This window comes from Streptopelia decaocto (assembly GCF_964273445.1).
Source record: "Streptopelia decaocto genome assembly, chromosome: 7".
NCBI classification, from domain to species: Eukaryota; Metazoa; Chordata; class Aves; order Columbiformes; family Columbidae; genus Streptopelia; species Streptopelia decaocto.
The window spans coordinates 16,362,070-16,427,485 of record NC_138661.1 but is presented as its reverse complement, the minus strand read 5'-3'; the positions used below and the strand labels follow the sequence as shown (position 1 = coordinate 16,427,485).

General features: G+C 40.7%; 2 protein-coding genes across 2 annotated transcripts; both read right to left on the bottom strand.

The window, feature by feature from the left end:
• Nucleotides 1-7,122: 7,122 nt before the first annotated feature.
• LOC309442488 (uncharacterized protein) lies at nt 7,123-35,345 on the bottom strand (the record flags this gene model as incomplete). The annotated part of the gene is given in 12 exon segments (XM_082058356.1): nt 7,123-7,236; nt 7,564-7,654; nt 8,424-8,437; nt 8,439-8,618; nt 9,631-9,778; nt 10,424-10,694; nt 12,192-12,858; nt 32,004-32,201; nt 32,937-33,084; nt 33,836-34,106; nt 34,605-35,313; nt 35,316-35,345. Coding segments are annotated over 12 exon segments (2,841 nt in total).
• A 13,667-nt stretch (nt 35,346-49,012) lies between these two features.
• On the bottom strand, nt 49,013-56,071 carry LOC309442645 (alpha-1-antiproteinase 2-like; the record flags this gene model as incomplete). The annotated part of the gene is made up of 5 exons (XM_082058709.1): nt 55,953-56,071; nt 52,600-53,262; nt 50,818-51,088; nt 50,028-50,175; nt 49,013-49,207 (listed from the first exon to the last, which is right to left on the bottom strand). The coding sequence occupies exons 2-5, from the start codon at nt 53,243-53,245 to the stop codon at nt 49,013-49,015; spliced, it is 1,260 nt and encodes a 419-aa protein (XP_081914835.1). The 5' UTR covers nt 53,246-53,262; nt 55,953-56,071.
• Nucleotides 56,072-65,416: the final 9,345 nt, after the last annotated feature.

Below are 65,416 nucleotides of genomic sequence, written 5' to 3'. Positions count from 1 at the left end.
TACCCCACCTCCTCTCCTTCCTCGCCTGTCACTTCTGAAGGGCTTATAGCCATCCAATGCAGAACTCCAGTTGTGGGAGTCATCCCACCATGTTCCCATGATGCCAACTACCATGTAGTTTTTCTGCTGCACAGTGGCTTCCAGCTCCTCTTGTTCGTTGCCCATGCTTTGTGCATTTGTATAGATGCACTTCAGATGGGCTATTGATCCCACCACCTTTTTCTGGTGAGAAGCCCTAATTCCTTTGAGGCCATTCCCAGGTGCTTCTGGAGTTTCTAAAAAATCTATAACCCTTGTATCTCTTCTACCACACGTCTCCAGCCCCTGCCTTCCCTGAGACAGCAGACTGAAGGGCTTCGCTAGCTCCCCATGCCTCAAATGCTGGCATGTCACCCTTGGGTTTCTCTGCTGCACCTGTTTTTCTTCCCTTTCCCCTTCAAATCTAGTTTAAAGCTTTTTCAATGAGCCCTGCTAACTGCTGCCCAAGGATCCTTTTCGCCTGTTGAGACAGGTGCATCCCATTTGTTGCTGGCAGGCCAGGTCTTTAGTTTCTGGGACAAACACTACACCCCTCCCCACCTTTGCCTGTTAGACAGAAGACAGTGTCATTATTTTTCCTGACAAACTTACTTTTTAAACCTTCACATGAGGCTTTCCTGTGATTCCAGATAGATCAGCCCGATTGGAAAACATATCAGTAACACCCAGATTCATGAGCGTTTTCTCTTAAGTCAAAGGTGCCTGAAATTGATATTTTTGGAATATACAGTTCTGTCCTCCTGTTTATTCAGGCCATGATCAAAAAAAACAAAAATTCTACTGGTGACACCAGTCCCGCAGCCAGGTATTGATCTGCTGGGTCTTCCTATATCTTTCATCATCATACCCTGCAACTGGGGGGACAGAGGAAAACAGTTCTTGTGCTCCTGATGACTTAACCAGTCATTCCAAGGCCCTGAAGTCCCTCTTGATTGCCTTTGGATTTTCCTTTTCAGTCGCATCACTGCCTACTTGAAAAATTAGTAGAGGATAATAATCAGAGGGCCTAACCAGGGCAGGAAGTTTTCTCTTCACATCTTTAACCCTGGCCCCAGGGAGGCAGCAGACTTCCCTAAGAAATGGGTCTGGCCTCCATATAGACCCTTCTGTTTCCTTTAGAAGGGAGTCTCCTATGACCATGACCTGCCTTTTTTTTCTTTACAGCAGATGTTTTGATAGAGGGTGTAGGCTGACTTATCCTCTGCAGCAGCTCCAACATAGCTGAACCATTTTTCTCAATATTCTTGTTTGATTCTACTTTCAGAGCCTCATACCTGTTTTGCAAGGGAATCTGCGAAGGTGGGGTAGTCACAGCAGGGACCCTCCTCCTTCTGCACCAGGCAGGAACATGATGCAATTGCCCCCTGTCCCTTGAGTCACTAGATTCCACATCCAGAGCCTCATACGTGTTGTACAGAGGCTCCTGGGAAGGCAGAGTGGGCAAGGGGGAGTTTCACCTGCCACCCTGGGTGTGGACTTGTTTCCATTCACTCCCTTTCCTTGACCGTCTTCAGTCAGGCTGGGGGAAGATACAGGACTCCCCTGATCTTGGTTTTGTACTGGTGGCCTTTCCTGTCTCAGGGAGGCCAGACCTTGATCCCACCAATCTCTTTCCTCTCCGACTGCCTGGTGCCTCTCAACCTTTGTACCTTCTCTCTCAGCTTTACCACCAGGCTGAGCAGGTCATCCAGCTGCTCACACCTCATGCAGCTGTTATCTCTACTGTTATCCCATACCAGTGAAAGGCTCTGGCACTCCCTGCAGCCTGAGGTCTGTATGGCTGCATGTTTCCATGGCAGCTCTGTCTGGGTTGCTGCCTCTTTCCTGGAAAGTGCAGAGGACCTACCTTTGCCCTGGGTGGATACCATAGTCAGGCTCCTTCTGCAAAGTTGACAACCACCAACAGAGCTAATCTCTTGAGCTGGCTGAGCTTCCCCACTCTTCCTTCTCGCCTTGTGTCATGGAGGCACCCCGAGGTTAGTTTAAGGGACAACCGGGTCCAAACAACTTTTATTAAACCAGTGAGAAACAGGGTTTTAGCACTCCAAAAGTGACTTAAATACAGGTTCAGATATCAGTTGAGGAAAATTATTAAGGGGCAGCAACTAATACAACAGGTGGTCCACAGAATACATGCACATGGCCTCACCCAAAACAATGCCCGAGCCATCTCTGAGTCTGGGAGGAGTACACACTTGCCTGAACACAGTGCGGGATTATTTTAAAAGAGATACATGTACTCGTAGTGAGTACGGAAAGTTAGTACACTCGCGATTGTGCGAGGGTAGATTTATAATACACTCGCAATCCTGCGAGGGTTAATTCACTTACACGTGCAAATGTGCACGGAATATTACACGTGCTTATGTGGAAGCATGGGAAGAAAATACACTCGCGATTGTGCGAGGAAATAATTTATACACGTGCTCGTATTGAGCACGGAAAGTTATGTGTGCAAATGTGCACGGAAAGTACACGTGCTTGTATTAAGCACGGAAAGTACGCATGCAAATGTGCACGGAAAGTTACACGTGCTTATGTGGAAGCACGGGAGGAAAATACACCCGCGATTATGCGAGGATTAATTTTACACGTACTCATATTGAGCACGGAAAGTTACACGTGCATATGTGCACGGAAAGTATAAATATACTCGCAATCCTGCGAGAAGTTTTACTCACACACGTGGCAGCACGGCAAGCGGAGTCTCCATCCCGGGGAGGGGGGCTCTCAGCGGCAGCATCTTGCTCGTACTCCGAGAGACCCGCCACAATGGGCGGAGTCTCAACGAGAATCCCGTTTTTTATAGGTTGATCAGATCTGACTGTAGGCATTCCAGAAGCTTCTCTGCACCCCCACCTGTGGGGTGCCCCTGAAGCCTCCAAACATCCCCCACACTGGCTCCAGGCACCCAGTGGCTCACTGGTGCCTCGGCACTCCCTTCTCCTAATGGCCCTGGCCAGGGTGCTCTGGGGCCAAACAGAAGAAGCTGTTAGCCTCAAGTAGCAGAGAGAGAGGGAGGGGGAGAGAGGTGGGTTTGCATCCTGCCACACCTTGCCTTGCATAAACTGCCATGCTAACTGCCAGGTCTGATTGCTTGCCCTGTTCACTGTGCTCCTGGTCACCTGCACTCCTTAGAACCACATCGAAATCGCCCATGGTTGCTCCTGGCAATGAGCCCTCCATGTCAGCCCCTCTCATGAGATCTGCCAGTTCCGGATGCATTTCTCTGCATGCCCGCAGGGTTTTCTTGGCTCTGGGTTCCCCCCTTGCCTCCTCAATCCGTGCTCAGTTGCGGGACCTTACCATGACCGTCTCTGCTCGTCGCTAGTCACTGACTGAGTGTTGCTTTCAGTTTTGCTGTGTGTAAACTTCAGAGCAATCAACCCCTCAGCAATTCCAGATAGATCAGCATGGTTAATGAATGCCTCAGCCACACCTAGTCCTTTGAAAACTCTCCCTTAGGTCATAGGTACCAGAAACAGAGACTCTTAAAAGACAAGAGTCTCTCCTGTTGAATGCAATGGGAAGTGAGGGTGAATCATCACACATGGGTATCACCAACATGCCTGCCCCATGGCAGCGTCTGTGAGAACCCAGGGAAGGGAAAGCAGTTTGTTACTTCTCTGCACATCCTGTTGGTGCAAATGGCTGTGTCCCCAGAGCAGACGCCACTGTGAAATGTGAGGCTAAACTGGAATGTTTGTGCAGACTTTTGCAGGAAGCAGATCTGTACAGGGGAATTTCACAGCAGAGGATATGGAGCTTCTGGATGCTTCTAGATAAGCCATGACTGGGACAGACCCACTCCTGCTCCAGGAGCCAGGAGAGTCATACAAAGGACTGACAGACATGCTTTGCCCATTGGCTTGGTAATGGTCTATATGGAAAGAATTAAGGAATAATTTCATTATCTCTTTCCATACTGTCTACCAGTGACTCTGCTCCGTTATGTAATATGTCTTGGTTCCTCCTTACAGGAGAAGTTTCATCCCATATAATTAACTTACTTCTGTTGATCTTTGGTCTTGAGGTTATGATATACCAGCTTTGCAGCTTTTGCAGCCTTTTCTTTTTTCTTTATAAAGATGTATCACTCAAGTCTGTCTGCAAAAGTTCATACAAATAAATTTCTTGACATAAATAACTCAATTAAAATCACAAGATTGGCATAATTGCAAAATTGTGTAACTAGAATAAAAATCAAGCCCTCTCTGTATTTTTATATATTTCTCTAAAAGGTATCCCAACTATGCTCTCCACGTCTTACAAATATTCATCTTTTTCTCCTTGGATAAGGAAAGTTCTTTTGGCTCCATTTAAAAAAACATGACTGACAGAAAGAAGAAAGCTGAAGGCTAAGCAAAAAGTCTGTGACAGAACTGGGAATAGAAATTAGACCCTTTCTGCTTTGTTTTCAGCATCTTTCACCAAAGCAATAGGAATCTCTGAACTAAAATTCCATATGGACTTACAGTTTGCTAGATGAAATCTGTATAAATAGACTCAAAAAAATCTTATTATTATCCTCTGTGTTATATCTCAGAAGAAGATAGTTATTTTGCTACCAGGGAGTGATTCCATTTCTCAGACGTTTCACTTCACATGATCACTTTCATCAGTCTGCAGAAAACAATATTTTACATTTTCTGCATTGCCTGTACCTAATCTCACACTGAAAGAAAATGTGTTTCCAAGAGCATACAAGCATTTAAGGCCGGGTGTGAATTCCATTGGAGTTGATCGGCCAGCATTTTAATGTTCAAGATGGGTAATCTCTCACTGAGAATTCATCTTGGGTTTTACTGCTGTATTTTCCATAAAGTTCCCAGATGAAGATGTTGGAATTGTAGACCTGCTTGACACTGACAAGGCTTTTCAAAACTGGTTATTAAAAGATTTTTTTTTAATTACTAGAATAAGAAAAGGAAAAAATAAGTAAAAGCTGATAGACTGCAAGACCAAAATTTTGCTTTCGTATTGAATTGTAGCTTGAATTAATTTTTTTCCAAAAGGTACATCAAACTCAAGTAGTTAAGACTACAGACCAAAAACCTTAAGTAAGTTTAATCATACAAGAACTTAGAGATGGCATGTATAACTACCAGAAATGAAATAAATGAAAATAAAGGAAAGTGGCAGGTCCTTCTGGGTGTCAGTGAGGTTAAAGGCCAGACCTCCTGGCACCTGAGCCTGGCTGGTAGCTCTTCAGCCCGGGGCCAGCAGGAAAAAGGCAGCAGAGATGTTGACCAAGGGGAAGAAAACGCTCTTTACAGCTTCTTGGGTAGTCTCTAGCCTGTAAATTTGGAAGGAAGAGCCCATGTTGCTGGGGACTATCCATTGGCAGCACCCAAAAGGATCTCCCTCATGGGGATGCTGCTCCTGCTTATTCTGCTTGTGGTTGCTGGACTGTTGACAGCCAGAGACAACGGCCTTAAGTGCAGAAAAGGAGCATTGCATGCAGTCGTGTAAAGGAAAAGTAAAACCAATTCAGCATTTCTTCATCTAATTGTAAATAGATTTAATATCTGGGTACCATGCCAGAAACAACTCCTAAATTCATCCATCTGGACCTTTGAGAACTTCTATAGTTATTACTTTATCAGGTTATAGCAACATTTGTCTTTCTGATGTGTCAGTAAAACCATTTCAAAAAATTTTTAGCAATCAAAAAATACAAGTTTCTCTTTGGCCTAGCACTGTCTATGAGAATGAATTGATCACAGAGGATCTGGTTACCTCTGCTTCAGCACTAGTTTGGCAGCAGTATTACTGCAGTCATGGTCTGCGTTATTTAACATCGCTGTGAGATTTGAGGAGTGGGGAGCTGTGCACTTCATCACCTCCACCTCTGGCTGCCTCTGCACAGTCATTGGAAGGAAAGCTGCATGACAGTGGCCTTGGGTGTTGAACCTTTCTCAAGGAAGGGGTCCAGCTGCCAAAAGAGACACTCCAATAGCCTTTTTCTGGCAGCTAATTCCAGTTTGCAGTCAAGACAGCACCTAGCAAACAGCTTGCACAGCTGTCAAAAAACTGTCAGGTCCTGGAACCACTGACAGATTTTCTAGGTCATAACAAAAATCTTGGTTTCAATGTTTTTAAGGTGTGGAGGGACATAGACAATGGACAGTGGCTATGCTGCCACAGGATGTTGTATCATGTTTTAAACTGCATTTAAGTCCATTTGTATTACAATGTTAATATAATTAAACTTGCATGTTTTACACTTCATGATAGTTTCTATGTGTTCAGCTGTGAAGTGTTTCAGGTATCTGCATCATCAAAACATTGCTCTGTCACCTGAGGACCAGCATTAATCCTTAATTAGGAGCAGCCTTTTGAAAATAAGCATGCACAGTTACTGTGACAGCAAATGCACAGACCTGGTCAGCAGAAACCACCAGAACACATCCATGGGAAGTACGTGGGAGTCTCACAGTTTGTAATTTGCACTAGTTATGAAGCATGTTTCCTGAACTGCCTAATCTTATTCCACAGAAGGACAAAGCATGTCCAGTTCCCTCATTTTTGGGAAGTAGCTGGCAAAGGTCTATCAGCATGACGTGTCATTTGTCATTCAAAAAAAGCAGATCGCCAGCAGAGGGGGAGCTAATAGGGCTGAATGACAGAGGGACAGTTTCCCACCCCTAGTTGGTCATTCTGGCTCCACTTGTACTGGTACATTGAGCAGTGCTGCGGCACAAGCCAGGCCATCAGCCTGTAGCCACTCATAGTCTTCCATTTTTAGTACAATTTCAAACACACGTATCACTCATGCCATCTACAATTCTTCCAAACAAGTGCTAAACATTTTTTTGGAGTTAGCACAGACCAGGGAATATTTCCAATAAACAGCATGGATATCTTGCAAGGTCAGAGTTAAGCAACATGGACATGAGCTGTGATGAGCCAGCTGACCTCATGGCTAGAGAACAGAGGAGTTTATTTACTAGCTTAGATGTTAACTTTGGGAATATAATTAAACTCAATTTTGTTGTTTTGTTTTTTTTTGGTTTTTTTTTCCTCTTCCAGTTATTCATACCCTATCCCTTCTGAACTTCTATTTGTTGATGAAACACAAGATTACATCCACAAAGCAATGGCAGCATCACCTTTGGGTGTCTCATCAACTAAAATATTCCCCAGCTCTGACTTAGCCGCTGCTTCCACAAAGGATATTTGTGGAGAGTTTGCTATCTTAAAGGGGGACTCAAAGAAACCAACACAATGTAGGCGGATTCCATCAGCTGCAAATGTCGTAAGTGAAAGCATGGCAAAAGACTTGAGCTTCAAAGGAAGAGCCTAGGCCTTGTCTGAAAGTGACTGACTCCCCCAAAGTGTGACTTGAAGCTATGCTTTCCTTTTCCTAGGAGCCTTACTAATGTCACAAGACATCATTGCTTCAGGCACCACCCACACAACAGTGTAGTTTGCAGAAAACTGATTAGGATTTATCCGCCAAATCTAGTCCCCATCCAGGGAAAAACAGAGCTGGAATTCCACCTTCCAGGCAAATACCCTTACCAGTACTCCAAGTCCAACGCTATCTCTCCTTTTGCAGGGGTCAGCCTGACAAGCCTGGAATTCAGAATGTTGGAAGTATGTGATTGTCTGCCTTCAGGAAAGGGAGGCATTTGAACATGAATATTCCTGAATATCCTGTACCCAAGGCATGTATACACACAGACTTGTGTGGGCAGGTAACAGTTGCCTTGGAGACGCTGGACCCTATGGAGTATCTCCTTCTCAGGTACTAATTACTCTGTTATCAAATTGACCTTATGACCCTATAGACTTAAACTTCTGATTTGAAAAATTGGTACAGAAATCTTCAGAGAAACAAGCAATCATTTTCCCATGGAAATAAAACATGACCTTTCTCCATCACTGACAGATGTGTGGAAGAGAAGAACTAAGATATCCCTGGGTGGACTGCATTTGTATTTTCTATTTCTGTGTCAGCCCTCCAGCACCAGGACTTGGTGAGAGCTCGCAGAAGCTGGAGCAAACCTCAGCATTTTCTTTCCTTCCTACCTACAAGCCAGAAGTGGTCTCTTTGTTCAATCTTTATTCACCTAAAATGTTTTAAACTGATTCTCTCAGCTTGATACTTACCTTGTTTTACAAATACGACATACACTTGCCAATAAAGGCAGGTTTATAAAATTATTCATAATTCAAGAATAGATGTATCTCAGTGGTCACTTTCTACTAGAGGAGGAAACGAGAACAGTGTTTTTAAGAATGACCACAATGTTGCATCATTTATTTGAAAAAATAACCATTTTAGTAACAATTTTAATTATTAATAATGATAATTTTAATCACATTGAACTATAATTGCATGAAGAATGCAATTCAAATCAGTAAGACGAGCCACTAACCAGTCATTTTTCAGCTGGGTTAACAATTTTTGCCATGAAGAGGATGCTCTTAGTATATTGATCAACAATCAGCAGCAAAAATGGACGGTTGAATTTAAGAACAGGAGGAACAGAATGAGGAAGAAGATCTGTGCTACTGACTGCTGCAGCCTCTGTGCCATTCTCATGAATCTTCAGCAGCGCCTTGTGAACAGCCTACAGTGAAATACAGCAAGAATGAATGTAGGTGGAGGATGGGGCATGAAATGATTAAAATTAGTGCTAAGTTAATTCTGCTACAGTCTTTCACAAAAATTGATGGTAGGCCAGGAACCAGGAAGAAGACCACTATAGTCCATGTTGGGGGTTTTTAACAGTGTTGTCTCAGTAAGCAAGTATTGTCATATTCAGTGTTCCTCGCCACAAGTGTATCCAACACAGACCCTAGGGACTGCACACCTTGTGGAATTAGTTAAAAGTAGAATACTGAAGTAAACTAGCAAGGAATGACAACTTCAGAGGGAAGGGAAGTTGGCTCCAGAGCTGGTCTGTATATATCCTTAATAGCTCATGCATTACAATTTAGTCAGTACAAATTCAGCCTTGTACCATTTTTATTTTTTTTTTCTAAATTATTGTTGGGCATACTTAATCTTCTTGTTTTACCAGCCCTCAAATGTTAGAACATTGTAAATGCTGTTTTCAGAATGGCTGTAAGAATGTTAGCCTTTCTCTTCGCTTTATCTGTTTCTCTTCACATTATTTTCAGGAAATGGGATATTTTCCTCAAGCCTAGCCCATTGTACATGATTAGCACTCCTCAATTGGCCTTCAATGGCAGCAGAAGTTTTAAAATCCTTTAAAATTACAGAATGCACATGTTAAGAAAATGCCACTTTTTCTGCTACATATGGTTACGCAAAACATCTCCACCACAGATACCCATAGGCGCTCCTTTCACATACAGAAACTGGGCTGTGTTTAGTTTCTGGGACGAATGCTACACCCCTCCCCACCTTTGCCTGTCAGACAGAAGACAGTGCCCTTATGTCCAGATCTTGGAGAAGTCTGAGAGTGTTTAAAGTTACTTTATCAGCTAGATGTTAGAACAGCTAGATGTTCAGAGCATCAACCACCTACCAATGAGTAAAATTTCACAACTTATCTTAGGTCAGAACAATTGGATATTGAGGAATCCACAGACCATTGTTTTTCCTGACAAACTTACTTTTGAAACCTTCACATGAGGCTTTCCTGTGATTCCAGACAGATCAGCCTGACCAGAAAACACATCAGTAACACCCAGATTCATGAACATCTTCTTTAAGTCATAGGTGCCTGAAATTGATAGTTTGGGAATATACACCTCCATCCTCCTGTTAATTCAAAAGAAAATGATGGTAGTTATTGTAATCAAAGCATGCTTTGAAGACTTCCAACTTGCTGGTGGTTCTTCTGTGCTAAAATGTTAATCTTTTCATCTGAAAAGGTGGCACAAAAAAGTTGGGAAGACGGTGGTCTGGAGGACAAGATAGGAGAATGACATCGGTTGGGCTTTCTTATGTGATTCGGAAACATATTTACTTGATGACAGAGCAAGCAGTGATGGTGCCAGCATTTCTGGGACTATGTTTGCATTTTCTTTCTAACTTTCAAGGTTTTTCTTTTGGTGTTTACTGCCCATTCTCTCTGACGGATCTGATTGCTATGTTGCAGTGTTACCACTCTTAGCATGTTGAGCTTGAGACAAGGGAAATGGAGACACTTAATATCAAGTAGAAAATGTGTGAGGAAAATATTAAATTTCCCAGCTTACAGATTCCTTCCTTCATCACAAGGGAATGTTGATTCTAATTTTTGCTGAAAGTATCAAATCATCAGATCACTTCGTTTGTCCCTTTATAATTATTCCATTGCTTAAATCTCTGATCAACAGCAAAGGCAACTGTATAACCTGATCATAATATTCAGACTATGGATTCTGACTACTTTGAATTATCAAATCAAAATTCTATACTTACCGTCGTTCAAGTGATTCTTCCCATTTGGACACCGTGCCTTTTGTCAGACCATCTTCCAGTTTTTTCATTTCTCCTTCCTTTGGCAGGATAAACAATGCTGCAGCATCTCCCTTGTAAGGAATTTGTACCACCTCACAAGACAGCTTTGTGTCAGAGTATGTTTTATAAAATCCATCTCGAGTCATCATCTTCACTTCGACTGAGTTCTTTGCATTCACATGGAAATAATCCTTGCGAGTTCCCTTAATATTGAAAGGATTTTCCCAGTAGGCTTAAAACCAAAAGAAAAAGAATGCAATAAAATGTTTATTTCAAGGTTATATTATTATAGTCCAGACTAATGTACACCAGATAAATCCATATCTGAATATTTATACTCATACTTGAAGGTCAGAGGTATTCCAAGTTTATTAAAGATCTTGTTCCTTGTCATCTTTGCTATACTCTGTTCAATAACAACTAAATATCCCAGGTTAAATGTCATATGGACTTGTACAACACCTTTCTAAGTCAGATAAATTACATTAAGTAACTTCATATTACCTTATGTTTTATTTGAAGAAAATGAAAGCTGACTAGGATCCAACAAGTTCCCTCTGGTTTCCGAATATTGCTTGTAAAGCAAGTTCCATAGCAGATGTCTACCTTTTAAGAGGTAGCATTTTAAATTCCTTCAATGTTTTTTCATATGTTCTCCATCTTGTAGCAGAAAGGAAAATTTATATGCAAGAAAAACCCAAACTTTTGGGCCCGATCATAACTGCATTATGGTAATTGGAATAGGGATTCAAAGGTTTTAATCTTCAAAATGGTTTTGTCTTGATGTTTATTCAACTGAATTTTCTATGATATTTTATTTTGTATTAAATCAGGTCATTCACTGAACAAATACACAAGGATCACAGCTTGCCATTCTGTAAGTATGGTTTCTTTTTTTTAGTATTGAAGAAAAATAAAATTAAATTGGAAAATAAATAATGGAATGTAAACTTCATAGTACTCTGATTACTTTATAAGTTTGAGCTTTCTTCCCAGCCCCCCCAGTAAAAAAAAAAAAAGTACTCTGGTATTATGAAGAAATGCCTCAGAGTGGGGCACCTGAAACCAGGGTACCCAAATTTAATAAAATGCTTGAAGTAAAATCTGTTTCGCTGAAAGTTCATCTATTTCCAAACATGCATTTCTGGGTGGTAAATTCCATGTATGTCCTCTGTGCTGCTACAAATGGATGTAACATCTAAGAGGAAGATAATCATTGCCAAAGTAGTGCATTCACAAGTACCTCTTGGGATATGTATAATGTGATGACAACTGTAAAACATTTAGACTCCAGTTCCAAGGGTATCTACACATTTAATAGGCATGGACTGTAAGTAAATCAAAGTGTTTGGCAAATTTGTTAGTCTGCATCTTTGGAATGTATTTCTGTTTTACAAAGTGGGTGAAAACATTGTAATTTTAAAAATAATAAGTAGATGAACACTGACAGAAAAATTTACAAATGTATACATCTGTTGTCCTCTTGCAATCCCCTAAAACTTGAAGACTGTAAATAAACAAATTTTTATGCTTAGGAGCCTAAACTTATACTAGAAAAAATCAGATGTGGAAGAGTTTTCAAAGCATGAGAACTTTGTATGTTTCTTATAATAATAGCCTAAACTTAACATTGGCCTTTCTTTTAAAAATAAATCAGAAATAATCTGGGGCATTTGTCTTAGTGCAGGTGAAACTGAGGTGCTGCAGTCATAGCACCTATGTAACTTACCTTTGAAATAAATGTAGTTAACTATTACCATTAGAGTGTTTGGATCGAGGTCTTCAAGTATTTGTTTTATATTTCCGTGGGTTTTGTTCTTTATATGATCGTTGATCTCTTTTTTAGCTTCAGTGGAATTCTGGAAGTTACTAGAAACAATTTCTCCTTTGTACAGTTTTTTGATGTCCTTCAGAAATGTTTTCAGTGGCTTCAGGTGTTTGTCCATGAACACGGCAGTCCCCATGCTCAGCTTCATCTGACTGCCAGGGCGGCTCAGCAAGAGGAGAAGATGATGAAAGCCATTGTGTATCTCCTCCTCCCGTGTGTTGGTGAGGTTAAAGGCCAGTCCTTCCAGCACCTGAGTGTGACTGGTGGCTCTGGAGCCCAGGGACAGCAGGGCAAATGCAGTGGAGATGCTGACTGGGGAAAAGAAAACATTCTTGCCAGGTTCTTGGGTGGTTGCTTGCCTGTAAAACCGGAAAGCAAAGTCTGTGTTGCTGGAGACTACCCGCTGGTAGGACTCAAGAGGATTTCCCTCATGGAAACGCCACTCCTGGGGCTCAGTTTCCTTGATCTTGCCATTGTGGTGGTCACTCTGGGTCAGGCTATGGACAGTGAGGTGAAGCATAGCCACCACCAAGCACAGAGGCAGCATGGCCTTCATCGTCCTTTGCAGCTATGGTGTGGACAGAGAATGAAATGGTCTTGAATACTAGAGGTCAGCTGTGTCAGCTCCTCATCTTTTATTTCTACCTGCTATTACCATCAACAGCTATCTGGTAATCACTGTTATCTTTTGACATGCTCCTTTACTATGGAAGCGTTATTTAAATCCTTGTGCTTTTGAGTTTATCTGTAATTCCTGTCCATTGCTGCCTACTTCAGTTCTGCTTTACTCTGGCTGTGGAAGTCCCTTCCAAGTAGAGAAAGAAACATGTGGAGAAAGAAACGTGAGTATTACAGGAAAATAAGACAGAGAGAACAAGTGAAAAGACTCACAGTATCACAGTATCACAGTATGTTTGGGATTGGAAGGGACCTCAAAAGATCATCTAGTCCAATCCCCCTGCTGGAGCAGGAACACCTAGGTGAGGTCGCACAGGAACATGTCCAGGCGGGTTTTGAATGTCTCCAGAGAAGGAGACTCCACCACTTCCCTGGGCAGCCTGTTCCAGTGCTCTGTCACCCTTACTGAGAAGAAGTTTCTTCTCAAATTTAAGTGGAACCTCTTGTGTTCCAGCTTGATCCCATTACCCCTTGTCCTATCATTGTTTGCCACCGAGAAGAGCCTGGCTCCATCCCCATGGCACTCACCCTTTATATATTTATAAACATTAATAAGGTCCCCCCTTAGTCTCCTCTTCTCCAAACTAAAGAGACCCAGCTCCCTCAGCCTTTCTTCATAAGGGAGGTGCTCCACTCCCTTAATCATCTTCGTTGCCCTATGCTGGACCCTCTCCAGCAGTTCCCTGTCCTTCTTGAACTGAGGGGCCCAGAACTGGACACAATATTCCAGATGTGGTCTCACCAGGGCGGAGTAGAGGGGAAGGAGGACCTCTCTCGATCTACTAACCACCCCCCTTCTAATACACCCCAGGATGCCATTGGCCTTCCTGGCCACAAGGGCACAGTGCTGGCTCATGGTCATCCTGTTGTCCACCAGGACCCCCAGGTCCCTTTCCCCTACACTGCTCTCTAATATGTAATCTCCCAACCTATACTGGAACCTGGGGTTGTTCCTGCCCAGGTGCAGGACTCTACACTTGCCCTTGTTAAATTTCATTAGGTTATTCCCCGCCCAACTCTCCAGCCTGTCCAGGTCCCGCTGGATGGCAGCACAGCCCTCCGGCGTGTCAGCCACTCCTCCCAGCTTGGTGTCATCAGCAAACTTGCTGATAGTACACTCAATTCCCTCGTCCAAATCGTTAATGAATATATTGAATAATATTGGCCCCAGCACTGACCCCTGAGGCACTCCACTAGATACTGGCCTCCAACTAGACTCCGCACCATTGACTACCACTCTCTGGCTTCTCTCCCTAAGCCAGTTTGCAACCCACCTCACTACTCTATTGTCTAGACCACACCTCCTCAATTTAGCTGTGAGGATGCTGTGGGAGACTGTGTCAAAGGCTTTACTGAAGTCAAGGTAGACCACATCCACCGCTCTGCCATCATCCATCCACCTTGTTACATTCTCATAAAAGGCTATGAGGTTGGTCAAGCATGACCTACCCTTGGTAAAGCCATGCTGACTGCCCCTAATAACCCTCTTAACCTTGATATGCCTTGAGATGGCACCAAGGACAAGCTGTTCCATTACTTTCCCAGGGACAGAGGTGAGGCTGACTGGTCTATAATTACCCGGGTCCTCCTTCTTGCCCTTTTTGAAGACTGGAGTGACATTTGCTTTCCTCCAATCCTCGGGCACCTCTCCCGTTTCCCAAGACTTGGCAAAGATGATGGAGAGCGGTCACTCTTTTCTTTTTTTTTTTATTTTTTTATTTTTTTCCTATATCTGTGTAAATCTGTTTTATGGTGAGGCAGCACATCAGGAGCAACTCCATTTATGTTTATCTCTAAGAACTCTCGGGATTATTATGCTATTAGTGACTGAATAAGGCTTACGTCGAATGACAGTACTATGTCAAACGAAAACAATAAGAGATTGCAGCACTCAAAAGTGGTATTCTTTCTCTCATTTGTGACTCACTTTAACATATAAAGTGACTAATCACAAGAGAGCTGTTAAATTTTTTCTAATTCGATGCCTGATTAGGTCAGAATACGTTGCTTTATTTTAAACAACCACTCATGTGACATGTTTTCCAGATGAATTCCTCTCTGTGTGTACCCCAACATCCTGGTCACGAGATGGTGAGGTCACTAGTGTGGGCTTGGCCCCTCCTATCTTCCCAAACCTTGTATCAGCAGGACAGCCTCCTTTTCTTAAGGCAAATAGGTCCATGGCCAGAATGGCGCTCAGGAATGAGCCTGGATCATGGCATCTTGGCTATTTCTGATAACTGTGACCCTTTTTTTTTGTTTGCTTAATGCTTTCTCTTTTGCTGGTTAGACCAAGAACACGTTGGGATGATTTGTAGTGTCTAGGATGTTTAACCTGCCAGAAAACAGGTAAGAGCTATTCCAGTTAAAAATTGTATTAATAACTCCAAATAGCCTTCACCTTGTCCTACTTAAAGTGGAAGAGCTTTAGAGAAGATCACATAAGTTACCTGCTCACCTGCTCACCCAGTCAATAGCAAAGGCATTCAGAGACATGGGTTCAGCAGGGTAGATAAGATGTTTATTGAGTGAAAAGGAGCCATGTTGTCCATCCACATCTTTGCTCTGTGAGATCTAAGTAAATCAGGACTTACAGGGGAGGTTGACATAGCAAAATCAATTTATGAGTCCTGTCTGGACCATGTTGGTGTACATAAGACAGCTCATTCACCTCAGTTTTCATTACCTGGTTTTAATCTTTAGGGAACATTAGTAATGATAAAAAATAAGATTTACAGTTGGGAAGCCAGAATACTTCCCCCTTGTTAATTAAAAAAAAATTATTTTAAATATGAAGGATGTGGTGTCTACTACAGACTGCCCTGTCAGGGGGAGACTATTAATGAAGCCTTCTTTCTCCAGCTACAGGAGGCATCATGCTTGCAGGCTCTTGTCCTGCTGGGGGACTTCAGTCACCCCGACTTCTGCTGGAAGAGTAACGTGATGAGCTGTAATCAATCCAAGAGACTCCTGAAGTGCTTTGAGGATAACTTCTGAAGCCAGGGAATAAGCCCTACCAAGGGGGATGCATTACTGGACCTGATGGTCACCAATGCAAGTGAGCTAATTGGTGATGTCAAGATTGGAGTCAGCCTGGGCTGCGGTGATCATGTGCTTGTGGAGTTTGCAGTCCTGAAGGATATGGGAAAGACAAAGAGTGAAGCCAGGACCCTGAATTTTAGGAAAGCCAGCTTCCAGATCTTCAAAGGGTTAGTCAACAGGATCCCCTGGGAAACTGCCTTCAGAGACAAGGGAGCAGAACAGAGGTGGCAGATCTTGAAGGACATTTTCCATTAGGCACAAGAGCTCGTGATCCCCAGGTGTAAGAAATTTGGTAAGGAGGGCAAGAGGCTGGCATGGCTGAGCTGAAATGTGCTGGTCAAACTAAAGGGCAAGAAGGATATGCACAGGCAGTGGAAGCAGGGACAGGTACCTTGGGAAGATACCCCCCTACCTTGGGACACTGTCCAATTGTGTAAAGATGGGGTCAGGAAGGCCAAGGCACAGCTGGAGCTGAACTTGGCAAGGGACACGAAGAATAACAAGAAGGGCTTCTATAGGTATGTAAATCAAAATAAGGTCAAAGAAAGTGTGCTCCCCCAGCAAGACTGGTAAACTGGTAACAACAGACAAGGAGAAGGCTGAGGTACTGAACAACTTCTTTGCCTCAGTCTTCATTAGCAAGCTCTCTTCCCACACTTCTCATGTGGATGAACTGCAAGGCAGGGACTGGGGAAGCAAAGTCGCTCCCACTGGGAGTGAGAATGAGGTTTGTGATCACTTAAGGAACCTGAACATACATCAATCTATGGGACTGGCGAGATGGATCCCAGAGTCCTGAGGGAATTGGCTGATGTAGGTGCCAAGCCACTCTCCGTGATATTTAAGAAATCATGGTAGTCAGATGAAGTCTCGAGTGACTGGAAAAAGGGAAACATTGCACTCATTTTTAAAAAGGGTAGGAAGGAGGACTGTAGGAATAACTGACCTGTCAGCCTCACCTCTGTGCCTGGGAAGATCATGGAACAGATCCTCCTAGCAGCTAGGCTAAGGCACATGAAGGACAGGGAGGTGATTCGAGATGGCCAGCATGTCTTCACCAAGGGCAAGTCCTGCCTGACCAACCTAGTGGCCTTCTATGATGGAGTAACTACATCAGCAGACAAAGTAAAGGCTATATCTGGACTTCTGTAAAGCCTTTGACATGGTCAGTTGACAGTCCTGAGGGACAGGATGCCATCCAGAGGGACCTAGACAAGCTTCAGAAGTGGACCCATGAGAACCTCATGAGGTTCAACGAGGCAAATGCCAGGTCCTGCACTTGGATCAGGGCCACCCCCAGTATCAATACAGGCTGGGTCATGAAGGGATTGAGAGCAGCCTTGCCGAGAAGGACTTAGGGTTACTGGTGGATGAAAGATTGGATGTGAGCTGGCAATATGCATTTGCAGCCCAGAAAGCAAATTTTATCTTGGGCTGCATCAAAAGGAGTGTGGCCAGCAGGTCAAGGGAGGTGATTCTGCCTCTCGGCTCTGGTGAGACCCCACCTGGAGCCCTCAGCACAAGAAAGATGGGAACCTGTCGGAGAGGGACCAGAGGAGGCCACAAAAATGATCAGGGGGCTGGAACAGCTCTGCTGTGAGGACAGGCTGAGAGAGTTGGGGTTGTTCAGCCTGGAGAAGAGAAGGCTCCAGGAAAACCTTATTGTGGACTTTCAGTACTTAAATGGGGCTTTTAAGAAAGATGGGGACAGACTTTTTAGGAGGGCCTGTTACGAAAAGACAAGGGATAATGTTTTTAAACTAAAGGAGGGAAGATTCAGGCTAGACATGAGGAAGAAATTTTTTACAATGAGGGTGGTGAAGCACTGGAACAGGTTGCCCAGATAGTGGTAGATGCCCCATCCCTGGAAACATATAAGGCTGGACGGGACTCTGAGCAACCTGATCTAGTTGAAGATGTCCCTGCTTATTGCAGGGGCGTTGGACAACATGTTCTTTGCAGGTCCCTTACAACCCAAACTGTTCTGTGATTCTGTGAAAGAGCTATTTGGGATAAATATTCAGAGCAGTTACACTCTGTGGAGCTGATATAATGTGTGTCCACGATTTGCTATTCAATATTTCTTGAAATGAAGTTGTGCTGTCATTTCAGTGCTTAGAAACCAGATTTCACCCTTGAAAGCAAATGTACTTCATGACTCACTAGCTAAATGCCATGCAACTGCATCAAAATTGTTAAGGTAAAGATAACTGGGTACTTACTTTACATTCAGAAGGGTCTTGCTCTCGTATGGGTTGTGCTGTTTCTTGCTGCTTTATTCACACAACTGTTTTCCTCTGTTAAACATTACATGGCTTTGAATACATATTACCTAGAAGGACAAAGCTGAATGCTGATGAAGCTAATTTTCTTGGACATCATTTGCATGTGTCCACATTTCTCCACTCCAAACAGAGAGCAAAGACCGTGGGGCCCAGATGGACAGTACAGTGGAGTGTTACAACCCAAAGGGTATGTAACTCCTAAGCAAATATTTATTGGAAATTAGATTTTTGGGCCAAGGGCAGCTACTTGGCCCTATACACTACCTGAGATGGAGATAACTGCTCCTCTGGAGACACGCAATGTTGCCCATCACTAAACTCTGACGGACAGGTTCATGATGAGGGAGCTTCAGGGAACACCACTTGTACTCAGCCATGTTACCCAGCCTACTGGACTCCACTTAAGTGTCAACATGTCATCTTTATTTCTACACAGTAGACACCTCACTGGTCACTATTCAGAAACCAAAGAATCTTCTTGGTCTCATTAATAAAGATGGTACATCATTCATCCATGTAAGAATGGTGAACTTTAGCTGTATATTGAGTGGTAATCTTGTGATCTTTCAGATACAGTGTCTCCTCACAACTTAATAATGGTCTTTATATGTCTGCTTAGGGCCACCACATATATTAAGATTTGAAAAGCACTTAATGTAGGCTTTAGCACTTGAAAAGGCTCTGTAAAATTTGTGTGCCATCACTGCAAGTGCCCAAACATAATATTGAAAAAATGCAACTGTTGTAAAATATATAAAGAGTAAACCAAGGCACAGTCTCATATCTCTCAAAGAACAGCAAATAAGAGAAGAGAGCAACATGGTAATGTTAATCTGTAACAAACCAAAGCAGTCTCAAACAATAAGTTTCAGGCTTCTTGTGAAGATGTAATTCAATTTCCTGGGATTATTCCAAAGGAATGTGAGTGCTGTGAAGCTGGCTGAGCAACATTCCCAACCGGATGGATTGTTTAGATGTGTGGTTTGATCAGCCAGCTGGGGAATGCCTGCTCAGTACCTCTATGCCTCTGCTGCACCTTGCAAGACTTGTTACTGTCTGCTCAGGAAGGGGCAGCACAATTTTCTGGATCTCCAAAGAGCCAAGGAACTGTGTAAGTAAAAGAGTGCAAACAAAACAGTGTAAGCATGGCCACTCCCAGTCCCCAGCTGTGCTGCTTTCAGAGGGACTTCTTTGTCTACAGGATCCATGGTTTGGTCATGCAGCTAGCTTCCCTGCACAGGATTGCACCCTCAGATCTTTATTTTTTTTTTACAGAATGCAGCTGAACTCTGCATGCTCACTTTAGATACAACTAAGATTTGCTGTTAGGTACTTTGCTTTTGAATGTGTATTTTTTCTTACTAGAGTACCACTTCCTGCTGTCCCCTTGAGCACCTCTGTATGTCAGGTGAGGCTTGATGGAGCAGACTGTTCTCTTTTGCCAGACACAAACCCACTGCATATTAATTAAATGAATGTATAAATATAAGCTCGAATGCTTGATTGCAATAATGTAGTCTTTCAGGAAAAAAGAGACAGATGTTCACACTGCTCCAAGATGGGCTGTTAGCGCTTCTCTGCTGCTCCTTTAGTCATACAACTGCATGGTGTTAAGCATTGACACTTCAGTTAAACTTCATATGGATCAAAACAAAATTATCTGAGGATGCAGATAAATGCTGATGAAATTATTCTCCATCCACATGTAGCCATGGAGAGTAGGTAGAAATCAGTAATTGCAGGACCAGCTGTATTTAATGTTTGCTGTTCCCAAACATGCAAAATTGCCATAGGCAAACATGCTGTAGAGAGAAGAGGTCCATGGCTATGAGGAGCTGTTCTACCAGACCTACCTTACTAGCTTGTTGCCAGCTAATGACACAAGTGCTAAAACATCTCCTGAGGTGTGTTATAGCCTGCCATGGGGCTTTAGTTTCCAGACCATGCTGCTCAGACACCTGCCACAACATGCTAAACCAAGCCAACTTTCTGTTAGATGAAAAGCAGAGCAGAAGGAGTAATTAATATGCAAGTCATTTTTCCCCAAAAAATGAACTTAACATCCATTCAGAAACAGTCCCATACTCAGAAACTTTCTCTGAGCCTTGGTTTAGTCACATCAGAAGAGGAGGCCTGGGCAGTGGTGTCCACTGTGCAGCTGCATGGCCAGCTGAAGAGGAAGGTAACAGGAAAGAGAGACTCAGTGTTGTAAAGAAGAGTTGCATGCCAGCGTTGGAGGTAATTCTGGATTCCATGCATGACTTCAAGGTGAACCAAAACATGCTTCACTACAGTGAGAAAACTGTGGCAGAGGCATAAATGCAAATCTTTTTGCTGTTTAGACATTCATCTGTATTATTATCTTGTCGAGAGTCAACATGGATTGATTTTGAAACTTTCAAAATCCGCCTCTCTTTGCTTCAATTATCAGTGTTCTCATGAGGAGGTGGCTTGAAGAAGAGGTCCACTGTCCTACCAGAGAGCTCACCAGAGGTTCTGCAAGCCAACAGCTGATCCACCACAAGACCTGTTTCTGGAGAGAGTAACCTTCAAACTGTGCCTACACTGCCACTTTGATTTACACCTTAGTTCATTCCTGACCATATTTTACTCCAGGTGTCTCAGGTATGATCTGCCTGGCTCCTTTCATCAGCAAATGCTCAGCAAGCCTTGCAGTCTCAGGCAGCCCCAGCCACGCCCTGCTGAATGCAAACCACACCCTTAGCATCACTCTGTATTAACATTTTCTTGCACTGTTACATGTGTAACTCATGCCATTTTGGGCACTCTGAAAGAAAAGAAAAGCAAAACAAAAAATTGAATTGTCTCAAGGCAGCAGAAAGTCAGCTTGGGCTGAGGGAGAACCCAGACTGAGTGCTTGGAGAGCAGACACAGCCACTCCACTCCAGAAGATCTATAATATCCACATGATATATCACATATTTAGTATAGACATAAGCACATATTTAGTATAGACATAAACTCTGTATCAGCTGGCCCAAGACTGTCCTAAAGTCCTGTCCACAAGGACAGTATACGCATTGCCAAAATTCACCATTGCTTACCCCAGCAGCAAACTCTAGAAGAAAGGATGCTGTCAGTGTCAGGGAGACAGAGGGGGGCTCTGGAGCAGTAGTCAGGATTAAGTTGAAGAACCTACCTAGAGCATCTCTTGAAGACATACATGGTTGCAGACAGATTTTCCCATGAAGCTCTACTCTTACAACAAGATTAAAAGTTCTGCCTGCCTCTGGCCTTCAGGTCAGCAGGGAAGGAAGATGTGTGGAAGACAAGCCACAGCCAGCCTGGTGGTGGTTCATGTAAGAATCTTCCCTGCAATTCTTTTTCCAAAAATATTTGTCTTACCTCTGTTATCCCATTTGACAGATCCTGCATGGTCATTTTTACTGTAGAGGGAGATTAATGAGACCTCTAAGTCAGGAGCTTGTTACCGTAACGAGTCTTAAATACAAGAATTCGCATAATTTGAGAGATAAACATATCCATTTGAAACAATGACTATAGAAATTACAGATGGAAATTATCCAGAAGGAATGTAGATCTATGATTCTCACTGAATCTAGATAGAACTGGGATTCACATGTCTGTCAAGTGTAATACAGTAGGAGTTCAGTTCCTGACTGTCATTAAAATCAGGACTTTAGGATAACATATAATATTTCATAGTTTAAAGTGCATTCAAAATTTTTTTTGGTTTTCTTTTAATAGTTACCTATGTAAAAAGCACTACTAAGTGGAGAATTGCAGTGAGAAACACAACTCAGTTATAAAGAGATGTGCATAACAGTTTTGTTACCATTTTCATATTGCAATACCTTGAAGATAATATTTCAGCTCTAAAACCTCAGTAAAGAAAGGATATGAACCCATTTTATGTCATTCATTAAACCCTCAGAAGCATTCTGCTCATGTATAGTGTTTACTGGTTCAGAAAAAAACTACAATTTATGTATTTTATAGAGTTTTTTTATGTCATGTGGAAAGCAAACTTCTTATACCAGAGTGGTTGAAAACAGATTTTCTAAATCCTTGTTTATGAACCAAACCAAAAATATCTTAATAATCATCTGTACTTCATGCTTACATTTGGCAGATACTTGAAAGAAATGTTAAGGTGCTTAACATTTGCTGGCCAAGTCATGTTTTTATCCAGGAGCCCTGGTGTGACTTAGGGAGTGTAATTTTAAGACTCCAACTTTGAAAACTCTAGTTAGGCTAGTGGAAAGTCTGTCCATGGAAAAATGTTACTGGGTGTAAGTAGCTGTTATTCAACCTTCTTTTCTGAATAGTAATGATTATCTTAAAAGAGACTTTAAAAACAGCAGCCTAGAATCTTACATTAAACATGCAAACAGAGGCTCCAGATGCACTAAAATGTCTCTCACTGGCTTAGCTTGTTTCTGTTTTTAGTGCATTTTCTAAAGAAACACAATTTTGCTTTTAGCTCTAATATAAACACAGTTCGTGTGCAAGGTTGTGATCTGACGTACTGTGTTTATACTTTTATGGGAGACGCCTGTCTTGATTTCTGTAATTGATATTGAATAAAACTCTAAACTCATTTTTTTGCTTGGTTAGGGCTGTAAGAATTGGTGAATTGCTGTGAACAGTTACACAGTCACTGTTCAATGAGCCATACCTAACAAAGTAATAAGGTTTAATTAGCCCAATCTAATCTGACAGCTTTCTGTTGGCATGCTATCTGTTAGTACAGCTGGCTATTGTTACATGTATGCATATTAAATAGAGATCACTCCTTGCAAATTTTCTTTACTTTTTGAGTATTTTGTGTTTCAATTCTTGCAATTCCAAGTTTTCTTCTCATAAAAACTTTGCTTCCTCCTATCCAATTTAAAAACAGGTCAATAAGATTAACATGTTCTTCATTTTGAGTTTTGATAGAAGCTGTTTTCACTCTAAGCATTGACAATGCCTATACAAAATTAATATTTGAGTTGTTTGGGTATGTCAAAAGTTTGGATCACCCAAAAACCACAATCTGTGTGGCCAAGCCCCTAAACCTGTAATATCTCCGACGTATACCATTGTGTCAGGGTGCAAAAGCCCTGAGTGTAGCACAGACCTAGGCTTCTCAACACAGCATTAGGCCTGCACAGTGATAGTCACAGATTTAAGTTTACAGCATTTTCATTTATACTTCAAAAATAAGACCTTTTCTTTTGTTCACATGTTGATGTTAATAGTACAAATGGAAGATTGGGAAATTGCCTTACATGGATTTCCAAACTCAAAATTCTAAGCCAAGGTTACCTCATTTTTTGCTGCAGACAGTTTAACCTACAGTCACAATAAATTATGACTGCTGAATAGTCAGAGGACAAGAAATAAACCTCTATTCAGTAGCCCTGGCGAGTGCATGCTCCCTGTGCTTCCCACCAAAATTCAGCAGGGCTTTGTGAACAACTTGCAAAGGAAGTGGGCAAATTTCATGGGAACAAGGACTGGCCAGCAGAAGTGTGAAGGGAGGTCCCTGAGGCAGTGACTCCCTGGAGCTGTTGCATCTGAGGAAACCCAGACCAGGAGCTGGAAAGAGACCTAGTGGAGAGAAAAGAACTGGAAATTCCAGAAAGGGACCGAAGTAGAAAAGAAAGAGAGAGGTGTGCAGTGCTCCTCTAACAAAACACACACATCCACTCAGTAATAAAATCTTGTTCAAATTCCATCCCACTGTGTTGTCCAATTGTTTCTCGCAACAACCTTATAAACAATCAACATGTCAGAGAAATATTAAAACTTGGGGATCATAATCAGACATTAAAACATATTTCTGAAACTGTCTCTCTCTCCAATATATTTTACTTTTATAAAAAATTTAGTCAACAAGTGTACCAGTGTGTTTTCCCCACATATTTTTGCCCCTTTGCAACAGAATCTTAGATTAAAAATCTAGGTTGAAAGGAACCTCCACTGGTCATCTTGTCCAACCCTTTGCTCAAAACATTCCTACTTAGATCAGATTCCTCATGGACATGCCTCCAAGGACAAGGATTTCACAACCCCTCTGGGCAACTTCTTCCAGTATTCAACCACCACATGGTAAAAATACGTTCCTAAGTATAATTTTCTAAATTCAAACTGTTCATTGATCTTCTCTTCAGTTTCTGCCCGTGTTAGCATCGTTAATCTTGTTCTCATCATCCAGAAACTTCTGGGCTGTCATTTACAGACAGGGCATTGCATTTGCTCCTCTGGACCTTGCTTAGTAGTAATTGAAAGAAAATTTCTACAGATCTCCCACTCCCCTGTGTCTGTCAAGTGAGGTCTTTGTCAAAGGAGAGAATAAAATTTTCCTGTCATCTTTCTCTGTCATGATCTGCTTGTAAAGCCTAAATGTGAAGTCCGCACTGCTGGTGGCTGGTTTGAGATGAGCCAGGTTTTTACTACATTGCTGCTTTTCCAGGACGTGTCTCAAGCTGTAGTATTTACTGGGGTGGCCACTTAGTATGTGGGAGTGAAACCCAATCCCACAGTGGACTACTTGTTTGCTGGCTGTCATTTACAAGATAGTAAGGAATGGAATTGACATCTGAGTAAGAAAACATAATGACAATTACCCATGTCTCTGTAGAATGCCATCAATATTTGTTCCAGAGGTTAATTTTATGCTAGTTCAGATCTATGACTGAACTCAAAGACCAGCATGCAAGCAATGAGAAAAAGGATTTTAATTAAAGTCTTTGAAGTAGTTTCTACAGAAAGACTGGAACACCCATTAAATCCACAGAGTGCCAAAAATAATTCCTCATTTTTGCCCACAGAAATGAGATACAAGGCTTAGGTCTCAGTGGTTAGTTCAGTGTTGCCAAAGTCCATGAATATGCAAGTGTTTAGAGAAGTTGTTTTCTCCTTGAACTTCTCTTGACCTTTCATCATCTTCCACCCCCAAATTCCACCTCCATCCAAAGCACACATGTCAAATTCAACTGGAGCGCGTTGGAAAGAGAACAGCTGGTTTTCTTGTGTGATCATGGGAAGAACATTTGGGGGGGTCAATGTCAGTAAAAAAGCAATTAGGTAAATGTAGTCTTTACTGTTAAAAAATTGAAAGATGTGACATATTAGACCCCTCTTACTGTCTCTGAACTTATTTTTGCTTTTAATTTTGTTGTACCGAATTAAATGAAGATGTATATCTGTGATGCTTTTGCTTATGCAACAACACAACTAGAGAAAGGTTTATTTATTTTTTTTTTTTTAAGAATCAAGAATTAAAACTATGTGTGTGTTTACCCCAACTGTGTTTTCCTCTCTTTCTTCATTTCCTTTTAGTGCAGAAACTGAATTCTTTCTTTAAGGAGCCTCCACATCTTATACTATCCAAAAACTGGCCAAAAAGTGAGTCACCTTGGACTGAAATAGCTCTGAGTTTTGTTTATGATTCATAGGACTTTATTAAATTAGTTGGATGTAAATGGGTCTAAACTAAATACTGGGTCTAACTCCACTGTACCGCATCTACAAAATCAAAAAGATATAGAAGTAACCATCACCTCATTGAGCATTGTATGGATCAGTCTTCAAACAGACACTGAGGTGGCAATTGCTGGCAGTTAGAACAGATATAAACATGTCTCAGAAGAGAAACTCAATTTTCTGCTGCGCTCTAAAATTGTTACACATGCAGGGAGAGCTTCATTTACTTCCTAAAGAAGGAAGAAGGAGCAGGAAGTGATTGTGTCATATCATCTGCCATCTCCTATGCATGAGCTTACCTTGGAGAAAGAAGTTCTGGAATCCTGTCCCAAAGACTCAAGGGTAAGCAAAAACTAGAATCAAGAGCTTAAAACCAAAAACTGATGTGTGACATACAGTACATAAATAAAAGACAACGCAAACGAAACTGTCACATAAAATGACAAACAAGGGGAAAGTTAACAGAAGGGCAGAATCTTTATTCTGAGTGTTTCCAAGTTTTAAAGCTTTAAGGTTCTTATGTGGACAAAATGTGAGGGACAAACCCCAGCTAAGCTTTGGACTCCAAGCGATGGAGAAGCAACAGTTCAATTGTACTTGCACGGATCTGAACCTGTGCCCTGTGAGTAAACAACATTCAGCTGATGGAGGTGAAAAGTTCAGTGTTAAATCTTCTGCCCTACAATAATTTCATTTTATTCTCTTTCCATTGGCTTTTGTTTTCTGGCTTATTTATGCCAAAAGCTTTAACATCTGCTAATTAAGTTCTGGTCAAGCCTTAGAAAGGCTCAAAGCCTACATTGCATGGAGGCCTGCCCAGACAGATGAGCTAATTACCTTCAGCATACTGCCAGGCTGCTATCACTTCCCTGCTTCCCTGTCCTTATGGCAGCTGCAAGAGAGACCTCAGCTTGTGCCTCTGCCTCCCACAGCACAACATGGACATCTTGGCCTCGTTGGTAATTCCCCTGTCCCTCCCACCTGCTCCCCATGGACTTCTGCCTTTTTTCTAGGAAGAACAATGCTCTTCAAGATGTAACATATTTCTTCACAGAACCTCCAAGGACATTCCTATTTTCTTACCATTTCACAAGAGCACATATTTTCCCCAGTCCTTGCTTTGCAGAGAGGTAATTCACTGTATCACCACTGTTGAACGCACCCTTTTATATAGGCGAAATAAGAAACCGTACCATAAATATCACAGGTAACATGGACTCTAATACAAGTTCTATCTCATATTCACACTACTTGCAAGATGCCCCCTTAGCCAAGACATCCTCTTCTGCTCTTTGTTCTATTGCTTGCACTCCACACAGCATAAGGCAACAGGATAAGAAGCTAAAGACAATCCTGGAGGCTGCAAATCAGCTTCTGAGGAGGGTCTGTTCCTTTTTTCTCTTATTTTTTTTCCCCCCTTTTTTTTTTCCCCCACAGTGCAGGCGTCTAGTGGTTTAAGTGCTTTTAAAGGCATTGTGATAGAAGTCTGAGATGTATTTTTCAATTAACTCATATCAAACACTTGCAGGTCCATTTAAACTGGAGAAATCTCATAAGAAATGTCTAAGTCACCTACCTGGAGGGTATGAGAGATATAACGAATGGGATGGAAAGCCAACAGCCTCAGCTAGAGCATGCTTTTCTTATGGAGGCATCAATTTCTGATGAACACTGTAAACCTACCTTCCCAGCCTTTTTCCCCAGCCTGAAATGGTTTACAACTGAAATGATTTCTGAGTTATGAAGTTGTTCCTGGTCTATGGCACTCTTAGATTTCTGGAGGCTGAAGCAGGTAGCTATTCCTGGAAAGGTGGAGTAGGAAGAGCTAGTGAGATGTTCTGACAGCTCGGTAACTTCAGCCTCTGAGGCCATAATCTGGAAGCAGTCCTCAGAAAACAAACCGGTCCTTAGAAAAAACACCTTGTTAATCTTTGTCTGGAAGAAAGCTGCAGCCAAAGCTTGGAACCAGGTAAACCACAGCATGCACCGGAGGGAGGTTTCAAACAAGAAAGTAAAGGAGTGAAAGGCAGCACTGCTTCCATTGATTGACTTGTCTGTGTGCACCAACATCTAATTATCACAATACTGTAGTAATAAGAGAGAAATATCATGTTATATGTAAGACAAAAATGACTGAACCATGTTGTGTTTGAAGAAAAGAAATATAACTCTTTGACAAGCCTTTGCAGGAATCACATGACCACAGATCTTCCATTCTTCCCCACAGATATATTTCTCCTGGCCAAGTGACAGAGCACATGCCAGGAATAGAATATAATATATTTCAGAATAACTAACTTAATATTATGGCTCTCCATTAAAAATGCTTGGAAAATTTTGTGTGAAATACATCAATTTGTTACGGTCTGGCTTTCACAATCTCTTAGCATCCAGTGGTACAATTAAATCCGCTCCATTAGAGAAAAATTTTTCTAGATCCATTACAATAATGGAACTGTTGATGCCTTCAGGCTCCCATTCTGAGTCCCAATCATACCTCACATAGGTGATTATGTGGCTGGTAACTCCATCTGACACATGCCAGGGGTATGCATATGGCATTTGGGGTTACCAAGGGTCTGTGAAGTCTGCAGGAGAGCATTGCCTCAAGCAATACTTCTCTCACAAAGACTTCCTGAGCCTAAGCATTAGTGTGATTAACAGGTGATGGATTTTTCCTGTGTGGATTTCAGCCACAGCATCTTCATGGCTGCCAAGTCCCTGGTGGCAACAGAAGCCAGGTTTTTAGCCCTGAGTAATCACCAGGTTCTGACTTACTGGCTGTAATGGTTGGAATTCCTTTGTGCTGCTCTTCAATTGCTCTCCTGCTGACCTGTGGCTGTTCTTCAGGCCTTGGGCATCTATTGCAGTGCTGGCATCAGACTGGTAGGAGTGGCATGGATTGAGACTCCCCTCCCCTGGCAAGTTTATCTTAAAGCCCTCTTCACAAGCTTGGCAAACCTATGACTAAAGATGCTCTTCCCTTTCTCTGACAGAGCATTTAACAGAGCATTAGTAGGTCTTTACAGCAGAATAAGCAATTTGCTTTTCAGCCCATGAACTTTAAAGCTGTTGCTTATGTTATACACCTTTAATTTCTTCCTAGCAGACACTGCACAGCACTGGGAACAAGGACAGACCTGCCCACTGGCACTAACCACTGGTTGTTTGAAATACATTATTTTCCTTTATTTACTTCAAACATACTATTTCCCTCTCTACCCCCACACGTCCCACATATACACTTTCCTTCTTTCTGATTGTTCCTTCTTTTATGATCTTTAGCACTACTCAAAAGTGCTGCTAGTTTTCTTCCAATGTCTTTTGAACTTCATGTAGTTTGCTGGTAAGAGTTAAATCTATCTCCACCATGGATTAATCCTGGTTACTGAGTTCCTCATTTATGCTTTTAGACTTTGTTTCACTTCTGTAGATAACTCCTTCCTAGGTATAACAACGAATACACCATTTACTGCCATTCCCACAATGCTTGTTTTCACCTTATTTCTGGGACCTGCTCAGTGTGTGCTGTTCCAAAGCTTAGGCTGTGCTGGCAATTCTTCTATGGCTATTACAGAAGACCTCTTTCAGCCATACCATCACACCTTTCTCTTGGGGTCCACAGAGGCAGTGCTGAGGCTGCAGCTCCTGCGTGCCCATGGTTACATGCACTCCCACAACAGATCTATGTGTAGTCTTCAGGGCAGGCTGGGTTAGAAGATGTCCTTTGCACCTTGTCCCTCAGGTGATTCATCAGGGCAGCTCCATCCTCCAGAGACATCACTGCATTGAGGTGGCACACCATGGAATTTGTAGGCAGCAGCAGCTCTTGAGTAGAAAGGAGGAAGATTCTTCCCCTGTTACACTGAGGCTTCTTGGTCATGAAATTTACAGTCAGCAAACAAATCAAGAAACAAAAATCCAGGACAGAAGCAGCAAAAAACACTGTCCTGAATAAACCATGACTGCACTGGATTTGTGACGACATTTATGCTGACAGTTTTGGGTGGTTGTGCAATCCTTCCGTACTCGATGTTTACCAAACAAATTTGCTGTCTGCTGCACATTTCCCGTGAAGGACATTTCCTGATTATTGTCAAATTAGAAAGAAAACCAAGGCAAGACTCATGTATGTGGTCCCTACTCCCATTTGAAGATGATTCCATACCAACAATAGTTTCTTGATACGCTTTGCTTATCCAGTTCTTAATTCAGCTTGATTTTTCTCCACCCACTTTCAAATAAGTTAAGCAACAAGCTTACCTCTCAAAGTGAGATCTGATTGGCAAAATCTTGTTTAGATATTTTTTGCCTCCTAGCAAACAGAGACTATTGATCTGAGGTCCATGAGGAACAACAAACATAAAGTCTCTTGGTATTTGCCTACAGTCATTTGTCGCTGCAAAGCTGGACTTTGGCATTTTGTCCTGAATTAGCCCTGAGATTTGCCAAACACTTTTAAATGATCTTCTGTAGAATCAGTTTATTTGTATTACACCAAATCCTTATATGTTTAGAGGTGTGAAGACAACTGTTTGTTACTAAATAATGAACAGACTAAATACAGTTAAGAGTAAGAAGCATTTGTCATTGGTTTGCATGATTTTATGAGGGCTTTGAGAGAGAATGTCAAGTGTTACATGTGTGACAGATAGACATGGAAATATTCTTATATTCCTTATTGATATACTTACAGCTACAGTTTACTAATCTTGATAAAATTAATGTCAAAGAAAATAAAGTTCCCCAAAACAATCAAGATAATGATATTTTATAAATATTCACCATAATTTTTAAGTTACATTTTTCACAGACATTTTAGGAGACTGAAGTTTAAAAAGTTACCTTTTATATTTTACATTTTTTGCTATTGGTGTTAGATATTCTATAGCAAAAGATTTAATCAATCTGTGATTTAAGTACTTTCATTTACTTTCTATACCTTAATAAAACACGATGTTGATCTAAAAAAAAATTAAAGAAAAAATAACAAAATAATTTAAATATTTACTGGTTTGTTTTTCTTTTCTTTCATAACTGTAAAACTATCTAGTGTAGGTGGTCTGTTAAAATCCTATCAACTGACTGAGTCACTACAAAACAACACAAAACCAATAAGTTAGAGTCAAGAAACCTTAAGTGAAAAAGATACAAATGTCAAGTCACAGTATGTTTTTACTCTGTAACAGTAATCCACTGTTAACGTTTAGAAAGGTGACTTCTCGAATATTATCTGCATTTTGTATATGTGTCTATGATATTTTAAAGCAGGTTAACAGTACCTAGGAAAGCTCTGCTCTTGTTACTGAGGATATACAAGCTCTCTCGTGTTAAAATTCTCACTCCTCCTCTTTTCTACCACAGTCTGACAAGTCTAGCTAGAAAGTGTGATAGTGAAGGCAATGTCAGTGGGAGAAAAAAGACTGAGACAACAAATCTATACAAAGGAAGCTGATGCTATGTCATGGACTGCTCCACCATACTCTTATCACAGAGCATTGGCAATAACAGCTATATTTGTAAGAGAAAACAGAAGGTCCTTTTGCTGTCATGGCTTCCTTACTTACTAGGATAACTATTATCTGTAAAGCAAAGAAATCCTTCTTGTGTTCATGAGAAGAGCTTTCACTGAGGAGGAGACAGATGGAGACAAGCTAGATGAGCTGCACTTGTCAGTCCTTTACACTGTTGTGTCCTTCAGTGTCCCAGTTACTGGTTTTGCAGCTTCATGCCATACTTGGTTAAAAACCAAATAAATTAACTGAAATTCTCTCCAACCTTAAGGGAATCCACATTTAAGACTAGTTGTCAAAGTCTAGTGGATTAAAACGACGGGAGTTATACCTCCTACCTCCTTTTCCCCATTTCCCTTCTCCTGCTCTCCTGTACACACACCATGAGGGTACAGCAATAGCTACATGATCCAAGGACTTTGAACAATCTCAAACACTCTAGAGGACCATGTCAGGAATGGCTTCTTACAAAACAGGTGAAAAGTGACTTGTATTTTGTTAACACTGCAAGCTATATCCAGCTGTAGACTGAGGTGGAGAGGAGAGGGAAATACCGGAGACTTTTGGATAAGAAAAAAGAGTTTTTGTGTTTTAAGGGATTAATAATGTATAGAAGGATAATGGTTGAAAGATGAGCACTAATATAATACTTTGTGGTATGTACACAGAAAAGTTTGCTGGATTACAGGAATTTAGGCAGCAATGGGCACAAGTGCACGTCCTCTGGTCAGTCAGTCATTTTTCAGAGGGTTTACAATTTTCCCTATGAAGAGGACAGTGCGGGTGTATTTATCCAGAATCACCAGGAGAAAGGGCCTGTTGAATCTGACTCGAGGTGGATGAGGAACATCTCCAGATCTCCAGGTAACCTCCTTCACCGTTGCCCCCACCGCTTCAGTGCCGTTCTCATGAACATTCAGCACAGCTCTGTGGATCACCTGCAAGGACACAAAGCAAAATGACCTCCAGGTGACAACCTGGCAAGAGGAGAGCAGTCTGCCACCCTTCTTGCTTTTGCCCAGGGGAGCCCTGCCTGGGGCGAGGCCCAGGAGCACCAGCCTCAGGAAGGTCATCACCAGCCATCCCCCTTCCCACTGCAGCTCCACCATCCATCAACCCCTCTTGCCAGTTCCTTTACTGCATGTGCAGGGAGCAACCCTCAAACAGCAGGCAGCCAAAGTGCACTCAAGATGACTAATGGCAAGAAACCCTGGAAGCAAAAAAACCTGGTAATTTAGCCTAGACTTAGTTTTGCCTTTGGCAGCTTCATGTATTATTGTGAATTTACCCTATCATCTAGCTGAAAAAGAATAACTTTCTGAGAGCACTAGAAGGGCAGGAATAATAGCCTGTTGACCTTTGTAGGGGGAATTAGAGGATATTTTGCCAAAGCTAGTGTGTTACCTTTAGATAATTTTGTTTAGTAGCCAAAAGAACATTTAATTATATGTATGTCTTCTTCTTCACCCTCAAACTATGTATGTGTAACCCCTTGTAAGTATATTTGGCTTCAGTTTTACAGAAGATATGGCTTGCTTTGCCTCCATACAGGCAGCCATTGATGACTGAGTTATGCTTCAGAGACAGTGGGATAATCCTTTCATGGGTTATTAATGCCAGATTATTGGGAACAGGTAAATCCTGTGGTCTTTGTGTTTCGTGTGCTGACTTACTTTTGAAAGCATCAGTCCAGGCACCTCAGTAATTCCTGACAGATCAGCTTGTTCAGTAAATAGGTCAATCATGCCCACTTGTTTGATTATCTTTTTCACATCGTAAGTGCCAGAAATAGAAAATTTTGGAATATGCAGATGTATTTTTCTGTAACAAATAACATGAACATGGACAAATTTTCATCTAGGTAACACTCCTCAATGGTTTCATTATAGTTACACTTCACATTTATTTTTCTTAATGCTAAAAGTCTGCTCTCAGGTTTCAAATAGCACTTCTGACCAGGTTAACTATCTAATATGGAGGGCTGGAGCAGAATGAGCCCGTTATCCTCTGCTGCCACAGGAGGGTTCAAGGAATTCGGTGGAAGACACAGCTGTTCCAACTCTGTAGCAAACAGAGCTACTATTTCTAGATAGTTTTTTTCGAAAGATCATAACTGTCTGTCCTAAGGCTGTTCAAATATACAATAGGGCTTGGACCACCACAGAAAAAGCTGCAGTAATAGTAAATAAATAAATTTTTCTCTTTTACATACTATGCTGCAGATCATACCTGACCCTCTACACTCAAACACCCAATACTTCAGAAATAACACTCCATTTTATTTTCACAATGTCCATATATGAAACAAGGGTCTGTTAACTTCATCATGATGCTAAGCAACTTGTGGTTGAGCCAGAAACTTAACCCAAGATGGATTCCATGTTCAGTGCCCTATTTGTTCATTACTTGCAGCACTTCTTCATTTTCCAACTAAGAAAAGGGAAGTCCTGCACAGGAGAGGGACCATTAAGTGAACAGAGTTCAGTAAAATAGCCTTTAATGTTTTGTCTTGGTGAGATAAACACTACTGATCAATAACAGGCTCACTTTTCACCTTAGCAAAAGCACTTACCTGTCTTGGAGGGACTTTTCCCATTTAGACACAGTCCTTTTCAAGAAAGCATCTTCCACCTGCTTCATCTTCCCTTCATCAGGCAAAACAAATAACGCTGCAGCATTTCCATTGTAAGGTATCTGAACGAGCCAACAAGACAGCTCTTCATCAAAGTAATTTCTGTAATAACCCTTTCGATACATCATGTCAACTTTTACAGATGTTTTCTGATCCACAAAAAAATCCTCCTGCCTTGTATATGAAGTACTGAAGGGTTTCTTCCAGTGGGCTTATGACAAAAAGAAAAATAATTCAGCAAAATACAAAGAGGAATGGTCACAGTGAATAAAACAGGATCTGGTCCCACAATCTTCCTTTGATTAGTGCAAATATTTTTCAAGATACCGCACCCTCAGATGTTACAGCATTGCAGCATTTTTCTTTTGTTTTGTTTTTAATTTCAAGTGCTTAAAGATAACTACAGGCAGATAATACTGAAAACATCATCTTTCACTAGAGTATGAGTCTATGATCACATTAAAGAATTTACCAAACTCAACAAAGATATTTGTTAAAAAATACAGGTATTTCACTCAATCAGGTGAGGACACAAACATTTATACTGACAACAAATAAACATGGTTTTATTGCAACATTTTCCAGATACTGAACATGGCTTCCTCAACTTAAATTACTTATACTACAGTTTATTTCTCTTAAGTTTTCGTTCCTTGTCATAAGCAGTAAACATATAAGTCACAACTTTGCACCCTTTGATTTTTCTTACCTTTAAAGAAGACATAGTTAACAAGAACCATTGCCGTGAGAGGATCAAGGTTTTTCACTAGTTTGACAATTTTCCCATTTGTCTTTTCCTCAATATAAGCATTGATCTGATTCTCAGCGCCAGAGGAGTTGTTAAAGTCAGTAGAAAATACCTCAGATTCATAAAAGCTTTCAACATCATCCAAGAACTTCTGTAGTGGTTTTAGTGTCTCTTCTATAAAAAGGGCATTGCCCAGGCTCAGCTGGAGCTCACTATCTGAACGGTTCAGCATGTGGAGGAGTTGGCAAAAACCTTCATGTATTTCCTGATCCTGAGTCTTTTTCAGGTTAAAGGCAAGCCCTTCCAGAATCTGCGTCAGCGTCGCTGACTTGGCCCCGAGTGCCAGCATTGCAAAGGAAGCAGAGATGCTTATAGGTGAAAAGAAAATATTTTGATCAGTTGCTTCGGATGCAACCAGCTTGTAAAATGAAAATGCGAAGTCAGCATTGCTGGGAACTAGTTTAACAAAGGTTTTGTTCTTAAGTGGATAAACTTCGTCCCTGTGAGAACTGTGTCCTGGGTAGTATGCCCCTTTAGGGTCATCCTGTTTATTATGTTTATGAGGATTCTGATGACACTGGGCAACAGTACACAAACCAGTCAGCACTAAACACAAGGAATACGTGGGCTTCATTTTCCTTTTAACTGTTTCTAGAAAAGAGATAGATACACAAAACATGGCACAAAAATTAATTTCTTCATGCTGTGTGTTCCAGGCAAGTAAAATGAGGCTCTCAAACAGACCTGTTCTCCAAAATCCCACACCTGGATATTTCACATTCCTGATGCATGCCAGTGATCCCCAGAAAGAATATGCCTCTTGATACACTATTTGTACGATCAAGTACTCTCTCAGAACAGGAAATTTTTGATCATATTAACTTTTAAAAAGCAGGGTAGGACTGGTGACTTTTTTTTTTTTTTTTTTTTTTTAAACTGGAAGCATATGACTTTTTCCCCAGAGTAACTGGTGAGAGTTGCTTTTGTACTCGGTACTGCAGGATGGCTACTGCAGCCCTGTTAGTCTTCCTCAATTCATCAAATAATTAGAGACTTGAATCTGTGTTAAACAAAAATGTGATATCAACAGAGATCATACTGTCTAGGACCCAAATTGCAAAATACTTTTACAGCTTCTTCAAAGATAAAATATTTGATCTGTGACAGCAAAGTCTCTATAGGTATTACTATTATTTACAAGATATTTTTAAAATTTAATTATGTGATGTTTCTTCTTCACTAGCAGCCAGGTCTTTCTGGTTCTTGGCATGTTTTGATGTTTTGCATAACAGTTTTAGCCCTTTGTTTACATGTAAAAAGATGCCCTTCTCAGACAACAACATAATCTGTCCAAATGAAATATCCAAATTATCCAAGGTAAAATTAAAAGAGTACTTACAGTGCTACAAAAAGGATCCTACTGCGTCCATCTGGCCTTGTCTGCTCCTTCTTCTTTTCAGTACCATTGAACAAGATTAAGGAGAGTACTCCCGTTAATCATTAATTAGTTCAAATAAAAATTGCCAGCAAGGATGCAAAGCAAGCAGTAATGACGCTAGATATTCTGGACAGTTTGTCCAACCCAGACACAAGCTAGCAGTGCTGGGTGGTGGGGCTGTGGACAAGAGGGAGCAGAGCAGGGACTGTATCTCCTGCTGCTTCCATGCTTGCTGAGTGACATGAGAAGCTGCTGGTGTATGTGCTGGGCAGGAGACTCATACCCTTCATGGCTGGAACTGAATGCTGTGACTTCACGTGAAGGCCACCCATTGCCTGGGTCTGGTTTTGGGTCTTTTCCTAAGGGGAGCAGACTGTATGTGGCTGGTGAACAGTCCCCAGATTTCTTTAGAGAATAACATATGACATTATCACTCTGCTGAGACATTTCCAGTGTACACAGTTGTTCAGTTGTTGTTGGCCATTGCTTGTGACTGGGTACTTGGGGACTTCATGAAGAGTTTTCCCCTGATTTTTAGAAAATACATCACAACAAACACATCACCACTAAGAAACAATTACATTAGACAGTTCCAGAGACTGACTGCAAAGATGGACATGTGGCTAGTGGATATCTTGTTTCCTCAGGTTAGCCTTTGTATCATATGCAACTGAAATGAACCTCAGCAGAACACAAATCAGGCTGACAACTCACCTTTCAGCCACTGCTAAAGAAGACATGCTGCCATCACTGGATGATATTCAGGGTTAAATATTGTATGTGGATGGACCACTCAAGGACAACCTTAAATGGGAAATGAATGTTTTTTGCAGTTCTTGTTGCCACTGTGGGACTCCTCTCCATTATGTAGGATAGTTTTGTAACTCCGCTTATCAGTTATAGTGTCATTTCCATAATGTAAATGTGAAATATGCCGGCTGCATCCCATTGACTCCACATTGCCAGAACACTCAAGAGGTTGATAGCAACCATCAGATTTTGAAGTGAGGGTAATATCCATAATCCATAAATCACTGAACCATTGCCCGGTAACTACAAGTGACAAAAAATAGCCAGCAATGTGTGTGGTCACTGGCTTATTACATCTTATAAAACAGTGAACAAGATTTACAAGAAGGAAAACAGGAACTTGAGTATTTCCAGTCCAGCAAGCCCTGCAAACTCATACCAATAACCCTAAATCTTCATTAATAGATATAAGTTTGTGTATTAGCAGTGATCCAGAAAAAAGATTGTGGGACAGCCTGAAGAATTACTCCTTTTTGACTCAGGATGCATGCAAGGACACAGATACCAATACAGATGGTCTTAGTTCATACTGGCACTGCAATAATGTAGAGATTTTCAACCTGTGGCCCAAATTCAGGACCTGTAAGGGAACTCTGAAATGCAATCAAGAAACACAAGCCAGCATGTGTCCCCTTGGATTCATTTCTCTTACCATTGCACTAATCCTTGGAGCACCAAAACAAAGCTGTTTCCTATAAGGCTGCATGTTACTGAATGTCACTGGTATCCATTTCAAGGAGGATCTATAAACTCCACTATGCAGTTGATGGTGCTTATCCATACCTGAAATTCCATCATGGGGAAAGACTTTGGGAACGCACCACAGCTGACAGGGGATGCAATGCCTGCTGAAAAATGCTCCCCTGTCATAACTGAGGCTGCAGGGAATAAATGGTTGCTGTTCTGAGAATTAAGCAACCATCTGACAAAGTGGAGGAAGGGAAGGTGGGGATGAGACCTGGTGGGTAAATGCCTGGAGAAAGCAATGAGGGAGGGGCAGGCGTTAGGAGAGGACAGAAACAAATGAGCCATTAGAATATATCCAGTCCCAGAAATGTCTCTGCAGCTGTGTCACTAAATCATGGGCAAAACACGTCGTGCCTATTGCCATTATTACAGCCATTTTTATTACATCAAGGCTGCACAATATTAATTCTGTTACTTTCTAAAAATGAAACATTTGGCCTTACAACTACAGTGCTCTGCTAATGTCCTTCTTTGGGATACGACAGACAATTTTGTACCCTCAGTCTGTTACCAGAGCCTCATACTTGCAATGAAATGATGTAGTACATCATACCTTTAAAGAAAAATATAGTTATACATAACCTCTGCATAGAATCAAAGTTCTTTTTACTTTGCTCATGAATCCCTGTTATTTTCTTCACTTTCTAATGAAAGGTATATTTATTAGCCTCAGAGATTCTGGCAACTGTGTCTGTTTCAAGCTACCTTCTGATGCAATCTAAAACCACATAAAGTAGGAAACATTTATATTGCTTGCAATAGCAAAACCACATTTGTTGTGGTCTATGGCTTGGAGAGCATCATGGGACTGTGATTTACACCTTGACTACATCAGGTGATAGCAATTCAGTGATGCCATGTTGCCCAGCAAGTAGCTAATCCATCCAGAGGACTACTTTTTCCAGGCTCCACTGTTCCAAAAGTAGATATATACAAGATAATGCACATAATTCCTTCTTTACCCTCCAAGACAGCCAACACTTATTACTGCCTGTTTTCTGGGGTTTCTTGCTTTTATAGCTTTACATTTTATTTCCTTTTGTTATATAGTTTTCTACCTTGCCAAGATGTTATAGAGAGAGAATAATTAAAACAAAAAAAACAAACAAAGTCACTAATTAAAAATTTCAATGTGCTGGAAAAAACAGAACATACTTTCTCACCAATGTTACTGACCAATACTGAGAACCCATATATAATTTCCTAGAACGGCACTAACTGGTCATGTTGACAATAAGTTCTCTTAAAAGACTGTCATGGTTTAACCTCAGTGGGCAACTAAGTCCCACACAGCTGCTTGCATATTAACCTCCACCCCCCGCAGTGGGATGGAGGAGAGAATTGGAAGGGCAAAAGTGAGAAAACTCATGGGTTAAGATAAAGAGAGTTTAATAGGTGAAGCAAAAGCCATGCACACAAGGAAAGCAAAACAAGGGATTCATTCACTGCTTCCCACGGGCAGGCAGGTGTTCAGCCATCTCCAGGAGAGCAGGGCTCCGTCACACGTAGCAGTTACTTGGGAAGACAAACAGAATCACTCTGAACACCCCCCCTTCCTTCTTCCCCTAGATTTTTATATTGCTGAGCGTGTGTGATATCAACAGAGGAATAATCCTCTGGTCAGTTGAGGTCAGCTATCTCAGCCATGTCACCTCCCAGCTTCTCGTGCACCCCCAGCCTGCTCACTGGTGGGGCAGTGTGAGAGGCAGAAAAGGTCTTGACTCTGTAAGCACTGCTCAGCAAGAACAAACAACCCTCTACTATCAACACTGTTATCAGCACAAATCCAAAACATAGCCTCAGACTGGATACTATGAAGAAAATAAACTCTATCTCAGCTAAAACCAGCACAGAGACCAACCTAGAAGATGCTTATCATTTTCCATTAATTCCAGCCTCCATTCTAATTTGCATTTCTCCACCAGGGAACCTAGATCTGCTCATTCCTTCACACAGGTTTTGCTTCATCTGTTTTCAAGAAATCAATTCTTAATGTGCAAATCATGACAGCTGAATTTAAATATAGAAGTTGAGGAAAAGTGAATACAAGATGGATTCTAATCCAAAAGGATTTTGTTGTGTGGATGTGGCCCGATCATGTGTTTACTTTGTTGCTTACTGCTGAATCATAGGCAGGAGGATGTAATCTGGTCGATGTTGTTATCAAAAGCAAACTTCAAAAGGAATACATTGTAACTGATAAAGATACCTTTTTTTTTTTTTTTTTTTTTTTAATGTATGGGTGAAGAATTTCACTATCTTCTCAGAAAAGAGCATTAGTATAGATGAGAGCCTGTGCCAGAATGGAGAACTATGGTAATACACAGCAAAGAGCAGTGGCCAGGTCAACACACATGTCCCGCTCTGCAAGCTCCCAAACTTCTGTCTCCTTAGCAGGAGTCCCAAGATATGTCAGGTGTCAGAATGCCCCACATGAGGTTTTCAACACCTGTGAAAAGCACACTTTTGGTGAGCAGTATTTAGGAGTCTGGAGGCAATACTTGAAAGGGAACTGTGCCTTCTTTCTCTCATTTTCAAGCCAAGGCTCTTGTCCTGTGTTTGTCTCATATGGCTGCAGAATCAAGCAATAAAGCTGGGCAGGGCACACCATTTTCTTTTTGAGCTCAGCAGTACTAATCTTTTGCTTACTAACTGGAGCACTTGATTGCTTGATGTGGATGCAAGACCCTCAAGTCTGACAAACAGTTCAACCTGAGATAACTGAACTCAAATCGTTCACTTGGCAGAAGAATAGCTCATTTTCAGGTGACAAGAGGCTGATGAGAAAGTGAAAGTTCCCAGCCTTCTTTCTGACCATCTTCTGCTTAAGAATCAAAACAAATATAAAAACTGCTTATGTGAGATGTGTAGATAATTGTGTGTAGATAACTGTGTGTGTTTTCATCTACCTGTGAAAAATACATAATATCTATGCATGTAAATACGCCCACCGCCTCGGTATTCACAGTACTGGAGAAAGATCAACTAGTATGATGTGTTAACCTAATAATGCCAGCACAAGCTTGGGAAACTTAGGTTTCTCTCCAAGAACAATTCAAGTAGAAGAAGAAACAAAGGCCCTAGGAATTGTTTTTGAATGTGATACCTGATTGCACAAGATGTACAAGTGTTATTTATTCTACTCATATGAATAGTATGCAAGTAGTTCTGCCAAAGATAATTATTACCTTTGCTAAATCAGAACCTGTGGCAATAATTAATGCATTATGATTTGAACTGAAAAAAACCTGAAGAAATGCTATCTCAAATTAATTGTGATGTTTAGATAACATAACAATAACTTCAAAGCGCTTTTTAAAGAGTTTTGAAGAATTGCACATTCAATAGATTTTATATGCAGAAATTCCTACAATGTTTTAAAGCAATTTTTGCTGAAAGCTAGTAAAAATGATTTTTTTTACCATCCTGATATGAAGTGATGTAAAAATATTTTAAGTTTATGTACCATGATTTTGTTGAAACAGCTGAAAATCACTGTCAAATGTAAGGAAAAAAAATAGTATATTAAAAATAAGGCTTTGAAATAAGTTGGTTAGGCTGTAAATACCTGGGCTGAGAGACATTAACTCTTTCAGAGAATCTGCCATGAGGAGAGAATATGCCATTGGTTATCACTACTTTATTATTTTCTTTTCAGTTAGATGTAGACTCCTTCCAGCAAGCTGTGGTGAGGTAGATACATCTGTCTTTATCTGATCTTGAAGTATGATGGTTTAGTAACCAGCAGCTCTATAGGCAAACTATCCTATCATCGACTTCAGTAGTGTCCTCAGTATCAATCTGGAGCAGAGCAGCCCAGCAGTCGTTCAGGATTAAATTGTTGTCTGTTTCTAAGTGAGATACTTTGAGCTTTAAACTAGAGTCCTGCAAAACCATTTTGGAGAGGATTTTCCAAGCGCGTACAGTGAATTACAGAATGGGAAGATGATGAAATTATGCATCTTTGACCTGTTGTTCATTGTATGCTTTGGACTGAAAGTGGTTTGCTTACCAAGCGAATGAAGCTAACCTAGGTTTCCACTGCTTTACACTCCATATATAAGTTACAGTTATGGATAGAAAGCACTAAGCATTCACATTGCCCATGCAGAAATATGTTTCTAAGATAGAAGGCAGCTGTTAATAGGTTAGATTTATCTTGGGCCAGTGCCTACATGATGGGAGGACATAATAAATTTCTTTCTGCAGATCATAATAGGGAGTCTGACCATCACACTTGGGTAAACACAAGTCTTTTCTCACCTTTCCTGTTGTATTAGCTCACATGTTCCCTCAACAAGAAAAGCCTGAGTTTGGCAGTGCAAGAGATTGTTGAGAGCTCAAGAACTTTTTTTCAGTCTCCTTGGGCTGGACTGAACACACTCCCCAGAAAATGCTCCCAGCCCAGGTCTGTCATGCAGGGTAGCACGAGGAGGAGATGCATGAGGAACAAGTACTGGGCTGATACACCCTTGGGGTTGCAGGATATGCTGTGTGAAGAACCGCCCTCCTTTTACTGACTTTGAACCTGGCACCTGCATTCAGTCTCTATTAACCCAGTCTGAGCCACAAATAATTTTCACCTTTATGCTGTCTAAGTTGTTACTTTTCCAGGCTGAAGATCTCTCACCTCAAATAGGAGCTGTTCTTGAACTTTGATTAATCTTACCATACTTTTCTAAAAATTTTCCGGTTTTCATTCGTCCTTTCTGTTGTTACAAGACCAGAACATGCTCTAATACAGGCACAGATGATCCAGAGATTTAGACAGTGACATACTGTTCCAAATTTGCTCTTTTTTTTTTTTTTCCCTAATGATTTCTAATATTCAGTTTGCCTTCTTACGCACTACTGAGCTTATCTGTACATGAACTACCTAACATAACACCAAACCCTTATTCCTGAATGCCAGAAGTCAGTTCAGGTATAGCATTTCACCAGTCCTGCACCCAAAAAAATAACAAGAAAACTAAAATTCCCAGTGACACACCAACAGCAAGTGTCTTTTCTTTCTGGTTTCAAAATGAGACAGAACCTGTCATGTCCATTCCTTGATTTTACCAGAAGATGGTGGCACAGGACTTCTTTTCCTATAATCCCCAGAACCTGAGGGTCCACACTTACAGTTCTACCTGCAGAAAGCAATGTAGCAGAATAACACTAAAAGCTTGGCTTCTCACAAGGATCTTACTACTCTGACCTTTTGAGCTGGATTAGCTAAAATTGAGGTAATTTTCCATGCAGTTAGAATATTTTCTTCTTAGTAGCTAGCATGGTCTTTTATTTTTTATTTAGTTTGAGAACAATGAGAATGGGATAGAGTTAATATTTTCTTCCAGCAGTTTTCCAGTATTTGGGATTTGGTAAAAAAGAATGTAAGAACTCATTAATATCTTGGCTTTTGCCAAGGGGATGAAGGACTTTTCAGCTGTTCAGTGGCAGGTGCAAGATAGCACTGCAGAGGAACAAAATGGGACAGCACCTAGATCAACATAGAAGTTGATCAATAAAGCATTCACATACCATGATCTTCATGCTCCATACATAAGTGGGAAGTTGCTGGGGATGGTTTTTCTTCTTTGATGGCCACTGTCCATGTGGGTTCTGCTCCTCGTGCCTGATCCATGGCTTCCCTACACCTGTTCCAATCTCTGTGTTTCACTGAACTCACTGTGCTCACGGTGCCCATCCTCTGGTGCTCATTGCTGGGAGCGTGTGCTCCTGTAGCTAAGTATTGCTCTGCATGTTTGTATAGCTTTGTATATTTTATTATAGTCACGTTATTATTCACTCTTCTTTTATTATTTTTTTTTTTTTCCATTCCAGCCAATGAGTCTATCTTTCTTTTCCCTTCCTTCCCCCTAGGGAAGGAGAGAGTGGCTATCTACTGTTTAGCTGATGCCTAGAATTAAATGGTAATAAACTGGTATACTAAAATGATAACATTTTACTAGCAGAATTTGCCCTACGGGCCTTCTTCTCTTGGTGTAAAGGAACCTTTCTTACGCAAACAACTTTTAGAGTGACAAGTTCAGCAGAGAATAAAAGTTCTCTTTTTGAAATGAAACTGTTCTACACAAAGAAGCCTCTTGGCATTTCTATTTAAATTTAAAATGATGCCTTACATTATTTTCTACATGTACTTAAACAAGCACTAAGAAAATCTCTCATGTAGATATTTTAGAATTATACTTGAAGTTTTTTGGTCCCAAATCCAGATAGAAGGTATTAGGGCTAAACTTTGGAAAGCGTTATCATTTGTTATTATTTAATAGATTAACATCATTGGCTACAGTAAGAAGTAGAAGGCAGATCAGTGTGCTGAATTAATATACTCAATAAAATGAAGTTTGTGATATGATTCCATTGCTCATATCCCTTTTCTTAAACAAGTCTTTGACACTGTAAGCTTTTAGGAAGCTGATGATTCTGACAGGTCACTGGAATGGTTTAATGCAACAATTCTCTTCCCTGTTTCAATGGAGGCAAAAGGCGCTGTGTGGTTGTGCTTAGCCTTTGCAGCTCGCAGGTTAGCACAATCACATTTCCATCAACAGTTTAGATTAACATGCCTTCACAAGAGGCTTTGGAATTCAGTCTGTACCTTTCTGTCATGATTGCTGAACCATCTTTCCCACCCTGCCAACTTAGAAGCAGCTAGAAGGGCTGGAGTATACTTGCCTCTGATGCCTCTGCTCAGTCACCCTTGACACAACTGCGATATGTCAAGGTTGACACACAGCACAATGACAGGCATGGACATGATGTAGTAATTTCTGGCTGGAGCACCTGGGGCCCAAGGTATCTGAAAATTTCATCCGTAAGATTTACCAGACGGACAGAGCTCAGACTTGGAACACTGAACATACAGGAGCAGAGAACAAACTCAAGTTGTACATTCCAGTATCTGTGAATCCCTTGAATCTGTGAGATATGGTATGGCTTTTTTGATGGCTGAAGAATCTGCATCTGTGTGAACAGCAAATCTGAATGAGGTCTAAGCATATGGTCTCTTTTGCTTTCATTTTCATTTTAGGACCTACATTTCATTACATCTTTCATCTCCTCTGTATGCAGATGTTTTCTCTTGCTGTGACATTTTTTCCTGGTTGCAACCAAAGTTCTTATGACAACTACAACTGTTAGTGAATTACCTTATTCTATGTTGTTTTTTCCTTTCAAACATTTTCCTTCAGCAAAGCATCTTCCACATCATCTGTGTTTCCTATATGAGACTTAGTAAACAATGTAGCAACTTTTCCTTAATAACATATTTGTTCAAGTCAGGCAAAGCCTTCTTCACACCTTCCATATGAGCATCACATTGCTCTTAACAGAAGTTTTCCAACCATAAATGATATGCTCTTTTTTAGTAAAGTAATAAATCATGAGTATTTTGTTTCCAAATGGCTTATGGAAAAGAAACTGAATGGAATCCAATATAAGAGAAATAAGAACTTATTTGTATAAATAAGACAAATTCCCTTGTAATAAATTAATCTCCAGGGGTAGGATTGAACTTAAAAGCTACTTTTGTCATAGAAATTCTCTTTCACAAGAAGCCAGAAAAGTCATTTGCAATAACATCAGTGCTGAGCTGAGTTTGTGTAACCAGTGTATCAATCATACTCAAAGACATCGGCATGACATGAATGAATTATATTGTTTTCTTTAAAACTGTTAGTCTAAGGAAAGCACAATTACCAAATTATTTTAAAATGTATTCTCTGTTAAACCTGGGACTGGGAACTTAAAAAATCTATTTCCAGATCAGTCTTTGCTGGCTAACAATTTACAGGGAATGGATTATAACACCTTTGCATACACATGCTCAGTTTAAATCTAATGAAAGCAGGGCCATGTGGGTAAGCACAGAGGTGCACTGTCCAACAAGGAATGTTGGCTGGATGGGTATGATTAGGAGGATGTGTCGCAGGACTCAGAGATACGTAGCTCATGGTGGTCTTCATGCTCCTTTTCGTCCTGAGAATTTCCACTCATCCCAGCTCCCACTGCAGTGAATATTTAGAGTTTTCATTAAAATATTTGTATTAATAATGTATTTCTCTTGCACTTTTTTTCTGCTGGAAAACTCTAGTGCCTCTGTTGCTTGGAGAATGCTGGATTAGGGAGTAACACTGCTATGAGCTTTTGTTTCATTTTGTTTTGTTTTTAATACCTCCAAAAGCTATTTAGACTCACATCAAAGACGAGCTGGATTGTGAAGCACTGAGACCACCTTGCAGCTCCTGTACAGGTACTCCTCATTCCCAGAATTCACAATCAAAAACCACCCTGCCCAGGAATTACCATGATCAATTCATTTTTAAGAGCTTAGTGATTCTCTACTTGAAATGACCGTGAGTACAGGGGAAAAGCCTGGTGCTTTTGTTGTGGTGAATCTATTGAAACAATCAGAATATGGTTGACTTACATCTGGGTGAGTTCCCATTTCCTTGAAATAGTAGCAGTAATCAAGGGCTGGGCAGATGACACAGCTCTGGGGAGACAGCTGGTGTGCCCATTCAAGGGCGAGTTCTCCAGATACCAGAGGCTCAAATCACATAGCTGGGAATAAGAAAGTCCAAAGTGCTGGTAGCATCTGATTAGCAGGTCTTACATGAGCAACTGGTGTTTCTGTGATTATCTGATTGCTTTGTGCCTTTTGGCATTGAGTCAGCTCCTTTTCTTTTTGATGAAAGGTAAAATGCATTGAACACATACTGCGTTAGACCTGAAATCCCACTGCTTCATGGTTTGTGACAACATGCTGCATGGACTCTGCCATGGGGCAAAGCAAACAGAGCTTTACTGAAAGAAGTTATCCCATCAGCAAACAGTCCCAGTGGACCATTATCAAGGTCAGACAGAACAAACTTGCTGTCTCCCACATGGCTCAGAGGCTGCCAAGAGAAGCGTGGCAATACGATCTGCTGGGACACAGCAAGGCTGCACTTCAGGGACCCAATGAAGTGCGTAACTATCCAGTTCTTAAAGAATATTATCAGGACTAAGCTCACAGTAGCATCAACCAGATATATTTAGCCACCTGGTCTATGGATCTCCATACTGTGAACTAGACATTTTTTTGCCTTCTATATATGAATAGCACAAGGTTAGTGTTCGTTTTTTTGGTTTGGTTTGGTTTGGTTTTCCCCTGTCCTCCAAACATTCCCCCATTCGGAGAGATTTGAGACAATCCCTCTTCCCACTCCAGGTCCCTTCCACATCTCAGGCCAACCTGCTGGTGTGAGCATGAGTTCCTCAACTGGAGGACAACTGTGGTGGTGCCCCACATCCTTGTAGATACCTCCCAAACCCATCCAGCATTTAAAGGTGCCATGCTTGATACTCTTACCAGGATCAGTCATTCTTCACACTCCAGTATGAAAACTGTGCAGCTGTCCTCCTACAACTCCTTGCCTCCACTCTTGAAAGCAAAGACTTTTGAGGTAGACAAGGCAGGAAGTTGCTCCATGTGTTATTTCCCGAAGCCTCTGCACTGTCCTAGCAACCATGAGATTTTTCCTAGCCCTTTAGCAATAGGCCAAGAACCTGTTTTTCTGCCACCCCATTCTGATAAAAATCTCACCATTCTACCTTCTAATCAGCACTGGTGCACTGATTTATCAGGATGGGATCTCACCGGAGCTGCTCCCAGCTCTTGTTGAGTTCATACAGACACTGCAGAGCAGGCTGCCTCACACCACAGCAAGTTATCATTGATCTCAAATCCATAAAAGCCGCTGCTTTGCACAGAGGTGTGGTATCTCCCAGTCCACTGAATGATGGCATCTTGCTGCAGTAGATGCAATAGCTCAGGGCTTCCACTGAGTTCTTGCTGCTTGAAGCAAATGGACTCAGACAAGACAGCAGTCTCTAAGTCCCCCTGAATCAGAAGCATAACATGTAGCCCCGCTGCACACCATACTCATGCTACAAGCACTGATGGGTCTCAATAAAACATCTCCGTGCAAGGTAAACCAAATCTGGAAGAATAGGTCAGAGGACCAGAGAGATGTCAGAGGTAAGGAGGTTAGTTGTTGTTCTGGGGCTTGCAGGCTTGCCTATTGGCAGGACCACTGTAGAAACAAGAAATGTATATTCAGGAGCATTACCTTCCCAGGGGCAGGGACTAAACTCCACTTACAAGAAATGTATCCAGGGTAAATATACAATGGGACGACTCAGAGCAGTGCAGTGGGAGAGCAGCTGTCAAGGCAGGAGTCAGCCGCTCCTTGAGGCAACAGATGCAAAATAAAGGGTTTGCTATGGAGTTCGGCAAGGCTGAACACTGGGCCCCAGTGCTCCACTGCAGTGAGAGAGGGTGATCTGCTGGCACACAACAGCAAGAGAGTGTTTATGTGTTTCTTGAAAACAATCTTTTACCCAAGTAGGCACATAAGGAGACAATTCAAATAATCGCCATCTCTAGGTGAGAAAAGTTGGATTCATTCAACAGCCTTTAAAACATATTTTACAGACAGACACCCTGCTATGTTAATAAGAGTAAGTGAAAGTTTTCATTGATTTTAAAAGATTTATAACAGGGGAGGATGAGACTGGAAATGACAGGGATTTAAATGACAATGCTTTTTTTATTCATCAGCCATAGCAATGGTTCATACATGACATTTTAGCAGAACAATTCTTTGACAGTTTTCTCCTAATGTCACTGTCTCTCACAGGTTTTTCTGATCCTCTGGGCTACAAAAAGAGACTTACAGTGAGTGCTGCCGCAGAATAAGTCTGTTGTCTCAGGCATTTTCTCTTTTTTGTCAATTTTTTTAAGATGTTCTAGACAAAGAGTTGGAACATGTTAATGAAAACAGGTTGTTTGAGAGTAGACAACAACTACCTAGGAAGCAAAGAACTATGTAAGGAAGAAAGGACTCTATAGGGACTGGCTCAGGTGAGCACTCATCATCAGAAAGTCCTGGAGAAGATATAATAAAATTGTAGCAGACTTGTTACCTGTTGGGATAAAGCTTTTGGTGAGTAATCCAGAACTGAAAGCAGTCTGGACAAAACTGCTTAGCAGAGACAATGCACTTTTAAAAATTACAGCAGACTTTACAAAAAATTGTCTTCCAAGGAAGATTCAGAAAATGTGTTAATAACTTGAATTACTCAACTGGGAAAAATATTACATTTTAAAATTATCAGTTGCTTGGGATTTTTTGATACTTTTGAGGGATCAGTCATTCCTCACACTCCATTTTTTTTTTATTATTGGTTTGATGAGGAAATTCCTCATTTACTTCTGAATATCCCTCAATCAGACAGCAGTTGATAGCACAAACTAGCTCACAGGTGAAAACACTGCAGCAAATGTAACTCATGCTGAAAACCAGCATGTCCAGTAACTCAGCAGTTACTTCTGAGTAGGATCAACAATCTTCCCCATGAAAAGCGTGGTGCCAGTTATTTTTTCAGTAATCAATATAATGAAGGGCCTGTTGAATTTGAGGGTAACAGAAGGATGGAAAACTCTGGTAAGAATAATGGCTGTAGCTCCTGCAGCCTCAGTTCCGGCCTCATCAACTTCCAGCAGGGCCTTGTGAACTGCCTGCAGGAAAAAGGAGAAAACGCTGTAGTTTATATATGGGACAGCAAGAAGGAGGTGAAGATAAACTCTCTTCTTATGGAATGTTTAAGAGAAGAAAGGTGTGATAAAATCCAGTGGCTTAAATTTTCTTGTATGGTAAATTTCCAACAGCCTGCAACAGGAGTGTTTTCCATCTCAGGAGTGAACAAGGAGAGCCAAAAATAAAAATGTACACACTGTAGGTCCAGAATCACCGGTGCTGAGTAGAGGGAGATAATAACAGTTCATGCACTAGATGGTTTGTTTCCTCAGATGGTTTGAACTTCCGCTAGCAACACTTTCTCTGTTATTCCAAGTTTAGTGGAAGACTGCTGTTTAAATGTTAATATAGGAGCAGTATTTGACATCTTTGCAACATTAAATAGTAACCTGAACTGACTTGGTGAAATTCTGCTACTGCGAACTGGAAGTCTCCTGGACACTTTTAGAATATTAAAAATTAACTACTAATCAAAACAGATATCACAATATACCCCTCATTTATGATTTATTTGACACAATCACACATAAACAAACATATTTCAGTGTCAAGAAATCATTTAAAAATCTCATCCAACTTTTCTATGTACTTAATATCCAGACTTTTTATAGTGATATTAAAATAATTCGAAGGTAGGACAGCAGACCCTCTCTGTAGAAAAGTACAATTCCTAAGCAAACCCCTACATGTCATTTATTTACAACTTCAGTAGGACAAGAAGGGAAAAGAAGTCTTTAGAATCCCAGACATAACTGATCAGAGCAACCAACCACCACCCCACCACCAGCTCTGTCCACTTACTTGTGAAACTCGAAGATCATGGCTGCCACTAATTCCAGACAGATCAGCTTTACCAGAGAACAGTTCAGTAATGCCCATTTCCTTGAACAGTTTTCTAACATCGTAAGACCCACTAATAGAAATCTTTGGTAATTGCAGATTTAATCTCCTGTTGAACAAAGAAAACAAAACAGCAGTGAGGCATTACAGCCTTGTTTCAGCCAGTACGTTGGACAGTATGCAATTCAGTGACACTTGAAAGCATTCCCTTGATTGCTAGTTTGTTTGATGGTAGCACTTGTATTCCCTGAGTGATTTTGGCATCCAGGGAGATATGCCATCTTCTTGCAACTACATTCTCTCTTTGATTTTGAAAAAAAAACCCAACTATTTTCTTCATTGCCACTCTTACATCCCAATGCCAAGACATGCACAACTAGCAGAGTTTTTGTGACTAGAGGGCTACAGAGAATAAGCAGATGAGCTGTGGAAAGGCTAAAGAAGAAAAGGGAAAAAGGAGGATAAAATCTAAGACCCAGTGAAACAAATGAATTACATTAGTAGCATGAAAGAATAGGTAGCCAAGCAAGTCTTGAGGCAGTTGATAAGTGCTGTGTACCCTTCTGTCAGGTCAGAGAACCTGCAGTTACTCATCAATTATGGTCTGCTCTGGCTGGTTTTAGGAATCACTTAAAACCCTGCTTTATGGAATCAGGATGCTATATCCAGGAGGAGGAGACCTGAAATTACTGCTTTCTCTTAAAAATAATACTGTGTCCTCAAATATAGTAATCCATCTACCTAGAGTTACCTGCTTGTAAGTTTGCTATCCCATTTACAAACAGTTTCCTTGGAGAGAGCATCTTCCACTTGCTTCATCTTCCCATCATCAGGCAGAATGAGCAATGCTCGTGCAGTGCCCTGGTAAGGCAGCTCTACCACCTCGCAAGACAGATCCTGGTCGTAGTAACTGTCATAGTTATAGTCACGCTGCATCATGTTTACTCTAACAGATGCATTTGTGTCCACAAAAAAGTCATCCTCATATGTACGCAAAGGATCAAAAGAATTTTCCCAGGCAGCTAATGGAGGAAATGAGAAGATGTTGCACTCAAACACATGAAGATCATAAAAAATGGCTGATATAAATCAGACTAACTTAAATGTTAGGATATTTGAGGACTGTTCATGGGAGAAGAGGATCACTAAATCACTTCAACCTTCTGCATAACACACAATAAAGCCTTTTAGCTGTACAGTAAATTCAGCGTCATAAGTGTCTTGCTGAAAAACAACCAAAGGTTGTTGAGGACCAGTTGAGGGAATCCTGCTTCTATTGTAGCCGTATGTTCCCATCACTTGTGCCTTTTATGTCATTTAAATTCAACTACTTCAACATTCAGCCACAGGATCTTGTTATGCCTTCCCTGTATCTGATGTAAGCTGACTGCACTCAGCCTGGTGAGGAATGCATCAGCAGAATAAGGGATCCTAATGCTCAAGCAGGGCTCCAGAAGAACAGGCCCTCAAGTTCCAAGTTTACATGCAGCATACCTAGTAGATCTACCATAATTCCAGGGACCCTGGAACTGAAAGGATGTCGGTCCACTAACATAGAGATCTTAGAAACGTCTTCAGTCATTCTGCCCTCAGACCAGCAAGACTGCACGGAGTGGGTACCTGTCAATGAGGCAGTCCACTAGAGTGGGACTTTACTCTCCACAGCTTTCAGGCAAACTGGGCCAAAATCAAGCAATCAATATTTCTCAACAATCGGATACCCACTCTTGGCCAGATGAAATCTTTACTTTGAAGGTCCTGAACAGTATAGCTCTTTCCTACATACTCACTCTGCTAATAAATCATCCAGAGTTCCCTACAATATTTGGTTTGCATCAAGATCATCAATTGGAATATTATGTTAGATATCTGTCCTGGTTTTGTTAAAAAACAAGTTTCTCTTTTAGTGAATTTGCCTGTCAGCTAAAGCTTTCATATTAGCTGCATTTTCCTGGAGAACCAGATACATGTTTTGGTAAACATAGCAATGGAATGCTAAGTTATTGATAAGGACAGATTCACATCTCGTGAGAGGGGCAACGAGAAACAGGTGACCAAGAAACTGACCAACTGTGTATAATATCCTATTCACGTGAATACTTCATATAAAAGTGCGAGATCACGAGGATCTTGTCCTTCTTTTTTTCCCTTTTCCTTATGGCTGACATTAGGAGAGGACCTTGCTAGTCGTACCTGCGAACTGAGGCACAGTGACAAACTGAATCCAGCTCCAGTTGGCTGCAGAGTCCAGTCCAGAACTTTGGGTGCCAGCTCTGCAGCTGCTGAGACTTTCAAGATTGGTTTTGTATATTTTGTATTATTTTCTCTATTCTTATTAGTAGCGTTAGTAAAACATTTTTAATTTTTCCAACTCTCTTCTTTCTGTCCTTATTTTCCTCCCGATCGCCTGTCCTTAGTGGGAAGTGGGGAGAGGGAAGGGCAAAAGGGGGAAGGGGGCAGGAGAGGAGGTTAACAATACATCTGCCAGGGTTTTATTGTCACCCTGCAATCTAAATCCTCGACAATATCTTACCTTTAAAATAAATGTAGTTAACAAGAACCAACACAGTACTTGGATCAAGATGACCAATTAATTCTGGAATTTTCCCCTTGGTTTTCTCCTCTACATATTTATTGATTTGCTTCTTAGCTTCTTCTGGTTCATGGAAATTGCTAGAAAAAAATTCTGCCTCATAAAATTTTTTGGTATTTTGTAAAAATGTCTCCTGTAGTTCATTCCCAATAGCTGTAAAAAGGGCATTCCCTATATTTAATGTGATGTTAACATCAGTACAGTTCAGTAGTGCTGAAACTTTATGAAAACTTTCATGTATGTGATGTGTGCGAGTCTCAGTCAGATCATCAAAGCCCAGTCCTTCAAAAATCTCAGACAGGGTGGTTGACTTAGCACCAACAGCCAGCATGGCAAAGGCAGTGGAGATGCTCATAGGAGAAAAGAAGACATTTTTATCAGCTTCTTTTGATATAACCTGTTTGTAAAATCTAAATACAAAATCTGCATAGTTAGAGCCTTGTTTTTCACAGTTATGTGTCAATAAATTTTCTGTTCCATCATGCAGATTAGTATTATCAGTTTCATGGCAAATGTCTTCATGGCGGCAAAGGGTTACGGCACAAAGAACAACAAGGAGTAAACACAGGCACAGGAGATACTTCATCTTCTTTTCAGATTAATCTGTCACAAAATAAATAGTCATTAGGTGAGCAAATGGTTATGATGATCTTGGTAGTAAGAAATAGTGAATAGTTTGTTAGTATAAATACTATATAATGCAACTGTAAAGATCTAATGCATGTATGATGTTTAAAGTGCCCATGGACACAATATTAAATGTCATTAATAAATTCAAGCAAAATATAAATTAAAATATCAGGCACAATAAAACTGTAATATTCCATTGTAACTGCCCTGAAAAGGCAATGAAAGTATAGAACCAAAGTTCATAATAATCTCTGTTAACAAGGACATTACCTTCCCTGGATCATTGTCTCCTGTGGAGTGAGTACATTTAAACAAGTTACAATCAGGTGAGACAAGGTATGGGTTCCAAGACAAATACTCCACAGTACTTGCCCAAATGCAGTTTGGTCAATGTGAGGAAGAAAAAAAGAAGAAAGCTCATTTCTCACTGGAAGTGGGATAAATTCCCTCACTTTCATCATTGCGGCAGCACATGGACAGACAGCTATTATGGACTAACCAGTGCTTGTAAAATTCACACCCTTGTTTACTTCATGGTTACTTACTCACATGGACAGTCATTGGCCACAGTTGATAAGTGATGGATGAAAGTCACCTACATCAACTTCAAGACAAAATTCAAGGCCAAAGCCTGGAGCATCCTGTGCTGTGGCAGCAGGACACTCAGAACTGGGCATAAAGACATGTGGGCAGCAACAGGTTTGTACCAGATAATGATGTGTATGATTGGAATGAAGGGGTCCTCCTTTCAGGGAACTGCAACAACGTTAAATGGTGGCTTGCCCCTCACCATGGGTTAACCTGTGTGGGATGTGTAGCTCCTTCTAGAGACACAGGAAAGACCCGAGTCCAAGAGGAAAAGAGGAGCACAGATCTCGTTTGGAAAGCAAAGGACACTCAGATTAATTCCCTTGGAGAAGATAAGTTTCTTCATTATGCTTGTTCTCCTAATGCTAACATGATAACGCTTCACATGAGCCTCCTGCCCTCCATAGGAGCTGGAACAAGTTTCTAGATAATGGAATCAAGTTCCCTGCTATTCTGAGGAGGCACCTCATGTAAACTCTCTTCAGAAACGGGACAAGCTCTCTTTGAAAATAAGCTTTTTGCCCTCACAGCTTCTAGGTGAAAACATCTCTAGAACTTGTATTTTGTTATGGCTCCATTTCTTCTGTTTTCCAGTCCACACAGCCTGTTCGTATCCTTCTTTTCCAAGAATGCATTTTCTCATGTTCTGCCAAGGTGAAGTTCTCCTGGTCCTGTATTCATAACCAGATGTGAAAGATGACAGTATCTACTGTCTAAATAAGATTTAGATAGAGTTTCTGAGCGCAGACCAAATTCCAGGATTCCTGGTGATTAACTAGTTGCTTGATTTTTTTTTTTTAATTGGTATGGTGGTCTTTCTTGTTTTTATAGCATATTTATACACTAGCTGTGTGTTCTCATATTTGCTGGGATCTGAGTATGTCTGAGAGAGAAATTGACCACTCAAGTGACTTGTAGTAGGAAGTGGTAACTTCCTTAAACAAAAACATGGAATGTGGCCCTAGATAAGAATATATTTGCATATCTTTTAAGCAGAGCTCTCCCTCTTCCTTCTAGACACAAATAAAGAAGCTTTATGTACTGCAGACAAATCATATAGTACAGAGGGTGTTTCAAAAATACTTGCTATTAAACATTTCATACACTGTTTTTCTATAGTTATTTGAGATACTGCACACTTAAGTGGGAAAAAGGATAATTTTTGTCTATCCATGACCACTTCCTGTGTCCAGAGCTTAGCTTAAATTTCAAAGAATTTATGAAGCACAGGGTATGATTTTCCTGCAGTAAGCTTAGGCATGGCTCTGTTTTTAACTTCTACTATAACAGATCAGTTAAAAAATTTCTCTTAGTATCACAGCTCTCTATAGAAATATTAAAGTACTTCTACCAGAAACTAGAAAACACTGAATATTATCATCAAGCTTTCCCCACATAGTTTTCCCTTTAGAGATGTTTATTACGTTAATTTCAACATTTTTAAATTAGAAAATTTTAGCCACAATACTTTGTTTAACATTTCAAAGCTGAAAAAGATGGAAAGCCTTTATCAAATCTGGGATGAATTTTTAATATGCAATTTGGAAATTCAGAAAATAATTCTCTGCAAAACCACAAATTAGTTTGTCTATGGGACTAAAATGGCTAATTAAATTTAAATTGTGGCCTTCCACCCACCCCCTACACTCACCCAGTCCTAATTAGAGAGCCTGGCCTTAGCAATCCAGTGGTTGTTTTATACATGAAGTCACCGGAAGAGTTTATAAATTGGACCTGATTGTTCAGTTACTAGTAGAATTATGCTAATTTTGAGTCACCGTGAAGGCTGTTTCCAACCTAAAAGGTGATTTCATCAGTATGCTGCTTTAACAACTACTTAATAAGTCTCTATGACTTCAAAGGTTACTTTATTCTGATTTCAGGCTAAGCATATTCCCCCAGAACAGCAGGTTCCACTGGTCCCTTGCACATTTGCTTGATTAATATTTCATGGCAACATCCCCACAAAACCAAGTCACAAGCAGACAAATGAAATTAACCTAACATGAAAATTCCACTGACCACAGAAAGCATCATTTGCAAGTCTCCAAGAAAAGTACACATGCGGTACTTACAAAATCAAAAGCCCCGCAGCATTCAGTTGGCCATGCTGTTCCACACACTGTAACTTATACTGCTACATCATCTTCTGCATAGTTTGCACTGTTAAACATTAAACAGACCTGATAAAAATTAAATCCAAACAAAAAAAGCAGGAAACAGAGCAAATATTGATGAAATAGGGTTCCTGAAGATCATTTCCACAATTCAGCCAAGGGAGCTGACAATCTTTGGCCATTTGAATAGTAACTGGGACTTTCCGTCTGCCTCTGACTATGTGGAGGAGCTTACCGCAAACCTTGTGTAACTAGGACCCTACTGAAAATCAAGAGGTTGTGCCTGGAACCACTGGAAACAGATGCTAACTCTTGGCGCCAGAGGTCCAAATTTCTGTGCCATGCTGAAGCACCCTTGGAGCTGACAACCATACATAACAGCAGCTCGGCGTTCTTACAAAGCCTGACCAAAGCCAAATCTTCCTCCTGATCCTCAGCCTAAATATGGACTCTAAATTAATTGCCTGTACTTTCTCAATCTGACCGTAATTGGATGCCGTTAAGGGGATAAGTGATAGACATGTTTCCCCAGTGGGTTTCATACTCTGACTGATGTGGTCCCATCATCTATCCCAGTTCTGTGTGTACCTAAGTTCCTTGCCTTGGGCAGGAGGTGAGAGTACAAGTAGCAAACTGTTTTCCTTACTGGCACACATGCACATACTGCTTGTGAGCAACCACTTCTCCTGCTCCTTGTCCCTCACATGCAAATTTAAATTGTTGGAATGAAAAAAGGTACTGCTTATTTCTATAAACTTTTTCCAATAGAAATAAAATGCTAGTGGATCAAGCTGACTCAATTTTTTCCAGTTAACAATAAAGACCGTGACTGAGTGTTGACGTGAAATACATTTCCCCATTTGTGGCAGCTCTTTTTCTTTGTACTTGTTTACCCACATATGTAATTTTGTCATTACAAACATAGATAAACATGGAGAGAGAGCATACATAAACCTGGTCTTGACACTCCCCTTCTTTGTTTTCCTCTTTGTTTCTTTTCCCGCTTTCCTTTTTATTTGTTCTTTCTAATTCTGGCTGTAAAAGCTCACAAACACAGAGATTATTTTACTCATCAAAGCCTGGGTGAATGACAGATCATGGTGGTCAAGGACAAACTGTGTTACAAAATGGTTATAAGCCTCTTGTTTTCTTTTTCATTTGTGAGGCCTTGTAATTACTGTTTTGTTTTTAATAATGTTAAGCTACACTTTAACGAGGCATTTTCCCAGCATTTCATTATCGCAGCACCAATAAGGTGCTACAGCAGCTTTAAACTAAAATGATGAACAGGTGCATGTGTGCCAGGTGTCCCACGCACTGACATGAGCCATTTACAGTCCCACCTCTCTACTGACTTTTCAACTCTAAAACTATGTCATGAAACCATGTTAACCAGATTGATACTTATCATTCAACTGCTGAACTATATCTTGCTTCTCTACTAGTTATTTTTAATAGGAAAAGGTCCAGAATGCTGAAATAACCAAAGAGATGTGGTTTATTCCTTCTGATAATGAAAACCATTACAAAGTCTGCATTCGCCAACCCCATGTTATTGCTGTGTGCTTCATGTAGGTCTGATTTATACCACACTCCAACTCACATTTTGACTGCTTTCGAAGAAATAGACCCATGCAATATTCCATGTGTTTATCAACATCTTTCAAACAGCTTCTTGCCAGTTTGTTTTGTTTTGAACAAATCATTCTGAAGTAGGTTTAAAGAGATCTTAATTAACCACTGATTGATACAGTCGATGATAACAGAACCATTCAACTTTTCCAGAGATTTGATTACACTTCTCCACCTTATATCAGCAAATTCTAGTTTTTGTATAAACTTAGCAACAATAACAGCTGTTGTAGGACTACAGCTCACGGACACACAGGTTACTTCAAATACAAAAAAATCTTTTTGAAAGATTTGTAAGCTTCAAGTACACAGGTCACAAACATATTCACATAGCAGCAATATGAAGAAAATGGAGTGTGAAATTAGGAAGGAAATGGACATTGCCTTCCTCTCCCTTCCCCCCTGATAGTTTCGAGGTATTTAGTAGCTTTTGTGAGGGATCAGGCAGCCAGAGTACAGGGAAAAATTTTAAGACTGAAGGTGTATGCAGGTCTTGTGAACTATGGTTCTAGTCCGGATGAGATTATATAATGAAGAAAAAGGGCCTAATCTGCACACAGTGGTCATGTCAATGCTTTCAATACTTCTTGAGAATCTCCTTTACTGTCCTGCCAGAAAGGCATTATTCATTTGTTTAGAAAGAGAACGTGGAATGGGGATGAAATAGTCTGCAAATAGTGACGAGAACATTCACGAGGAGGGGGAAGTTTTGCTCACAGAGCTGTTTTTCATTTGAATTAACATCACTAATACTATGTATGCACCAGGTAGAGAGTAGGGACTAGAATTTAAGGAACAACTATACTGTAGCAATGGACAATACCAACAACTAACACTCATCACCATTTTTTGGTTGGAAAACCAATGCCAGTTACAAATTAGCCACTAAAATGTAGTGGGTGTGTTACATGTGTGGTGCACCAATAACAACTAAACCTCCTACTGCTGGTTCAGAAGTGTGCAGGTGGACAGATATGACACAGGACCTATAGCAGACTTGAAACCTTCTGGAAAGGGACAGGAGAGTAGACAGCTTGCTCTAAAATTAGAAACTTTTATTTAGACCCAAGAATCTTGTAAAAGAAGGCCTGTTTTTCATTATTTCTGCATGTAACAGCTTCACCATATAATTTTCAGACTTGAGATTTTCTGTAATCCAAATATTAGTAACAAAATAGCTTTCTGAGACTTTAATATCTGAACAATTTCCAACAGAGCTCTTGTGAAAGAATAGCATGCATTCCATTTCCTCTTCCTTCTAACCCCCAAAGTAGTTGACAAAATAACTATGTTGCAATCTTACTGTCTATAAGTTCTCCAGGAATATTTTCCATTGCCCAGATACTGGTCAGGATGCTGGAATGACTTCAGGATGTGACTGACTGCCTGATAGAAGAACCACTGGGTTGAAAATTCAGGATAGATTGCTAGCTCTGTTGAGCAGCTCAGCTTTGACCTTGGGAACATCACTAACACTGCCTGATGTGCTTCAGTTTTCTCCCCTGTAAGATAAAAAAGACACATCTAGCTTCTTCATTGAGATGATGTGAAAATAAAAAGTTACTTTCAATGGCCTTGAGCATCATTTCAGTTCTGTATTGAGTTTAATGAAGACAGGATCATTTTTTTATCAGTTTGATACCATGGCACCTCTGTTTGTAACAGTGATACATAACTGGAAAATCTGTGGTCTGCAGTATGCAGCTTTATACAACTTCAAAGTGAAATTGGAAGTGTTCCTTAGCTGCAAGCCTCCATAAAAAGTCCTCTGGACTTTACAGAGAGTGTCTTCTTTCCTAGTGTGCTTAGTACTTGTATCATAGGTGCTAGATCCCTAGGTACATTACAGCATGAAGAGAGGTGATTAAACATACACAAATAGCAAGTATTAATTAATAATTGGCATGCACCACAGGACACTGCCCAAGTCAACCCTTTTACCAGAATAGTTTTCTTTTAGGACTAGAAAATACAAATACCCGTTGCCAGTACCTACAACACAAGAGACTTGTACAGGAGAATAGACAAGGATATTATCATCATGCTCACTAAATGTTTTTTTTCACCTTCCAGTTTGACCCAAGTCCCATAGCAGCAGGGATCGTTTCACCTAAACCTCTTCATCTACTACCAGTCTTGTGTTGTGCTTTTAAAATCATGATATTTACCTATGGTGAGGCACTTAAATCCTGCTCTGACTGTTTAAACAAAGAAGGGGAGGATCATCCTCAGTGGATACCTATAAGCAGACAGAAAGCTGAGTTTATACAAAGTGAACCTGTGACTGAGCTGGGAAGGGAAGCAGAAACTCCCAAGTCCCAGCCCAATGCTGTGCAACTATAGGCCCGTCCTTCTTTCCTAATAATGTTCTTGCGTTAAACTAATTAATTAATTAATTAATTATGGGATTCCAACAGCAATATAGTACTTAAAATTGTAATAAATGTGTGTCTATACAACATGAAAATACAGTTAACAAGAACCATCCCAATGAGTAATTTAAGACTTAAGCAACTGGCATAATTTTGAAAGCCTTCATTAAAAAGTTCTTCTTCACCTTCCCATTTGATCCACTGACCCTGTTATCTGGGACCATCTGATCTGAACTGCTGTCTTTACCTCCTCTGTACTCCTGAACAAAATCGAATTGAGTGCCTACCTTTAATCATGTATCTGATCTAGAAAGGCTGATCAAAGTGGATTGAAGTAAACAGTAATGACATTATTCTGTGACTCAGAAGCTCAGCTGCCCAAGCACAGAATATGGATTTTGGCTAATGCTCAAAGGAAGGACCCAGAAAGTAGTCTTGCAAGCCATGGTGGCAATTTACATTGTTTATTACTCTTTGTCAGCCTCTCTACTCATACAGAACAGCTTTGTTGAAAATAAGGATACAAACACAGGAGTCCACCAGGGAACAAACTCAGAAGTGAGGTAGATTTCAATTTTGTTTTGAATGGATTTAGCATAGATTAAGCTTTGTTCTGGTCACTGCTTTTAACTATTGGGAGAAGATTTAGGTCAACACTGCATAGCTTTCAAAAATCCTACTTCAGATCAATATGCAGAGAAGTAAAAAAAAAATTCTGTGTAATCAGCCATCACACGAGCATCTCAAATTTGTTAACTTTGACAGAAAACCATTGGAAGTGTGACTGTTTCAATGCAGATCAAAACTTCCCTAGCCCAAACTAGTCAACACCCTGTCTAGTGTTGGCTCCTACATAATGATATCTGCTCTGATATTCTTTTCCTGACTTTCTTGATATCGCTCACAGTCACTTGCAGACCACTCTCCTTGGCAGACCATGCCTCTACCCCCTGCTCCCTCCATCAACCTGGAGAGCAATGGCCAATAGAGCCCCTAGACGAATCATGGAGGAAGGCATTCCCAAAGGAGTCACAGCAAGATCCTTCATCAAATGCCAACCTTTGGGTATGAGGGAAAGCCCAGACTGATTTTCACAGAGTACCCAGGTGTCTTCTTCCATAGAACAGCAAAGCATTATGGCACTTGTAGAGTTTGGGTCAGCAAGAATGGGGCTCAGCTACAGAGAGTAAAAGGGTTAATCAGGTCACAAGAACTTCTAGGTGACAATGTCCTGCTCTCAGGTTCATTGACCAGCCAGTGAGAGTATTTTTTTTTCCTTTATGATGCAACATTTTTAAATTAATGCCTTTGGTAGAACTCAGGTGGGTGGAGATTATGAAAACCAGTTTGAACTGGTCTCCAGGCTTTGTGAATGCTCCAGCTCTCATACTAATGATGATTGAATTAATCTCTTAACAAACACATTTGTTTTTCTAATTCGCCTCCACACTCATAATTACTATAACTCCAAATCCAACACCCAAATATTACAGCACAGATGACACTTAGCATCCCCTGCACTTTGGAGATCTCCGAACTACTGAGATCACTCCTGAGGTAATTTGTGAAGCACAATGACTAGGATCTCCTCAATAGAAACAGAATCCTGTACGCCAGGACTAAGCCAAAGAGGATTCATTGTCTTCAAAGGAGACATCTTTTTACCAGCATGTTCTAAACACATTTCCCTTCACAGTTGACTTCAAACCCATTTTTTTCTACTACTGCTCCATGGGCACTCAGTGCACAGCCAAAGCTAAGATGTCTATAAATCCTTTGAATTGGAGGTTCCTATTTCATCTTTGATGGTAGTAAGCTTATAACTGAGCTACAACTTCAACACTTTGTTACTTACAAACTACTTGAAAAATGTTCACTTCAACTTCTTTCTGCATCTGAGAAACTTTCCCAGATTGTGCAAGTACCCAGATTCTTCCTGTAGCACATATTGTCCCCCTTAAAAATCTTTTCTAAGAAAAACTTCTTGGAGGTTGTCTGAGGGAGCAATTTCCATGTAAGGAAGCAGAGTCAAAGAAATCAGAACATTTTCAGGAATGTGTTTTCTTTGTCAACATTTTAAAACAGAAATTATGAAAACGTTCTGCACTAAATTTTACTTTATAAGAGGTTATGAAGTGATAGACTTTTCTACTCTTTACCAATAAAATTGATGAAAATTTCAAAATAATTTTCAGGAAAATTGTTGAGATTTTAGATTTTTATCAGAACTTAGGAAAATTCAACATCTTGAAATTTATCTTGGGAGACAAATGTCATTTATTGGATGTGAACATAATACCAACGTGGAACTATGGACATTACCACAAGGCTATTGTAGAAAAAGACTGACTGGAAAGAAGGTAATCTTTGACAATAAAGTTTAGATCAAGGACTTGTTTCTTCAAGTAAGGATGGAATAAACTTTTGTAACAGTTGTAGAGGACCTGAACAATGAGGAAGTCCTTATTTTTCCACTCAAAGTTTTATTTCTCATTTGCTTTTTTTCATGAACTAAAAATAGATTTTTCATATACTGTAAGGTCATAAATATAGAGGAAAAATAGTTTAGAACTGGTATACTGAGACCTAATTCATATTAAAAAAATAAATTTTAAACAGGAAAGTTTGGTATTAATCTGATGAGAAAAACAGGCTAGCGATGAGATTTTACCATTTAAAAAAGATAAACATATGTTTGATAGAGAAATAAAAGAACAAAACCCTGAAGCTTTAAAGAAGAGATTAATAGATTGGTTTGGATTCGAGAAGGTACACTGGTAAATAGCAAGGCATTCCTGTGGTTGTAAAAAGTATGATCAATCATTATAAAAAATTCCCAAACTGTAAACAAGCATACAAATGTAAATTCACCTACTTCTATCACTCAAATAAGTGATAAAAATATCCTTGTAAAATACCCCAAAACATTAACTTCTTTTTTTATAATATATGCTCCTAAACCACTGAGTCATATACATTGGCTTTGATTTTTAATTATTTCCTACTGAACCACTGAGCTGGTAGAAGTGTTGCTGCTAATCGAGGAAATAAAAGTGCTCTTGACTGCCAGCCCCATAGTGTTGTCTTGGACACCTTCAGGCACAGTGAAAGGAAATGAACACTTAGGCTTGGCTCTGAGTTGGGCCCATAGATACACAGTATATGTGCAGATAACACTATCCTGTAAGCCATAGAAAATGACTAGCCTTAGCTTAGACTACCTTTTTATCTAGTTCAGTATCCAGTGCTACACATAGTGTACACAGTGTGAGCTTACCATGGCACAGGGGCACACTGATGTTACATTTCTCTCTCTTCCTTTCTTGGTATCTCCCACTGCTTCATTTCCTTTTTCACCAGCACTGAGCATGGAGATGACATATTCAGTGACCTACCCAGCACCACTGCAAAATCTCTATCTGAGAGCTAATGCCTCGCTCAGGAGACCACTATGCCATATATAAAACAAGGGCTTCTTTCCTCATATTCTTTACTTTGTATTTATTGGCAGTGATTTTCTGCCATTTTATCAGCCAGTCACTGCGTATCAGGAGATCCTTACCCATGAACAAGCTGGGACCACAAGGAAAATGTGTCACCTCACGATTCATTAAAGTTCCATATGACCTCTGACTTCTCTGAATAACACATGCCTGAACTTACTGCTTGTAAAGACTCTTCCCTCTCTGTTAGCTTAGGTTTGGGGGGTTTTTGAGATCCTTTGTTGAGGAATCTTATCTTTTTTCCCAAATTATGTGACATATATCAATCTATCAATTTTAATCCACACCCATATCAACTCTTTCAAAGAATCCTTTGGTAAAGGATTCCAGCTACTTCCCTAAAAGAAAATTTTAAAATGTTTCTGTAAATACATTAACAACAAAAGGGGGGCTAAGGACAATATCCACCCTTTATTGGATGGGAGGGGAAACATAGTGACAAAGGATGAGGAAAAGCTTTATTTGCCTCAGTCTTTAATAGTAAGACCAGCTGTTCTTGGGGTACCACACCCCTGAGCCAGAAGACAGGGACGGGGAGAAAAATGAAGCCCAAATCACAGTATCACAGTATGTTTGGGATTGGAAGGGACCTCAAAAGATCATCTAGTCCAATCCCCCTGCTGGAGCAGGAAAGCCTAGGTGAGGTCACACAGGAACATGTCCAGGTGGGTTTTGAATGTCTCCAGAGAAGGAGACTCCACAACCCCCCTGGGCAGCCTGTTCCAGTATTCTGTCACCCTTACTGAGAAGAAGTTTTTCTCAAATTTAAGTGGAACCTCTTGTGTTATAGCTTGATCCCATTACCCCTTGTCCTATCATTCTTTGCCACTGAGAAGAGCCTGGCTCCATCCTCGTGGCACTCACCCTTTATATATTTATAAACATTAATAAGGTCACCCCTCAGTCTCCTCCAAACTAAAGAGCCCCAGCTCCCTCAGCCTTTCTTCATAAGGGAGGTGCTCCACTCCCTTAATCATCTTTGTTGCCCTACGCTGGACCCTCTCCCTGCAACCCACCTCACTACTCTATTGTCTAGACCACACCTCATCAACTTAGCTGTGAGTATGCTGTGGGAGACTGTCAAAGGCTTTACTGAAGTCAAGGTAGACCACATCCAAATAATCCAAGGAGAAATGGTTAGTGACCTGCTACACTGCTTAGACATCCACAAGTCTATGGGGCCAGATGGGATCCACCCAAGAGTTCTGAGAGAGTCGGTAGAGGTGCTCACCAAGCCACCCACTTTCAACTATCTATCAGCAGACCTGCCTAATGGGGGAGGTCCCAGTTCACTGAAAGTTACCAAATGTGATGCCCATATACAAGAAGGGCCAGAAGGAGGATCTGGGGAACTAAAGGACTGTCAACCTGACCTCAGTGTCAAGGAAGGTTATGAAGCAGATCATCCTGAGTGCCATCACGTGGCACATATGGTACAAAGGGGTGATCAGACCCAGTCAGCATGAGTTTGTGAAAGGCAAGTCCTGCTTGACTAACCTGATTTCCTTCTATGACAAGGTGACCTGCTTAGTGGATGAAGGAAAGGCTGTGGATGTTGTGTAGCTAGACTTCAGTAAAGTTTTTGACACTGTTTCCCACAGCAGTTTCTCTCCTGGAGAAACAAGCAGCTCATGCCTTGCACGGGCATTCTTTTTGCTGGGTAAAGAACTGGCTGGATGGCTGGGCCCAAAGAATTGTGGTGAACAGAGTCAAATCCAGTTGGCAGCCAGTCATGAGTAGTGTTCTCCAGGGCTCAATATTGGGGCCAGTTCTGTTTAATCTCTTTATCAATGATCTGGATGAAGGGATTGAGTGCACCCTCAGTAAGTTTGCAGATGACACCAAGTTAGGTGGGAATTTTGATGTACTGGAGGATAGGAAGGCCATACAGAGGGATCTGGTACCAGCTGAATTG